Genomic DNA, 70,238 nt, shown 5'->3' on the forward strand with positions numbered 1-70,238 from the left:
GCCGACAAACTGCGACTACGGACGAGTCTCTGTTCCGGTAGACGGTGCGACCTCGGGCCCGACTTCGAGGCGCACCTCTTGGTATTTCTTTTCAGGCTGGTAAAAAAGCGGTTTTCGGAAACGATTTCGTGTCCCCCCTGGGTACCAGTCAACGCCGAATCCCCGCCTGGCCGTTTTAATGAAACCGCGCCATGGTTCAAGAGCAAACTCGATAAATAGAGATCAGCGCGTTCAAAGAATCGTAATGATGCAGTTGGGCCTGCGGTGGCCGATGGTAGGGACCCGCGAACCGAAATTATGGCATCTTCTCGTGGTCGATGGCGATGCTTGTTTAAGGTACTTAAAGGTAGGATACAGTGACACTGGCATCTTGGGAAATAACGCTTGTCCTCCGTGTTTCTACCTAGTCGTTCGATGTGTTGGAAAACGGCGCTAGTGAATCGCTGGTTTGGGATAGTCGACTGACTTTCTTGAATGAGCATTTGAATGTTTCAAACGATGCTAGAGAGGCACGTTCGTGCTGGGTGACGTGACCCCGTTGCCCCTGACTCGCGGGTAATTGCTTCTTCGGCGGTGCATTCAGAGAGACAATAGTTTTATTGACGATTGTTACGTCATCTGGATCATAATAAAGCAGCGATCGATGGGGACGTCGGACTGTGCGTCGATTCAAGGATTTAAAGTGTTAGTAGAAAGAATGGATTTCGAGCGAGAAGCTTTGGGAGAGGACATCAAAGCTGCAGATATCACGGTGGGGCCTTTCATGGCTGCCATTATCGCGTTACTTCCGCGTGGCCGAACGTCATTTGCCTCACACCCCCGTGATGATTTGAGGGCAACCGAGCCACCGACCCAACCCCTCGTGACTTGTTGGGGCCATTATGTTACTGCACCGCAGCGGATCTACATTCGAGGCGAATGTACCGATGCAGATTTCTGGCCAGACGGCGCAAACGGTACGTAAAACAGCGTAACAAATGTTTATTAGAATTCTGACAACTGTTACGCTTGGGGAACGTGGCTACCTGAGAGTGCAACTATCGCAAGTTACTCTCGGGAAGCAAGTTTACTTATTTACTATCTGTTATGAATTGCAAGGTAGTTTTAAGAGTGAACCCTTACAGTCTAGACTCTAATTCGCAAGACATTTCATTAATTTCTCTTCGCTACACCGTCTATAAGACCTCAGAAACATAAATCTGAACTGCGTTTACTTTTTCCCCTGCTTCAACACACTACACAAAGATTAAAACTCAGAGTGTAACTGCATCAAGCTCAAAATCACAATACCCATTAAGAAAGAAAGTCCATAAAGAACGACATCCATCCTGCGCGACATTTACCAGAACAGGCACGGACAGAAAAACGCTCGAACATATCATCAACCGCGGAAGTTCAAAGACTGTTCCGTGGTGAAGTGCACCCTTGATGACGATGCATCCGTTCTATCGTACTACGGTTGGTCGTAGCCGAAGCGAGAGGACCTGGCGGATCCAGGTCCCATGGGAATCCGCGAGGAAGAAGGCGAATCGTCGGTCGAAGATCTCACGGTCGATTATCTTTACGGGCGACATTACCGAACCATTAGGAACACGGTAGTCGTCGGGCACCGTCGATGACAGTTTTGCTACGCCTCTGACGTCGGCAGCCTCGAATTCGAGCGTGGGCGGGCACGGCGAAATGGCTCGTCTCCCTTCGTCTAAGAGCGTCTCCTCCTCGCCCTCGCGACGGCCACCTCGCCTCCTGCATTAAGCACTTCGCAACGACAATTTGCGATACATTTGCAAGAGCGCGCGACTTCATGCTCCCATCTTCCTGCGTGGAAAATTCCTGAAAAGGCGAGCGAGGCGGCCGACGTCTGCTGATAGAGCGAGACGTATCAAGCTGGGAAACGTCCGCGGGTTCTTCATGGTTTCTGATCGAACGATTCCACGGCTGACTGAGGCGACAACGAGTTTTTGCGAGGCCCGTCGTTTCACCGCGTCATGGCTCTTTAATCAGCGCGGACAGGAGACCGGGCTGTATTTTCAGCGTGGAAAATGACACGAGAATGGAAGAACGAGAGAAGATGTATAGTAAACAAACTTGGCGAAACTATTAATTTATAATGAAGTCATTCAAGTCTGGTCATTAGGGAACTTTATCAGCGGTTGGATTACAGAACTCGCTTGCAGTGCGCCGAAGCATGAACCCACGAAAGCGGTAATTCAAGCAACGAATGCGTCTGTGGATCGTTAATTAGGATGGTAACTTTCGAAGTAATCTGGAATCGCGTTTCACGGTGGTACCGATGCGCCGCGCACGAAGCCGATTCATCAGCGAGGCCAACCGTTGTCATGGGGATGCGAAACGCCCCTTTAACTCGACTCGCAGCAGGGGTTGCGAATTGTGCCTCCAGGCTCGAAAATCGCCTGATAATAAAACCAACGAAAGAATAATTTCACGATGGAAACCATCAGCAGAGTGTACAGAAGGAATTCCTTCGTCACGCCACCAGAAAGCTTCGCCACGTCTGGAGGTGGCCAACGATTTCTCACGAAAGACGCCGTTTATCGGGAAGTAGCATCTCTTTCGCACGAGGATTTTCCAAGATTAGGATCCGAGTTCACCTGTCGGTCTGAAAATACAGACACAGATGATTTTTTCTTTTCCGATGAAACTTTAGACGCTGAGCTAAATTCCGAAGAGGCAACCCAGTTAAAATCAAAAAATAATTTGACGAGTTTCTATATTTCAACTCTCTCGAAATTCGAGTTTTTTTAAAATGACATTTTTCATTTTACAAATGCACTCAATTTTGCTTCACAGAACGTGCCCTCTGTGGAATCGAACGGAGCACAATTTGGAAGGCTTTTCAATAACACGAATATAAAGATATCTATGATATCGAATCACGCGAGACTAATAATTCCTTTTGGAGTGAATGATGAGTCGAGCCCATTTGAAACATCATGTCTAACCCGATCTCTCATATTAAGCAACTCTTTCGCGAGTGATCATCGATCCTCTCGAAAGCGCTGCCAGTTCGTTTAACTGTCCATAATTGCAGGACAATCACAACTGTTCCCAGCCATTCTGGCCGTTTTTGGCGCGGCGTGTTCGAGCGTCGCCCACGCGAGGATATCGTCCCGCACGCCGCGGTTTCGATTCCTTTTTCCCCGTCGCGTTACGCTAGTTCTCCCATGACTCCACTCCGCGAAAGGTATCCGCGGCACTCCCACTTAATTGTTGTTTATGTCAAGCAATTTTTTCTGTGCCCGTCGCGGTGTGCACGTAACAAGTACGTATGCACATCAGGGAGCGTATGAAAAAAGAGCCGACCGCCTCTTTTGTCGCGGAAGGCCGCATTTTTAACCTCTGAACCGCCGTGCCGACGATGGTGGCCGCCTCTTTGCATCTCGACGTTTGCAAACGCCACTCTGACTTCTGTAATTTCAGAGAAGCGAATGAAGTGTTTTCCTTTCCCCGTGACGATCCTCTCGCCCTTTTGTCTGCCACTTTTGCTCATTCAAACGCACGTCAACCTCGCTCCTTCTCTCTCAAACGCTATGCCCTGACATACGCTTGCGTGTAGTGTGTACTACTGGCTGATTATTATTCATGTAAATTTTTTATGCCGTTTCTGAAGGATGAACTTGTGTATCGATTACTCTACAAGTGGTTTTTATTGGCTCTAAATTTCGTTCAGGTTGATTCTTAGTCTTATTGATTCTTAGTATAGTAAGGTGGAAGACTTCAGCGATTGCAGTGACTACTATTTTTCCACCATGATTGGATTCAAATTTTCAAAATTTCCAAATTTTGAGGCTCCAGCAAGCACTATTGACTCTGGAATCGACGCAAACGGAAGCATGTCTCTCTTTGGAATCCCTTGCCATCGAGCAGAGGTGAGAAGAACCCCCTGCTGTGTGTTGTCGGCTACCCGACTGCCTACCATTCCGCTGGTGTAGGTCCGCCTAAGGCCTCGCATTCATCATCGTGGACCACCTCTGGTGACACTCGTCGCCTCCAGATTAACGTTACACTCCGAGTTTTCTGCCAAAGCGATGAAAAAATCTGTGATCGAGCAATTACAGTTGCCCCTCACGGGTACTTGCAATTCGATACCCCGCGATGTCATTCGTGGAACCTTTTAACCAGTGTATGTATCTAATAGCTTTTAATAACATTGTAGCTTCGCCTAAAAACCGGTCGGCGACATCAGAACGTAACAGAGGCAGAGATTGATGCCGAACAACGTTGTTAATTCTTCCTTTTTGCCCGCGGTGCCGTGTACCGTCCCGTGTACTTACACACACGCGTAATTTCTAATATGCATAAACAAGATTGATGGCCTCCACGTGCACGCCGGAATTTCGATGGGGACTTCCGTAGAGCGGGATCGCTGGCCACGTCTTTCGTTCCCTTTCCCCAATGGGCGCAGATCTCTTAGGAGATGGAAATTAGTCCTTCTTCCAGGATTTTTCATTTGTACACATTGGACTGTCGCGCTGGGATACCCATTAATTAGGCACTCCGATCGACTCGACCTCGACAACCAAAGCGACAGCTACAATCACTTCTTTATTCGTTTTCCCTTTTGTAATTGGGTCCGGGAACATAGCAAAGATATCCAGGATCCTGGTGAGAATAGCGGTGGTAGGTACTCGCTGATTCAGAGGTAAATTAGTTTGATTTTTCTGAACTTTGCTGGTTGGACTTTCGCTGTGGAAAAATTTAACTGCTGCAATTAATTGTTAATATTACGTTATTATGTGCTATTAGGGCAGGTATCTGGCATTCAAGAGACGCCTTGGTGGATCGTTGAAGTCAAGTTTTGTTAAACTGGGAATTGCCACTGTGTGCATGAATAATTCATGAGATGAATTATTGCTGAAGAAATGAATGAAATTTTGAGATTTTTTAAGAAGCTTGAAGCTTGTCATTTTTATCAAATTTTTTCCAAAGATCCTCATCTGTCAAATCCACCAAAACACACTCAAATTATTACTAAAACACTGCATATTCGTATCATCCACTTCGATCACCAGTGAAGCAGCAAGCAGACTCCAAAAGAAATCGCGATCACAGGCCGTCGGTAATAAGTGCAATTACGAATTTAACGCGTTCATCCGACGGCCATGAAGACAGCGGCATGCTCAGCATCCTCTTATTCGGAATCTATACGCAAATGAACTGCGACGAATCGTGGAAGAATCGAGCTCCCGTCGCGGTATCGTCGGTGGGAAAAAATGGCCTTTCAGAGAGGATAAAAAAGAAACTGTGGAAGTGACGGTAGGTAGCCAGGATGGTCGAGCAGCGGGAGAACAAAAGGACGACGACTTAGTTCCGCATGGACCTTTCACAAGCGCCGCGTGGTGACGCTCGTTCCTCATCCTGCTCCCTTTTCGCTCTCCTCCGCCATCCCGCGCTTCCGCCGCGAGCCATACGCGCTGCCCGCGGAGATACGCCGATGATGATGATTAATCGTCGCACCTTTGTCTCGCGATAATGAGATTTTCGTTTGCGCAATGCGTCCACCTGTGAGAGCCCTTTGATCTGGCATTCTTTCGCGCTTCCTCCTTTCTTCTGCCAGTGAACTCTCGAGCACCAGTTCCAGGGGGCTATGGTACGCCATCGATAAAGAAATATGATCGAGATGGTGACAGTTGGGGTATTTGGCGAGCGAAGATCGGATGAGAAGCATTTCTGAAGAATGATCCAAGCTTGGGTTACGATAATAGTATTTATGAATTCCTATGCTCTTGCTAGGATAGTGCTTTAAGTAGTAACACTTCGTGCAGGATCAGATTAGTATCTGGAATAGAGGATCGTTCGAACTACGTGAACACAGCGTGAAACAAGTGAAAGGTTGTACAGCCACGACACGTGTACCACGAAAACAAGAGGAGCGACTGCTAGGGAGGCAAGCATGTGCATGTACAGACACAATGGCGACACAGTGGAGGAGAACGCAAGGGAGCGTGGAACATTTGACTACGGGCTGTCAGAGTGTCAGCCAAGCCCATCCTCTTTCACAACGTAGGAAATATTGTAATTGCCTGTGCGGTGTTTCCTCTGTGACATACGCCACCCGAACATTACTCGATTCGATTCCCAAGGGGTTCGTAAACCTTTTATGCCCTTGACCAAAAATTACTTCATTTACAAATGATATATGCAACCGAGCCGCTAAATTATGTCGTTTCTATTACTTTTTGACGAGGTATATACCCTCCGTCAATTATCTAGTTATATCGTCTGTGTACCTAATGCATCATACTCCTATTTACATGTTTCCGCTATTTAGCGTACACTTATGAAATAGTTGGACGATTGAAGTCCATTGAACTTTGGAATTGGTAGAGGTCTTAACCTCTAAACTACAAACTGACCCTAAATTATAACCAGCAACCAAAGCTATCCCTTTATTATATTGCAACAATGAAAAGGAGAACGAAACATAAAGTCCATATATTGTTACAGACAGACAATATCGTCAAAATGCAGTGTCCTCAATTCTCCTAAAGTTTCTTTCAGAACGGTATTACACGTTTTGCTCGTTCCCATAAACACGACCGCCACGGAAGAGGGTTAAACGGGGACTAAGAAAAAAGAGAAGGAAGAAAGGGAATGAAAAACAGGGAGGGAACAGGGAGACAGAGCGAAGAACACGAAGTCCGCTTGTAAAGGCATGTCGCAGGTCCGATTGTTCTCTCCTTTCCGGCCCTTTCCTGAAACGAGCTCGCGAAGTTAAGAGATTCGCCGACTTGGCGGACGTGGCCAAAGCGATTCCTTAAGCCCTGACAATCGATTGTTCGATAATATCGGTCTCATTTGTCAACCGCGGCAAGCCATTTACATGCAAATAGGGTAAACAGACCGCGACTACAAACGCCTGCGAAATATGTGCGGATGGAAATTAGAATCGTTGCTTGACAGTTGATTGTTTCATCCATAGCAGGGTGCTGGGAGCCTCAGACCACCTTGATGCTGCAGTCTTACAATGAATTAACTTTTTGCAGTATGAGGTTCCTTAGGCTATGTACGTCAGAAGAAAAAGATGAAATGAGTGATTACAAGTGGAGGAAGATTCACTCTTACGACACGTGTGTTCAAGTAGTCCTATGTACGACTTCTTATAACGCGAAGAGTTAACTTAAGAGGTAGGAAGGACAGAAATCATTCTTGATGAATTCAGTTTTTAGACCATGTGGTCTCATTTATGATGGAGTCTACTGGAGTCTAAAAATTTCCTTGGTAGACATTTTCTCCAAGAAGTCCTTAGAAAATCAGTAGAGCAAAGGTATCTTCACTTGATTCTTAAAGAAGTTCTCAGATCTCCTTCTCAGATCTATAACGTTCCACTCGAGGAGTCAATTTTTCACATTGTTGCACCAGAAACGTCAAGGTGGTGAAGTTAGGCCTTCCTTACCGCAAAGGTAATTAAGCTTCTCATGAAACTGGGCACCTGTTCCCCGCCAGATAGATCGAGAAAGAGATGCTGCCATTGATGAATGGCCCTCTATAAAAATAATAAATTATCGCCTCCAGTGGGGGTCCTCCGATCAAAGACGCGCCGACATTGTACTCGGCATGCACGCGGCTACTGTTAATTACATCGTGCCGGTGCGGTGAGTACCGCCGCGTGCAATATCATGATTATTATTCGGCGTTTTGATTCAAGCGTTCAGCTCAATTATTCCGTGAACCGCGAATCGCGTTATCTCCGTGAGCAGTCGGTATCTCGGGTAAATATCGACTCCGCCGACGGTTGTTAGAAGAGCCGCGCCTCAACAGCGGAGAAAAAGATGAAAGTCTGCGGTGACCTGGAGCTGCAACCATGCCAACTGGTCGGTGTCAGCCGAGGAAAAAGTAACGATAATCCGATTCCAGAAATAGGAAAAGTCGAAAGCGTGACTCTCGATCCCGTCTCCCGTCGTTTGTCTCCGCCACTTGCCTCCACGACCCATTGTTTCGTTAATGCTCTGGCGCAGGGATCCTAGGAGAGCTCGTTGCCTATGCAGATTCTGACCTGCAGGCGTTGCAAATTTCTGGTCCTACGGAATGGGACCACCTCCGCCTTCATTGTCGCTGGTGGCAGCTCTACAGCCGTGAAAGATGTCAAAGAATGTAGATGTTGTCTATTTAAATCGCTTCTTTAGCGAGCAACCAGTCGTTCTGCTATCCTTGAGAAAACATTTTCACGTTGATCCGACAGCGTTGCCAAGGCTGCCGTTTTTTACAGTTGGTTAGATCGAGATGTAAGAAAAAGTCACGAAGCCTTGCGTAACTGTCTTCATACGTGGCACGCACGCGGCTCTCTTTTACCTCAGCAAAACATCGGTACGAGCACACTGCTAAAAACTCGAACGACGAGATTTGTGGTTCGGGTATCCTTTTGGATGGACACGTGGTTACTTGTCATGATGATTGGAAGTCGGGAGACTGTGGTCAGCTTTTACTAGTGACTCGCTGACACAAGCTTCGAATGTGAACCATTAGAAGTCAGCTAAGTGGCCATCCTCTTAGGTGCTATTTAGAAACCCTCAGTAGGATTCTAATTTACCAAAAACTTAAAAATAATTTTTTTCCAAAAAAATAATGGCTGATAGTTAGATACCTCAAACACTACACTAAAACAGTATTACCAAACGATATCGAACCCAACGAGGGAAAGATAAAGTTGGAGTAAAGAATGGAACGAAAAGGAATAGAAGTTAGCAGCAGCGGCGGCTCGATTGATTGCCCCGCAAGAAGTCAGGGCTCGCCTTCCCAACGATGGTACGAGTGGACAGATGGACGCACGGTTACGTGCTACAGGTGCTGGGCTGGAGTCGTCCTCTTCCCTGATCCCGCAGGAACGCAAGCTTCGCGATATCCCCGTGCTGCTCCTATCGGTACCGCCAAAGCCGGGGGAAGGGACGTCACCACTTTTTCTACGTCCCACATTCCGGCCACGTCGGGCATCGCCGAGGATTTTGCTTTCCGTCACTCCTTCGTGCTCCTTTGATCGACATGTCGATACACGTTTGTACCGCTTCTGCCAGCCAAAACACATCTCCATCTAGAAATAGGGAGCATCGCCTGCAATTTCCAGTGAGATCTTTCATTAACTATATTGTTTTGATCTTTTCATATCTAGGGAATTTCGAAGGAACTTCCTAGTTGATGTATTGAAAGTATCGAGGCTTGATCAGATCGTAAAAGAGGGCAAGGTTTAATAAACAGAAATTGATGCTGCTAAAGAACTTTTCAAAAGCACTTCTACCCATCACACCCTTCAAAGTCCACACCCTCCAACTCCCGTCCTTTTCATTAACCTTGCAACCCATTGCGTTTGAAAGACATTAAAAAAATATCCGTGCCTCGCGGAAGCAGAGGGCGTCACACTCAATAGCCGCGCCAGGGGGTGAAGTTGAGGCCGCGAGGACACACGGACACCGAGATGAATTGCGGAACGAAGCCAGGGAGCGTGGTGCAGCGACAAGGCAGGAGAGGAAGCGAAAGAGCGAGGAGGAGGCGACACGATGGGACAAGGCGGGAGAAGGAGGGAGAGCGGGCAGAGCGAGATATAAAGGTATTCAGGGTGGCGAAGGTAGCGGCGGCGGCGGCCACATCAAAGCGTCCACCCGACTGCTGGGCTTTGGCTTCGACTTTCCGCGCGTGTTCCAGCGTGCGTGTGCGTGCGCTCATGCACGCGTTCTCTCGTGAGAGATCGAGCCGCGGACTAGCCGGGCTTCGGCGGTGCTTCGATTCCGGTCGAACCGGTGCGCTGGAGCCGCGTGCGTGCGATTCCCTGCAGCTGTGTCTGTGCGTATGTCTCTCTACACGCACGCCCGGCTGCACTGGTCGCCGTTGCATGCTACATGGAAAGGATAATGTCACAGCATCCATCTGAACACCGTGGAACGAGCGTGTCGCCGCGTTTGCAGCCCACCGTCCCGATGAACATCCTTTTTTTATCCTTAGACTAGAATACACTGGCTCATAGCTTATCCTCTGTATGGACTTCAGGCGATTGTGGTACTAGGAGATGTGCGATGAATTGGGCAGAAATAAAGATGCACCACTGGTCCCTTGATACAGGTTTATAGTCTGCTGATGAGTTTGACGAGGACAGTCTTCTAATGTCAAGTATTGGTCATAGTAGCACACTTGGTCTTACCGAAAGTGTGAGTGACACCAAGGCAGACAGCTACAATTTTTTGGGTTTAAGTCCTTTTGAGGTATAGTGTATTTGACAAGGGCCTATCCGCCCCTTCTAGTCCCTAGTCTCGTGTAGCTCTTCTGGATACTTGCTGCTCCTCTTTGCTTCTCATTGTCAAATTATCGAATAAACACCTCAATGACAAGCTACAACATCGTATGAACTATACATCCGCTTTTATAGCGAGGAGTTGAAATTTTGCGCAACCGCGGCTACAGTGGTGAATATTGACCGCGTCTGAAAAACTAGCTCTCCGTCCCAGCGTAAAAATATTTTGACAGACTGATTCCTAGGTTGACAACGATGATCAGGAACTACGTACCAGTGGTACACATCGAAGCACGACTAATTTAAATTTCAGTTGAATTGGAAGGCACTCTGTGTCGCGGTTCGCGTCAAAAAGATTACTGTAACATGCATGCTCTGGGAAGCCGTAACAATAGTAATTCAGTGTAATAACTCATCCGCGTATAGAAACACTTCAAATAATGCCAACCGTGGTTCACGGTAGTTGGGAATCCGAGAATTTCCGCGGCACTAAGACTGCTATGACACGTCGCGTTTTCTATGGTGGTGAGGTGGCAGAGCAAAGACACTACCGTACCTTGTTTATCTATAATGTAGATTCCAGCGTTTCACTTTATTATTACGTCTCTAGCTCTCACGTGTTATGGAATCACTTCATGCTTCTTCTGAAAAAATGTCCGCGGTGACTATAGACTACGAATATTTGTAAAATGTGATTGGAGTTCGAAGACTATTTTATAAATGACATTCCATCCCCTTTTAAAATGGAATCATCTATTTGAAGTGTCACACTACATAATTCCATAGTCTGAAAGATTCTCTAGCTTCAAAGAGGATGGGAAAAATGGAGATGTCAATAGGTCAATCGATCAGCGAGACGACCCAAGGAAAGTTTATAAACTTACCAGCAGCGAGTCGCACGCCTATCGTTGATCCACCTAAACGAGGAGAAAGGATGGTCGTAGGAGAGAAAAAGTAGGGAAAGGATAAGGGGAAACGGGATAGAGACTGACGCGGTCCTGACCACCACGCTGGGTTACTCCCGATCGTAAAGTAACCGAGGCGCAGAAACCCGACGAAACGTGCAATTGAAGCGTCGAGCGAGCGTGATTACCGTCATCAGCGAAGTTCAAATACCGGTGTAAACGCTTCGCACTTTCGACTCGCTTGGATATGCGATTGTGCGAGATCGTGAGCGGCTCTACACCTTTGATCGGGGACCTGTATTACGAGGAATCGTTGCCAGCGTCGTGTCAAGGGGGGGAACGAAGAGAAATTGAAATCGCTTCGAGTTGTAAAATCATTTGCTACGTCGCGTCGATAAACCCCCATGATCATAATCGCGCCATTGGCGTAGGCCTAAAGTTATGGAAGAGCCTGAGCGTTTTTCAGCAAGCATCGTGGTACTTACGAGACGCCTGCTGCTGTCGAAATTCTAAATTCGAGATCGCATGTTAAACATGAACACGAGTTTTCGCTCTGTACGCGTTACCTTAACAAGGATAACGTAATGGATCCGTTAAGAGCGTGGCGATCAAGTTAAACGCCGCTCTAAATTACTCTGGTTAATTTTTCAGTTACTCCGGTATAATAGCGGCAAGATAAGTAGTAACGGTAAGAGCGCAAAGGAACCAAATTATTTGCTAAGTAGAAGGCATTATTATTATTCATTTTTGCTTTAATCGATATTGGATAGTAATTTTGTGTAGATGTATGTTTGTCCAATATTATTATGCTTTTCTTATCTAATTATCGGGTGTTCGTTCCTTCCGGCATTTAATACTGGTTCGGTTTAGCATATGTTAGAATATTTATACGTACTAGTATCGATACTGGTGTTCCTCTTACGATAATTACTTGCCGCATGATCGTAATCTGCGGTACTGGTCCTGCCATCTGTTAGGACCTTCACCAACATACAGTCTGGACATGTATCGTGGTGTCCTCTCGAGGAATCTTTGCGAAACATTACGTTGAAACCGACAGAAAAAGTATTGACCACGGAGGATCTGCAGTTTTAAGGTGACTTTTTACAATTTTGATCTCCATTTGCAATATTATATTGCAAAGACGAATAATAAAAAGTACGATCTCATATTTTTCATAAAAGGGTCTCATCATCTTTTGATACAGTATATTATGAAGATGGCAACAATGAAACTTCGTAGAGTGGACCATGTACGGTCCACAAAACATAACTCAACTATGAAAATTTTTAATCATGTAGGAAGTTCATACAGATAATTAAACATCTAAAATGTTAATAAATTCCAGTATCGAAGTTTTTTCTCTCACTTCTCACTTTCAATTGTAATTCAATAATTGGAACAAGATCAATCGTCTGATATAATTTGTGGTTCTACACGATCAAGTCTGGGTCTCCATTACTCACTTTTATCCACTCACGTTTATCTACTTGCTCTCGCTCAAACGATTCACACGTGGCACGCAATTAACGTCTGTAAACTACTTAATAATATAACGGTCAATTTGTCACGATTAGCTACCGTAATGATAGCTCGCGCGGATAATTTATTGTTAATTATTCCCGTTACGGTATACGTATCTTATGCACGTCCATCAGGTACCGACAACTAAATTGACAACTAATGGAAATATTGCACGCGCCCATAATCAGTGGAAAAATGATCTCGCCGTCGCGGTAGCGCTAAAGCCTCGGGTGCACTTAGCTCCCCCTACTTCTTTCACGGCACATCATAACAACAACTCTGCCTGATATTATGTAGTAATTAGGTTATCGCTGCGATCGTCAGTAGCAATTTGCTGCCAGCGTTAATTGTAGTCAAATTTAGTAGCTTCGGAATGGAAAAAATTGCAGCTCTTAATGCGCCGCCGACGCAGATTCCATCTCCCCGACAGTCTTAACGCAGCGGGTCGCCTAACACAAAGTAAAACCCGTCGATCTTATCTCCTAACTGGCTACTCCAATCGCACAATCTAGGATTACGCGATTTAACAATATTCTCCTTCGTTGTTCATACTAAATTGACCATAACAATTAACATATAAAAAATGGTACACGATCTTGCATGTAATCAGCGTGAAAAATTAGTTGCTGAAGTGATCAGCGTTAATACTCAAGGGTTACTCTATTACAAAATTGCGGTAGCCTGCATTGCACTCGGGCGTCTTTCACTTCGCGGATTTTCAGCAGCGGTTCACCTTGAAAAGTAAGGTCCGTGCGATTGTTGGGCAGCTCGCGCTGTACCACGGTTCACCATGCCGCGAAGGCCGAAAAAAAATGCAAGAACTGGCATTACACGAGGTGCGCATAAAGTTCCATGAATTATCGCGTGGCTCGGCGTGCCCTGAGAGAGTGCGGGACTTACGTGTTCGGGGAAGCAATGCTCCTGGTATGGCCGCGAGATGGGCCAGAGTTGTCGATCTAACCTATACTTACCGTCACTGAGATAATCTAGCGCTGGTCTAACCCACTGTAATCCGAGCGCCGGCGAAGTCGTGGCGAGGACTTCTCGATCCTCTCTTCCTACTTCATCTCGCTAACTGTGCTTCTAGCACGTACATAGAAAAAGATTGCACAACTTCGTGTTGGAGTTTTTACGTTCAATCACTGTCATATGTTCCACTGGTTAGACGTCGGGACCTCTCCATGAGATTTAAGGAGAGCAGGTGTTTGCGTCCGGAAAGTATTATTAGGGTAGTCGGTATTTACTCGTAGTTAGTCTCTAGGAAGACAACTGTATTAAGTATTTTCCCTTTTTCACATTTGAGATGTCCTGTTACCCTGTATTCAAAGCATGAGTAAGTAAGGAATAAATGCTTCAAAGACCAGGTAGTAATCAATTTATTGCTATCCATACATGATCATGTACGTATTTAGTAATAATCTCAGGAACCAAAGGCAATTTGTCATTCATGACATGCTGTTCTAGTTAGGAAAATAGGGTTTCTGCATATTATCCCCATTCAATGGCCAGATATTATAGAAAAGTATTTTATACTATACATAATCTTCAAGACATTCTTGACCTTCAGTTTCCACGTGCATATTTATACTTGTAAGAAGTAGTAGTTCGAGAATACCGTCTGTACTTCAGGAACACCCTATAGAGGTCTGGCAGTGACCTGCACTGGGTCCGTAGGCCGTGGGTGGTGTGGTATCTCATGGGTGAGGACGGCTCAGCCAATGGGAATGAAACGTGGGTGGTTGTGGCAGTCTGAGTTTTCTCTCAACTTACCTTTGCGTGGGTGTAGGTTGCACGGCTTGCAGGATGCACCATCTTTCAAAATGGAGACCGTGCCCCCCTCCGAGTATCGTGATTCTTTTTGCTTAATATGGACGTCCGTCACTATTCAAATTCGCAACAGTGTGAGATACAAATGCGGTTGGCCACTTTTTTCCTCTTCTCGCAACGTGGCATGACTAAGATACATATGGAAGGAAATTATATACGTAGCTTGCATCGAACATACTCGCCGACCCATTCCCCATGATAAAGTATAAAAAATTCTCGAGCTATAAATGCAATTGAGCAGGCAATATTGTTTCTAGGAAACATGACAGCGTTATTACAGCGCCATCGATTATTGATTTTTCCAATGAGAAGTGAAAATTACAATCACGATGCAAGCCGACGCTAACGGATAATGGAATTGGCATGTAACAACAGACACGAATATATAGAATGCGTGATCCATCGTATCGTTCCTCGCTACGCATTGTGCAATACGTTCTGAAGAACATACTGAAAGAGGAATCGTGTCTCTGAAAACAAATGTTTGTTCCTAAGCTAGAAAACCAACAACCATATCTTGGAACTTAACTGGTTCAGGTTGATCATATGCATCATTATGCATTCACTTCGTGGAGATCAATTTATCCGAGGACGATATATTTCTCTTTCAGATTATTTCTTAATAATTGCTTCAACGCCTGGGAAAACAGATAAATCATTGGCCACTAAGGGAAAAAGGTTCAAGCTAGTAACTAGATCGAGGATAATTAAACGGGACCATCTTGGATCCAAGCATCGTTGGGTGCCCCCCTCGTCGCAAAATATTTTACTCAGGCGGAGAACTGGTTTCCAAGAATTTTTTCCTCTTTTTAATTGTACCTTATACGTATCACGGGTAGGCGCAGAAATAGGGCTCGGAATAGGTAGACTATCTAGTGCGATCATGATGTAATAGGTCCACGGTGCAGTGTGTAATGGGCGTGCCAAGATTAAACCGGATCGCCAGCGTTCTGGTTCGCGAGGCCTAAATTTTTTGCCCAATATTGATCATATTTTCTAGCGTCTTCCGTTATATTAATAGCTGAAACAACCGGAAGGGATACTGTTGAAAATTATCCAAGCTGCTCATATATTTTTCGCTGTCGGCTTATTTATTAACAAGTTACACCAAAGTTACGGTTCCATCTCGTATGATTCTTCTCCCTCAGCTATCTTCCAATCTGGAGTATCCAAAAACGCGTGGTGGAGTGCCTGAAACAGAATAAATGACGTTGATAAATTTCTAATTCCCATTGAACCTAACCACATGGCGGGAGTTCACAAACTCACAAGATTGAATAGCAGAAGGCACGCGTGTACGAAGAAAAAGCCTCATCTAATTTTCAATTCCATATTTCGTTGTGGATTATCAAGCCTACAACGAATTGTAATTTATCTAATCTCGATCTGAAGTCGACATACACCCGTCACGTTGCACGCTCGTAGTTGTTCCTGCATCTCCGCGTGCAGAAATAGGGACAACACGTGAACAGAAGTCGAAACTCGCGGTTCCTTCGCGGTAGATTAAGATTATTCGAGACGGTCGTGACTAGCGGCACTATCGATGGAAGGTCCTGTAGGAGGCCACCAACACCTTGGCGTTCCCAGGCAAGGTCTTCGCCATGTTGGTTCCTTGGAAACAATTACGCCTCGTGGCTTATAATAACGAACCGTTCTTCTGGAATCGTCTACATGCTCATATTCGTGTAGTACACCCACACAATCACGAGGTTTCCGCGCGTGAACATGTACACCAACCGCGTACTACGAAGATGGATAGGCTCGTAAATCTATTGGCAGAGCGCATTCCCTTTTCGCATTCCATTTTTTCCTTTTCTACTGTGCCCGATCCTAGGGGCCTACTCGTTTCGAGATTTATCGCCTATCGCCGAAATACCGAACGCATCCGATCTAGATGATAGCAGGGAATGAATACAGTTCATTTTTGCTCTAGTCTTGAAACATTCCGATAGTGATCGAAAAGAAAAGCAGATATTTCAGTGCCAATGGTTAAAAATTCAACTGCATTTGGTTCTTCACGTAGTGCCAGGGAAAAATATAGTAATAAGTAATTCTGTCAAATATCTGTGTTTAATACAACTCGCGTATACAACTATTTTTTGTTTTATTAGTGTATTTTCATCGATTGTAACTAGTGTTTACGGGGACAACCGATATTTTAGGGACCTCAACGCCAGTAATGGACAGTACATTATTACTGTGATAAGTATTCACATAATATAATCATTCATCCATGGCTTTTAGGAATAATGAAGAATCGTTGGAGTCCCATCGTTCGATTGGCACACCCGTCTCCCATTATATGCAGTCTGTCACTCAGACGCCCAATCGCATGTTACAAACGTTCTTTAGAAAGTATTGGCTGTCATTTCTGACAATGTCCTCAAAACAATTACATGGTCGATGTTGACTGAAGCAAACCGACCGTGGACATAAGAATACGCGAAACAGCCGACAAATGAAATTGCTATATTCCTACGAGGGACGTCTTTTGCAGTTTCCCACGACAATCTAGGCGCTATGCCTCTTTTTCTGCCTCCTCGGCGCGCCATCTTGGCCCCGGGTATAGCCGCGCAGCCCGAAAGAAATCCATACACCACGCGCTCGAACTTTTCTTACGCAGGATCCGTAATAACCCAATAAATCAGAGTAGCCTGCCGGTGCAATTACGTCCCATGGTTGAAACTCGGCAGAACCGAACCCTTCTCGTAAATATTGCCCTCCACAGCGCCGCAGTATCTCTTTTCTGCTCTGCTTCTTATTTTCTCTCGGCCTTTTTTCTCGCTGCTCTCACGACCCCGGCGCAGTCAGAGTACCCCCATGAGCTGGGGTTGTCGATGATGTCTGTCTTCTTCGTTCCCATCTCCTTTCTCCAAGCCCCCTCTACCCGTTTTCTCCTTTCGCCGCTTTCTTTTTGCGTTCGCCAAGACCCAAGCGCATAGTGCAACCATGGGAACCAGCGAAGAGAGTTAGACTTTGGGGGGTTTAATTGCCACCGAACGATCTGTTAATTCCCAAGTGTCAGCTTCGGCGGGAGGGCTGAGAAAAAGTTGCGAGGTATGCAATAAAAGAGCGACATCTCGAGCCTGTTCCAGAGTAGAGCATCGCGCAACGCGGTTCCTCACGGTTGATGGATTACAAACATTTTCGCGATGGCGAGATATCTTATAGCACCTTGTGTATCTACACGGAAAATGCAATAAATATCGCGGCGTTATCTGTCCGACCTGTTACCACGCAGGCAAATGAAGATCGACAACGTGGCGCTCGCATCTCTATAACCGATGTTGGAGCGTCGGTTAAGCGACCAAAATTACAGAGTCATTACATCGCATTGTGACATTTATTGCCCTCGGATAATACCGTGTCATTTAACTGCCAATAATACCGTGCATCTTCTTCAGCTCCTTAGTACGTAAACTAACAATTTACTGTGCATCGATGGGGGCCAACTAATGAAAAGATATTGGGAAATATGGGCACAATTGCTGGGATCTAAGTTATACGGTTCTAAGTACTTCCTTGTGCTCAATTAGATATACAGCCGAGAAATACTATGTTTAACCACTGAAGATTATTATTTTCTGTGAAGGAAATTTTCAGAAATCTGTTTGTTGTATAGTTCTGAACGCAACAAGGTTCGATCAGATGCAATCGCTAGGAGCACGTACCCCAAGCAGCGCCGGTCAACCTAACCTCAAACTGGGCTGCGTATGCCTTAGCTTTTGCACGCGGCAAATAAAACGACCGGCAGTCGACATCGAAATTATACGTATAGATGGCATTGATGTATGGCCGAGCGGGTTTTGATAGACCGGACGGCCCTCGCGGCTGAGTATAATCGCGCCGCAGCACATCGTTTTCTCGCCGTCCCGGCCAGGTCCTCCATTTTGAGTCTGGATTCGGTAACCTCGGCGTCACGGTCATAAAGGTAGCTGATTATTGGTGCTGCTATTCTATCAGTCCGATAGATGAATTTCATCCCCTCACATATCATTACTACGATCCTCTATAATTCTCTGTGTCTCTCTTTTGTATATGGAGGCATAAAGAATCGGAACAAGTTGTGGAGCTCTTTGCCAAATGGATAGTTCTTGAGAAACGTCAGAAGTTATGAATTAAGTTCAATCCCAAGTTTATGAGGAAGAAATTGTACTGGAGCTGTTGATCATCAGTTGTTTCCTTTGTAGATACATTGTATGTAGGTCCAATTAGTTAATGGATGAGGACTCTAATTATTAATATGGCAATGAGTTGTATGCTGTTTGAAATTCGAAGCAAAATATTTCCAGTTGGCGTGCCTAATGCAGGCAAGACTGTAACGGGTAAGTCTGTGGAAGGAACCTCGGCCTCGGGATATAAATCTTCCGCCGACAGATGCGCCGCCCTCAACGTTCACCATCGACCAACCAACCGACCAGAATTTCCGAGGGTAACGCCCTGAAAAACCAGACTCGCCTTGGATGCCCATTGCATTTGCATGTCATTTCGTAAGCGATTACACCCACCCCAAACCCGTTGTAGCACATTCGAGGAACGCTACGGCCCCATCGAATTTTTTATCAACCACTCTTTTGCGGCCTAACTTGTATTTAATAATCTAATACTTCTGGCAAGCACAACAAGATAGATACCAATTCTAATTTAACTAGTGTAAAACAGGGTACTACAAAATTTTACTAACTTTCACCAAATCCAATACCATCTAGAATTCTAGAAGCCTTAGTTATCCTCATCCTTGGGTATCGCGTGTGAACTATGCATTTACAAATCCACAGGGAAGGAACAGTTTGTTGTATATATGCAATAGCGTGCGTATTACACGCCAGTACTTTCGCTCATAACGTGAACAGGCATTGCCCCGATAATATTTTTGTATTGTGGAATACACACGCATCCCGTCAGCCGAGCTGTCACGAATGAGACTTTAACGAAGGCTGAGCCCAACCGCAGGGAATTCACGAATCACGCAACGCAACTTCATTCTGAGGTTAATCTCCTCTCGCACCTACGATAATTTCATTAGCATCATCATGGGAGATGTGTACAATATGAATTGGACGAACTACGAAGGAAATCCAAGACATTTCCGTTGAGATGCAACAGGACTCTTTCTCAGGGCTGTCTTGCAACAGGCAAAACTTTCCAATCGTGCTCCAGTTAATTTATCGTATGCAGTTTTATCGGGCACATCTTGTCCAAGGGAATGACAAATCCTGCCTTGTAACCGCCGAATTGTGTCAATATCACCAAACGTTTATTCGGTAATGGTATACCTCTTTTCTTGTATGCCCCCGACCGTGCCATTGCACGATCAAGCCAGGATCGATGAATATTCAAGAGGCGACCAAGCTCGATCGCTGCTTCTCGAGGCTTTGACTTATGTGCACTGTCGAATTTTTCATTATACCGTCGTGTCCGAGATAAAACACGGACGTGGAGCTTCCTACCACCATAACTCTCGCCCTTCTCAACGGTGACGTTCCGTGCATTACTTTTTCATTGATACATGATTTATTTGCGGCATTTCATTTTCATGTCCCATACTTTTGCACTTCTTTAATCTTCGATTCAGTTCTACGGATGCTTTCCCATTTACGAGGATAATTTACGGCCACTTCTTCGACCGTACAACAGGAAAGATCAATGAGATAATGATGTTCAACATTCTGAAACGCACCTGTGTACCATTTTGGTGACTTTCGAGGAAGAGCTCACTCTTCTAGATCGACCAGCTTTATTCGTGCTTGTTTGTATGCAGTTGTGGAATTTTCGTGCAGCGCGCGATCGTTCGGCGGCTTAAGGTCCAGCGTCGGACTTGGAGGTCGTGCATCACAAGAGTCTGGCAGGATAATAGCTCCCTCCTTCGAGAAGTCTTATTGCCGGACCATGCGCCAAGTGATTGATAGGCACCGAACTATAGAGCGGAGCAACGTGATATTTCGAAAGCTACACATGCGGTTGAGAAGCAAGCTGCATAAGGTACAAATGTGTAGCTTCGCGACTCCTGCATGCGGAAATTCGCGTGAGAAATCAGCCCACGTTCCAGCTGGCCACGGTTTTTGAACACAATTCCCTGGCATCAGAAGCATGAAGCTCTTTTGCGAAGCATAATGGGAAAAACTAGTATGTCGTTTACCATTGAAAAACGCGAGGACTCTATTGTCACGATAATGCAGCCAAGCTACTGTATCTCAGAGGGAAGAAAAGACTATTAGACTGTAACAAGATGATGATTCCTTCTTTACACTAACTACGGTAGTATCCTTTTTGCCTCAGCAAGAATATTCCGCTATCTAGAGCGATAAAGTAAGAGAAACGGAGCAAAGTCGACTGGGCTGAAGGAATGCGACCTAAAGACTTATTAACCTGGAACCGAAAAATAAAAGGTATAAAGGATGTATTATTGGAAGGTGGACATCGATTGGACAGCTGGTGTTTTGTTTCCTTCCATACGCCAGGTGGAGCCACAAAACAGACTGCGCGTATACTTCGCATATCATTATGAAAATTGTATTCAAAAGGTGTAACCCGCGGATGCAATGACGAATTATCGAGCACATGTGAGAATCAGGCAAGTTGTACCTGACACGAGATTGGAAGAAGAAAAAGGGTGGAATTGGATAAAACCAGCATATGGTTCACCCTTCGCAAAGAAGAATGCAAAAGTTCGTTGTTAAATTCTTCACGAAAACAGAACGTGTGTTTCAGACACGCAAGGTTTAAATATCTTACATGCAGCGCAGAAATATCTACGTCGGTAAGTCTTCAAGTATGGTTGCATCAGGTTGATATCGCTGCTACTCCACGGCACGCGTATCGACCTGGTAGGTGTAGGCTCTAAGGCTAGAAGCCACCGCCGGAAATCATTCTTCCACCAGCCGCCCTCTTGGTATCCTTTCCGGTGCGGAGACTGTAAATCTTTTCCAGCACGCCAACCAGCACGTAGCTCGCCCGAGTCCTCGAAACTGCCCCATTTTCATCGTCCTATCGTTCCTCGACCTTCCTACCTTGGAGTGCTTTAGATCGTAGCAACGATCAGCAAAAGGTTAACAGATACCTCGAAGGACTACGCCCTTCGAACGGAGGCAAGGTGTTCTGTCAGTCTAGGGTAAACTATACCATGTTTAGACCGTTTCAACTGGGTTGTTATGAATATATTATTCGGTTTCGCTTTCGCTTCGATGGGTCGGTTAATGCTAGGTATCACATGCCACAAAGGGTATTTGTAATTACACACAGGACGAGGTCAGTGTTTCTTGCACGTTAATCGCGGAAGTTCATTGAACATAGTTAGCTTTCCACTCGGTGTAGCTTCCATATAAGTAATTGCTGGTATTTAAAGCGTGAAACAGTCTTCCCCTTGCTTGACAGAAATATTAGCCTATCGAAAGAGAACGGGACCTTCAGAAGTAACCTTTGATCGTGAAAATTCATCTCTAACGGTTTTCACTTGGCTCTCATTACCGGTCGACCTCCTTCTACCGTGATTGCAACGACGGCATCCCATCTGCGGTCACGGAAATGGCTATGTATCAACTCTTCACGGCGAATTGGTCGCATGCCTTGCGGTCATGCGGTCCGCGAGAAAGCATACACAAGGTCCAGAAAACTAAAACGTGCTGGATCGCTCTGTGTCTGACGCCAGACGCCACATAATGGATCAGGGTCTGTACACTCTGAAAGTCTCGCTGCCAGCACCGTTTCCCCTTTGTCTCTTGTTGCTTTGGGGTTTATGTGGACGTTTGGGTCGCGATGCCTCGCGGTGACTCTCGCGCGCCTCTGGCCCGGAGGGGCCCCGAAAACCTAACCTCAAAACGCACGCGGATAATTGGGGATAATGTCGGGGTTGCCAGGGCCCCGTAATTGCACGAGGCCAGGCCCTTTCGAGGCTTCCCTTCCTTCCCCATCCCCGAAACCCCCCAACAGTTCCTCGTTCTTCGGCATGCTGGGCCCTCGCGCTAGCTGTCTGTCCATCCGTCCGTCCTGGCTACGTCCGTCTGTCGACCGCTTTCGCAGAACCTGATAGTACCTAATTCGTCGGTTTGTTTCGTGCTGCCGTGTTATTACGCGGTCCTGGCCCGTGTGGCCGGCTTATGCGATCCACTGTCCATCCACGATCCACAACTGAAGACACCCGGCTGTGACCTCGAAATTTGGACCTCTGAGACACTCACGTTTCGGGCATTAGATTGACTTAACTACACCAGTCGCATGTATCTACTCTAATGCGTTACCTTTGTCGCTTCTGCCTTTATTAGAAAACATTGTCTCACTGCTTCTGAGGTTTTCAATCATCTAGTGAATAATTTTGAAGAATATGAAGTTGTCTTCTCTATTTAATACGCCTAGGGCTTAGTTGCAGTCCTGTAATTATATCCCCGTAGTCTCTTGAAGTGGTTCGTGTTAGAACAATAGAGGGAGCAGAGAAAAATGTTGTTAGCCATTGTTAAATCGATAATATAGTTATTAATCTATGAATTATATTGAAATGTTATTGGTGCCGATTATGAAGCACAAATCTATTCATTGTTTTATCACGATTAAAGCATAGTGCTAAGATTATGCTCAACAACCTCAAATTACGTGTTCCCATCAGATCAAGTTTGATACAATTATCCAATCCACGAACAAGACGAGGGTAAACATTAATCCCCTCTACTTTGTGGCAGAATTACTACCAACAGGTCTATAATATAGTCTATTAGCGAAGAAAAATTTTTAATGCTTGCGGTATCCATAAATGCAGTTGATTATTTCCATCTTAGTTATCGATAGAAACACAAAACGATATTATGAGATAAATACTTAGAAATTTAATCTATTGGAAGAAAACAGACCAGCTGCAACGTTAGTTAAACAAAAGGAACTTGATACCAGAAGCCGTCGTGAAGGTGATCCTCGGCATCTTCTAAATAGGTAACGTTACAAATTAGCAGATAATCAATTAGTTCGAACTTCCGGCGTGCTTGAGCAAACAAATGACAGAAGTGGACGAGCGGCTCGTAAAATTTTTGGTAATTAAAGACCGCAGGAGACGCAGGGCGGGGTCAGGCCCAACTCTAACGTCAGATCGTCGTCCTTGCGGACAGAGTCAACTATACGGAAACCGTGTAAAAAGATTGTGAACTTTAATTTCAAGGTGAGATACAAAACATACCGTAAATCTGCATATAGATTGAATCTCTTGTATAATAGAGACGTTGGAACGAATTCCTGAACATTCTATAGTTTTGTTCAAGGAATGCAGTCAAAAGATGCTCCAACTTCCCCTCGTATGAGTTGCCGTGATACACGTTTCCAATTTTGATTGTATCGGCTGTTGGGCAATCAAAACCTTGATCGATGAGGTCGGAATCCAAGAAACCTGGACGCGTTTTCTTCGAAGCGGACATATCACCACATTTTGGGCTATCATTATCCACATCTGCCGCTGCTGTCCCACAAGATAGAACAGAGTCTGTAATTATCGTCTTAAACGACGTATATTCTTTTAGTCTTACGTTTCAGTCTTTGTTTCCGCAGCTTGAGGTCATCGTATCGACGTTAGTGCCTATTGTGGCTGAACTAATTCAAAGGTGCTTGCACGGGATCCTAAAAATGACTTATGTCGCTATAGGCACGCTTATATACGAGTTTTTCCTAGGAAATTATCAAGCGTTCTCTCTGATTTCGAGGAAGTAGATTATCGTGCCTCACTGGCATTTCCAGATGAACACATCTATTTGGCTTCTCTATTCTGGGACCAACTTCAGAGCAAAACGAGTGTATATCTAAACTGTGTACGTATATCAACCGATAGAAGTGTATGCCTACATTCTTCTTCCAAACTTCGTGCATACATGAGTCATGTACGACAAGATTACATACTCAATTTGCTTGAATTCCCCAGCCGTCGGATGGACATAGGGATACCCAATCATGAGTGTTTTATAAAAACACAGAGTCTGAGACAGTTGGAAAAAAGTTGCTCACATACACTAACCAATTTTACAGTGAATCGTCCTTGTAGATGATCAAGGCCACATTTCTAAGGCACAATGAAATGAAGAAGTGGAGGGATCAGCTCGCCTGCGGGAATATCAAAACCCGTGGACGGGTTCTGGTACATCGATCGTGAACGGGAGTCCGTTCGATAACTAGGAGGATCTTATCTTGAGGGCTCCCAGTTTCGACGGTCCTCGTACCTCGAACTCTTAAAAGGTGTACCCTCGAGGAACGATCGTGCTTTGAGGGCGCCGCATCGCGCCAACCACGCCTTCTCCACCGTTATTTACCTCCGTCCTTTTCGCCCTTGCGGTTTTATTTCCTCTTTCTCTCCCTTTTTCAACGTTGGTCCAGCAAGCCCGGGAGCGATAGATATCCTCGGCATCAATAAGGATCCGACGGCTTCACCAAATCTGTTGTCTATATGAAGGGCCGTATGAAGCTAAAACTCGATCTCCCTTTCATAATGGAATTTAAGAACTCCAAATCATAATTCAATTAAAGTGCAGTACTAGTCAGTTGCAAGTTATATCGACTCAGTTGTAGGAATTGTGAAAATTTTATGTAGTTCCAGTGTTAAGGGTAGAGGTTTGGTAAAAGTGCTATCTCTAACTTAAATTTTAATAACTACCTACTATGCGAAAATGATGAACTTATGTATACCCATTGTTAGGCTACACAATATCCCGACTCTGTTAACTCCAAAACTTTTTCTCTTAGGGGAAAAAAATAAAACTGTAGTTAAATAAATAAAGAAACAAGTGCTTTAAGTACAAGTGAAGAACATTATATGCCTGCATAAGCGTATAGTTTTCAAGGAGTATAAATCTCTCATGACAGTGATGTCTGTGCCTGAGGCATGCTTGAGGTGTAGAAGAATTTGTCTGCAGTATAAAGCAAATCGAAAAAGAAAACCAGTGTGTAAAGTAGTTAAAAGTTAGGATATAAGAGTAATAGTATCTATAGGATATGATTCATATGCTTTGTACATAGATGCATAGATTCTATGAAAAATAATCTCATGAGGGAGGAAACATATCAAAGTATTAATTTCTTTCACAGATTCCTCTGTTCTTTCACGATTATCCTTTCACATAAAACAATATTTATACACTTCTGTTGTTCACGGTACACTTCACTAAGCTCCAAATAATCGCGATATAAAGTTGTGTCAACCAAAATGGCGGCTGCTTATCTTCATGGTTCACAATTTATCAGATGATCGATGCTACAAAGTACAGCCACAAAGATACGAGAGTTTTAAATCACACATAAAAATACACATGTAACATTTTTTCTTAACCACGCGTAGTCGACCAGAACATTAAAGATACCTGTAGCGCGGACTTCCAAGAATCGTTCCTCAAGGTCATCAAAATGGCCGCCGTACGAATGAATGTTGATACTTTCGGGGAACAGTGATGTATTGTCTTTGTAATCGAAATAACGCGATATGGTTGAAAAATAAATGAAGTGACAAACGGAACACTGAACGATTCAAAGTCCAGAGCGGAGCACACGGAACGGGCAGGTGTAACGCGCAGCAGCAGTAGACACCAACTGATCTCACATAACAACGGCCGATAAAATTGTTGCGTTTCCACCAAAAATTATCCTCTTTTTTCCCTCGCGGTATAAAAAGTACAAAATTGTGGTAATTTAGCCCCCACCGCTGTAGCGGCGATGCTTCGTTCGCTGCCCATGGGGAGGAGAGAGGCAGCGATCGCGCAAGAACGAAGGAGACAGGCGGAAGAGCCGAAGACGAAGGAGACGAAGATAGAAAATGTTAGAGACAGAAAGGGGAGAAGAAAGGCAGGAGGGGAAGAAAGCAAACCAGAGGCCTTTTGCCCGTGAATACGCCGCTCTAACAGCACAGGACAATTATGGTTCAATATAACTGACGTTAATAGCAATAGCTGAGGTGGCTTCACACGCTCAGCATGTTCTTTTCTCTTTTTATTCGTGACAAAAATATTCTGTATGAAACGTACTACGAATGTGCAACGTGCCTGTGTATGAAATAATTAACACGTGTCACGTTTAAGCTGAATTTCAAATGGCAACATAATGTACAGCAACGATACCAATTGTTAGTAACTGACATACTCAAACTTATACCCTAATCGTGGCATTATTAATATATTGAGAAGGGTATGTTCCAACTTACCTTCGCACAATCCTATCTTCATTAATACACTGACTGTCACTTTTCACTTCGGAACTCCCAGGATACTCCACACACCACGTTTGATTCCGGGAGTACAGATACTCTTGTCTTGCACTGCTGGCCGTGTGAACTCGCCCTGTGCTTGAGCCACCGAGAGGGGCATACTATGAAATTAGTATAATCGCGATCAAAATTACTCGCACCGGGCTGTGCTGGAACCACCAACCGCCGCTCAAATAGCCCGCCCCGCCATCGCCAATCAGCGATCGCAGCTCAGCGGCCATCTTGCGCAATGCAGCATGCGCAGCAACAGCTATGAATTACCGCAAAAGTGGATAATCTCTGCTTGCGAGCTGCATACTATATCGACAAGGGTATAGGTCTTACTGGTTCCTTTGCTCAGTTCTAAGGAAACGAAAACGAGTTCGAAGTTTGATCAAAAGAACAACTTCTGAAACGCTCTAACGCTTTACACACAAAACTAAGCATGTGAAGATTAAGATAAAATAGCTCTTATTTCAGTTACGGTGCAAGCGTCGGTTCTTTCCATTCAAATGATAATCCATCCCATTAAGTTTCCTTTGTATCCTCACACAGAACTCCTCGTAACATTGCATACAGCTCCTGCATTATTCTGTCGCATTCAGGGAAGGCTTTCCTTTCCGTGTTCAGCGCACGAAAAAAAAAACTGCACGCAAGCCAAGACCGCGAAACGTAATCGCGCTTCGAAGTCTCTCACGCAGCCTGGCACAAGGTTGTCGTCTTCCATTTACGGCACAGGCATGCACCATGTAATTATAAGAACAAAATATTTAGAGTACACTAGCTCACCGTTGTAGAAATAATTCCTCGTACACACTGTATATTTCATACGAATCCATTCCAAATACCCAATTAGTCCTTGCTACTTATCTTTGTTAAAAACGAGGGATTCTCTCCTTCGCTAATTATTTAATAACTTTAATGCACTGCAAGGTGTCTATAATTTACGAACCGCTATTTATTTATGAACCGCTAATCGGACTGGCAAACAATGAGATAGCTTAAATATTATATTACATTGTCTCTATTTGCTTCATCATAGACTAGCTATATCTAATAAGCTCAAATACTCACATATCTACCACATATGTACTTTATACATATAAAATACACACATATGAAACTGAGTAGGCGTGCATTCATCTTACTGCACACGCCTTAGCTGCAGGGGGTTTCCGAAGCGCCATGTTATGTTTCCTTCGGCTGCATCACATGTAACCGCTCCACTGATTATAGTCGTTAATTATCAGTAGCTGCGGCTAATTGAAATTAGAGGACTCGAGCCCGCTACTCTCTTTATGGTAAGATTAAAGATATAATTGCAGCAGATTTTTAACACTTTTTACTAAAAAAAAGTATCAGTAAAGATAGCTATTGTTGCTACTACAATTTCAGACCACCTCTGATTCTTATTATTAGCAACCCATCCAAATCTTGACATATTCGGCACAACTGAAATTATGTCATCCATCGATAAATTGTAGAAATTGCTATTACACTTCGAATTTATGTCTACCAGTGAAGCAGATTGCACTTCGAACCATCAATTTGGAATATTCACCACAGTTTACATGTATTATGTAGAGCACGAAAGTGTTCCTCAGGAGTTCCGTCAAAATCACAGAACATGTGGATTACCGTTGACGATCAAGATTTGCATTGCTAAAACGAGATAAGAAGAAAGCAGCAGATAGAAAGAAGGGCGTAGTGTAGGAGATTCCTGGCAGTCCTTCCGCCGTTTTTCGAGGCGCATACTATCTGTTACACCCGGGGCACGAATACGAATTAGGACCAAGTCGCAACAGGACCGACCCCGCCGATTTCGAGTATGCTGGCGCCCTGGGCAACGATAAGTTGCTGCAGTGGGTCTAGCCACTGCTCTGCCCTCTGTAATTATACCGTACACAACCAAGCGTTGCCTTGCTCCTTCTTTCTGTGTTACTTTCTCCTTCGTTTTCCACCGATCCTCATCTTCACTGAGGCTTCTTATTGTTCAACGTGTGTTTCGCCGACCATGGTCCCGCCGGGGGCGATGGTTGTACACGAGCAGCCGTCTTCGAGGCCTTCTTCTATTTCATCTTTCTCGTTTCGTTTGTGCCCTTCAGTTTTCTGCTCTTTGCTCTCATTGTTTAATAATGGTAACTACTCCGTCACTCGCTTTATCCATTACAATACTCAACCATAGTGAAAAGAGGCAAGGAGAAATTATGGCCAAGGTTCTCTCGTGTAAACTCTATTTGTTAACATCATTGGTGTATAATTAGGATAAGAGCCTAATTAATGATCCACTTTCAAGCACATCAATACTCATATACTTGGTTGGACACTGTCACTGCACTCGATCTCACAACGGACGTGTTATTTGCATCTCTGATGCCCGGAGCACAGAACATCTCGTTGTGGATACGCGAAAGACGATAATTGGTTCAGGAGCTGCGTTCCGTTCGCGCGATCACATCGATATATATCTCTCGATACACATCTTAGGCACTGTTCGATAGCGCGATCATAATTTCGCACCGCGATTTAATATTCGTGAAAAAACGAGCTGCCACTGATTGCTTGCCGTCGGACGATTCGCTTCACAAGTCCTCTTTTCCTCCTACTTTCTATTTCAGTATTTATTGTACGAATTATGAGCATGTCCCTTTTGCACTCAGCTTGCTACTTTATTGGTCAATAGCTTAGTGTTAACAAGCAGGAAGACTTCAGCAAGGAAGGCTTCTTCAGAACTAGAGAAGCCGAATGCTATGTCAATCCACTTACCAATCTGACCAAATAAAATTGTTGTCTATCGCAAAGGTTTATAATGATGTCATGCCCACGGCAGTCTTAATAAATTGTAGTAATCTCAGTTAAACGCGATAACTCATATGACAGGGCAACACTGGTGAACATAACGTCGGGGCACGAGTCAGGCTGTGTTGCACCCATGTTTGCATATGTATGTTATACAAACGTATTTAGATGGACACACGGATATCCCACATGTAGACATGCATAAATGCACAACCAACTGTGGTGAACCGGTGCGCCTTGATTTTCCAGCTATGTACGCTCGCTGACTGCGAGATTTATGATTTGTTACGTAACGACATCTCCGGTAAATTTAGTTTCATACACACGATGCATATAATCATTTCACAGACTAGTGAGCGCACATTATCCCGGGACATCCGATAGTAGATAATGTATGCCGTGTACAGAAGACAGTGATATATTGCCTGTTAACACGAATCTGAGGGTTCATTAAATAATTACAGTAGTCCAAATACATTAGTTCTGTACATTCCATACTTACTTACAGAATATTTCAATATAATTAGAATCTCGTTATCTTCCTCGTGAAGTATTTCCCTAGGACTTGTTAGTGCTTCTAAAAAATGATCGAACACGCGAAACAAATCATCAGACTTACTTGCTGACATATTACATCGTTTATTTCTTATCTATTATATAAATTTCTTGTGATTTATCAAACAACTAACAAGCACAGTCTGTTACCTCTGCAACGATTCTATTGCGATTTGCGGTAACGACTGGCAAGGAGTATCGACTCAACAAGCCCTTTGCTAGGTGAGAAGAAGGACTGTTGTGACCACAAACTTCATATAATATGCAAACAGTACATCCATCGCAACGAACAGTACACAAAAAGTCTTCGATCGCTGCAGGCTTGCGTGCCAGGTACCCAGGCGATCAGACGTAGAGTGTTAGAAGCAGGCGTGATACCGCTTTTTGCGGGTTAACCGACGACGATACCACGGCATGCTAACGGTCATGCGATACAGTGGGTCACGCATACGAAAAAAACAACGCTTGCATATGTATGGAACGCTCTTGCATTTCTCCGTATTATGGAGAAGAAGAGACTCGGGAACTCTCGCTGTCTAACAGCTTGAACTTTGTTCCCGTCACGAGCAGCTCGCAGCAAAAACAACCGCGATCCGATAGAAAGTTCTTGATTGCGGTGAACCATCGAGGTAAAAGGGTGCGAAGGTAATCCACTTTACCCGTCACACCTCGTACGCCATGCCAGGCATTGATTTTGCATTATCGTTGCCAGCAAACCGAACCGATTGGCTCCCCTTCCCGCCGGTGTCTGTGCACGAACACGAGACTCTCTACTGTGGAGGTGTCCGTGCATAGACTGGTGTCCACAAGATCGGTGTTTCGGTGTTCGTACTTGTACGAAGGGAGCAAGCTTTAACGCGGAAGGGTGTAGCACGCAAAGTCGAGGGCGGCAGCAACCGCAATATTAGATTAATGGCGGATGTACTTCACTTTCGGCTGCCATATCGTTCCTCCACGAGGATTTCGTCGGAAATTAAACTCCACGAGTGGTATTTAGAAGTGCAAATAACTTGCTCTCACTCGCAATCGACGGATTATTAGTTAACGAAAACTTATGCTTCTTGTACTACTATGTATGCAAGAATTCAATTCAGGGAGACAGAAATTTCGAGACGGTCCATTTATCTTTGATCTGAGATCCCCGAGATACGGGATGCAGATGCTTCGCTAAATTTTAAGAGATCCACTGTACCACACGGCGACGTATCGTCGCGTAGCATAAAGAAGCATAAATCAAGGTACAAAAAATAGAAAGTTATAGCCACCGAGACGTCGGGGCACACAACGTCTTTGCTTGAACAAGCGGCAGCACCGGGATGGCCTCGAGGGCTGAACGAGGTAGAAGAGCAGAATGGGAGATCCCGAACCTTGATCGTGATAAGATGCAGCGGCGTCGTCGGTTGACAAAGGGTCGTAGGAACGCCCCTTCAGATCCGACGTGCAACCGCTTGCGGGGGCGTACATATTAAAATTGGACCCCCACCTCTGACCCTCTATCAACCATTCGCCGATCTTGTTTATTACTGGCACGTACAATCACGTTACCAGAAAATACGATCCCTTTTGTCGAAAAGTTTCTATGTTTACCTTCACGGTCTTACATTCAAGGGAAATGAGACCCAGTTGCCTCAGACTGGAGAACAGTTACGTTTTAATAATAGTTTATGAAACATTTGAGGTAAGAATGGTGAATGTTAAAAATGTAGTGAAAAAAGTTTTCCATCATAACATTTTGACTACATGAAATATCAAAAAATGTTCCACGATCTCCCATTGTGCTTCACTTATTACATAAAATGCTATATAGTGTACGTAAAAGTTGGAATACAAATTTTATGTGTTAAGAGTTTCTAAGAAAATAGCTCGTAACATTCTACACATGGTACTTAATTGGCATTAGGTATTCATAATATTGTCTTCGTGTAAATTTTTATTCTACTCGTAAATTATATGGTAGCATTTTCTAAACGTCCGAGAAGATTATGCTCTTAATAAATAATTCATAAAATAGTCTCGATACAGTCTAACCTTAGTCGCATTCAAATTTTTAAACGTGACGATACTTTTTTAAAAGGTAACACCTAAAAATGTTACACAATCAAGAAATAATTGACAGTATTGTCTTTTATTATACACAAGAATATGTCGCGTGAAAATATAATCAAGATTTGTAAACCTGCTACGAGCGTATTTTCGTTACTACATTTCATAACCCTACTTTAAAGAAATATGATAAAAATGCTCGAATAGAAGGTACTAATGACAGTAAATAACAAGAAACTTTATAACTACCTACTATTTTAACAATTATGTATGAATACTATTTCTCCTGAAATTTGTAACATCATTCGATAGCTCGAAGTTTTCTAACCGTCTTATATTTTATTCAAATGCTTACTAGATACGCATAAAAAGATCTATCAGAGCATTTTTGTTTAAAAAATAATACCTGAACACTAATCTTCGGTTACTAACTCCTACAAAGAGACGAACAGCGACGCTACCTTAATATTTTTCTTCATATTACGAGAACAAAACTTTTCCCGTAACGATGCCGACGCCATGATGCGTCCGTTATGCAGCTCGCGATAGTATCGACTTGAAGTTGCATCGAAACTGTGCCTAATGCTGCCCTCTTCGGTCTGCTGGCATAACTGTTGCGTTTGTATGCGGTCCTGGTCGCGCAACAATTATTTTTACCGCGTCGACTCGCGATACGTCGATTTTCAAATTGAAGTTGTTTAACAATTACGTGGTTTCGAATTTATTAGTTAGAGAACAGAGCAACAATGTTCCCGCAGAGTTCGCAGAAAAGGTATTGGATGTTTAGCGATGAAAACGATTTGACAGCGCTCAGGGAGAAAACGAACGCTGAGTTTATCGAAAGGCATGGCGCGAATATGACGGTAAGTCGTTTCATTTCTCGCGACAAGTTCTAATTTATATTTCAATTGTAAAGTTTCGAATATATTTCTGAATATACGTTGTATCTTCGATTGGAATTCAAATTTTTGGTCAGTCACCGTAAGATTTTATAGGTTATACGTGGTTTCGGCTCTATCGATAAATCGAATGGTTTGAAATCAGACTTGCCGATACTTATATACATTATTTTATGTTCTTATTTTTGATATAATATTTTATATTGTTTATCGCGATTGTTTTATCATTTGGTTAGTATTATTATTAAGGAGGTGTGTTTGAAAGTGATATTCATGGTGTGAATAATATATTTTCAAAAGCTAGATGAAAGGGAAGAACATTTTCTGTCCCATACAGAAGAGCGTACACTATTACGCTTCTATGAATTGCAATTGAGAGATTTCTGTCGTCGATTCAGTCCTCCAATGCCACGTGCTACTGTTGCAACTGCATTGCATTATTTCAAAAGATTCTATCTGAGAAATAGTGTTATGGACTATCACCCAAAAGAGATTTTAGTCACATGTGTCTACTTGGCTTGTAAAGTAATTATCTTTGGTCTTTTTTCATAGTTCAACTATGAACTACAATTGTCACAGAGGTTTATTTTAGGTCGAAGAATTCAATGTTTCTATATGTCAGTTTGTTGCCAATATCAAAGGTGACAGAGAGAAAGCATCTGACATTATACTTAATAATGAACTGCTTCTTATGCAACAGTTAAATTATAATTTAACAGTGCATAATCCATTTAGACCTGTAGAAGGATTGATGATAGACATTAAGGTATATCATCAACATTATTGTCCTAAGGTCTATTCAATGGTTAGGTAAAATTAATTTACACCTTTTTAGACAAGATATACTTCTTTGGAAAATCCAGAAAGATTAAGGCCATATATTGATGAATTTTTGGAAAGGGTTTTCTTAACAGATAGCGTGCTACTGTATGCTCCAAGTCAAGTCGCATTAGCTGCAACTCTACATGCAGCATCCAGAGCATCTGCTAATCTGGACAATTATGTGACTGATATTTTGTTCTCTAAGGAACATTTGGGTTGCATAATTGAAGCAGTAAGAAGTAAATATTATTGCTTTGCATGTAGTATCTAGAAATAGTTCTGATGATCTATGGTTACTAGAATATGCATATATATTGTAGAAATAAGGTCTATGGCTAAATGTGTAGAACCTCCTACAAGGGAAGTGGTAAGGGCTTTGGAAAAGAAATTAGAAAAATGTAGAAATCAGGAAAATAATCCTGACAGTGAAATGTAAGTATAACTTTAACTGTAAGTAATTTTAAGTTAGTTTCTACACAGATAAGTTAAGTTTTAAGTAAATTGGATTCTGTGTATCATGGAATTGATTATAGTTATAAGCAAAGGATGCAGGAGATGCTGGATGAAGAGGATTTGCAGGATAATGAGAAATATGCAAAAATTATGCAAGATCAAGCAGCCCATGATGAGAAGATTTTGGGAGTCAGCAAAGTACTGTCACCATCTGCTCTTTAATAAATGTTTCATGTTTCATAAAAAAGACATATTTTTCTAATACCTTAATTTTGTATTGTTAATGTATAATTAATAAATAATTTATTAGTTTCTTTTTATAGCAGTATATAAAAAAGGTGAACAATATTATTTATTAATAGGTACTCTTCACATGTTACTTGGAACTAAAAATATATTTGTTCAATCTCTTATTTAAAACTTATACATTATGTCCATTCTGTTTTCTTGTCATAAATGCAAATAAAAATATTCATACTGCTACCGTAATTGTTAAAAACTTTGCTTATGTCATCATGAATATTTAAATACCATCGAATTTAGGCTTTCGAATCTGATATGTTTCAGTACCGTAAGATTTGGCGCGGTTTTCAAATTCTTCCACTTCCACTACTCACCCACGCCACATAAACTTTATCTATAAATTTAAATTCACTTTCAAATGTTTTGAATGTTGAATATAAATTATAATATAAAGTACTATAACTAAAGCTTTCAAGAATATGTATCACACGTGATACCATCACACACCACCATCGATATTGGCCAAAGTACACTCTTGGGTTTCACTTGATACAAACACTACATCCTCTCTTCTCTCCTATTCTTAAGAGTCTTGATGCCTAAAGTCCAACCTTTGACTCAAATGATAAGTTGGACTATTCGTAGGTATATTTTGAAAAATCGAACTCTGTTGACCCATCGATAAGTTACTTGGTAGAGGCTGAACAATGGGTAGGGCAGGCGGTAGAGGGACTGTTGCTAAATGCTGCGGGAAAATCGGTGTTCCTGGCTGCGGTTGTCCTGGGTAATTAAAGAACCTGTACAACCATATGCTGTTAAATTAAGTTAAAAAAGTATTCCCGTGTACAAAAAGTTAAAGATATGTACCATAAACGATCGCCCACGAAAATCGGCCGTGGTGCGGGGATCCCTAGACTAGAGTAATATTGTTGCGCCAGTAACTCCACGTCGTTCGTGTATTTCCTTTTCCACTTGGTGCGTCTATTTTGGAACCAAATTTTAATCTGTGAACGAAAGACCAAAAGAATTAATTGGGAAATAGAATAATAGCAAATAGCCTGTTACGTGATACGTGTATTCCATAAATCGTTGAGTTTAACCGAAAAAAAACGGACAATTCAATAAGGTATATTATAGTAGACAAAATTTCAAAATATGACTGCTTCCCAATGTTGCAGTACCAAAAATATTTGCCCCGGGTGAGGATCGAACTCACGACCTTAAGATTATGAGACTTACGCGCTGCCTACTGCGCTACCGAGGCATTTGGTAAGCTTTCCCTCAACCCCTTTCAACAGGGAGCTTTCCGACTAAATCAACTCAATTAATTTATAAAAATTACAAAAATTAAGCACGAAGAAATGTGGATCTATTCAGCTCGTATGGAACTGAATCAAGCTGAAATCTGTCAGAGAAAAAGAGGCAAACACATGATGGAGACTCAGAGAAAAAATGATGACAGAATTTTCTTTAGGGGAACGCGGGTGTACTGGACTCAAAGCGTATTCGAGCGGTAATATATCCTAATTAAAAAATCGACGCCTCTTCGGTCTGTCGCCTCGGAGCATCCGTCGTCCGGGACGATCCCGTTCTTGTGGCATGCTGGAACGTAACGCAGATCGCGAAGGAACGACCAAGAGAAGAAGGGGACCAGGCCGGAGCTGGCTCGTTAACTACGAGAAATATTGTGACAGTTATGTCTGTGGCACGACACGTCTCCTTCTTCCCTCTGATCCGTCGTCTGATCGTCTTCCCTTTGCCTTGATCGCGGGGATAATTATCTGCCTCGTTCGCGGTTGCCGCGCGATATTTCTACCACTCTGGCAATTACTAGCACTCGCAACATTGCGAACGGAACGATAGCAACCGAGCAGGGCGCGAAATATCTCGGACATTACCATAAATTAATTAGTTTAAAGCGCGGCGAGTACAAAGTAAACGCCTGAGGATTATATAACTGTCTTAATCTATTCTACAGCTTCATGCCGTTAACACGAAGATTATTTAAATCTCCAAGCTGAAAATCTCATGGCCGAGGTAATATTAGAAACCAACAAAATTGCGTGAAAATTTCAAGAAAAGCTCTGCTGCAAGATTCTGGGAGCAAGAACGATTGAATTTCCGAGTAGACGTCAGATGGTACTTGCGGTGATTAATTAAAGATTTCTGCGAAAGGAAGATGCAAGACATTTTGCTCCGTTGTTCTTTGCTCGCGAGAAGAAAGGGCGTATAAGTGCTAATTGGTCCTAAAGGGCGATCTTCCCCTATGGCGCCGTACTGTGGCGCCTGCACATATGGTAGCCCTCGGAACCATAATTCAAGGGCCAGTTGATTTTGAGGAACTCGGGGACTTCAGCTACAAGGAACTTAAACTATTTCAGGTGCCGATGTCTGCGGAAGTCGTAGACGTTATCGCGATTTATCGTGTACGTCGCGTCTTGTTCTAACTCACTTCCGCGAAACGTGTTTCCCTTTAATCTTGGGGAAACTTAGTCTAGTTTTTCTCATTATTGTCAGATATAATTGGATCATTTCTCTCGGTACCGTTACTATGAGTAACCTTCTGTTAACAGTGAATCAATAGAGCAGACATTTCCTAACTTCTACTTAGCAGATGTTTCCTAAATGCAGTCCTCATTACTGCCTCAGTTTTCCTAGGATATACCTCCTATAATCCTCGTACATGTTCTCGCGTGGTTTCCAACAATTTATCATTTCAATGTTCAAGATGAATAATGATATCAATTAGGTAATATGTACCTGAGTCTCAGTGAGCTTCAGACTCTTGCTGAGCTGCAATCTCTTGGCCACGCTCAGGTATTTGTTCCTCTCGAATTCCGCCTCCAACGACTTAATTTGCGCGGCTGTGAACGCGGTCCGTGGTCTCTTCTTCCTTTCGTCATCGCTAATTGTGCTGCCGTTTTTTTCTTGAACATCTCTATCCACACCTGTCGTGGAGTTGGCACCACTGCTACTGGTGCACGCTTCTGCGAACACATGGAAAAGATAACTCTCTACCATTTCTCTATCAAGTATCAGTTAAGAACTATAATTAACAGTAGCGTTTCCTTATCGTGTAATTATCGAATAATTGCTGCGACCGCGGTACTCTAACGCGATTAAAGAGAATGAAAATGCGTCGTAATTGAATGAGCTTCGATTAGCATGCGTGTCACGACAGATTAAACCGAATCCACTATAAATTATAAACTGTAATATTGTATTCGATGCTTAATTAGAAACAAGTAGAGGCTAGATTGAAACACAATGGACAAAAGCCTATCATTAATGGCGAGTACCTATGTTTTCCGCATACAGACACCGAAGCGACGGCACTGTTTCCATTTTAATTGCCTTTAAATGAAATCCACCGCGAGCTACGCAAGCAGCTACCGCTTTCAGAGCCCGTGGCAAGGCTCAATTACCCCTAGGAAATTTTCTTCCTCATCAATCTCGTCGGCCTTTTGCCCGTCGAAGTTGTTTATATTTATATTTATCCCCGGGTTACAAGCCGGTCGTACAAGACGTCGCGCCTCGCCCATGAGGAATGTCTTCAGGGTCTCTTTTAGTCTACTGGTAACAGGACCACGCTCTAAGCAGCGGGGATCATCTTCTAATTATCTGCCCATTCGTCATCCGACGAAAAACCGTGGCACCACGACGCTCCACCACTGGATGCATGTCTGCCGCTACTTCGGAGAAAAAAAAACGACCGCGACACCGTGGTAAAATCCGTGTCAGGAAGCCCGTATTCTGTGTATCATTTTATCACCTTAGAGACTTCAGTTCGGGATGGTAATTATTGGGTTGATGCATATAAATCTTCCCCTTGCAAGTGGTGCATTTTTTTTGTACTTCCGCTTCTTCTAGGCCTTCTATTTTATACACACATATGTATATTATAGAATATTTCAAAAACTAGATGTTGGATTTACACCGATCCAATAAAAAACTTAAATCCAATTCCATGGAATTGAATAATCGAGCCAATCGAAGATACACAGAACTAGTTCATCAAGTCATCAAAGTTGAGAATCATCCAGTTATTTTGGCACCAATAAATCGATGCCTGAAGCTTCCTTGTCCGCGCGGAGGATGGATCGAGCTGCGTCGACCCTCGCGGTTGGCAAGGCAATAAATATCCCCAAAAAAGTATTTGCGACGTGGTTACCGAGAGCGCAGAGCGTCGTTTACCGGCTACTAATTGTCAGATGGCGACGTAATTGTCGCGTTTCTCGCGCGTTTTTCGAGGCTTCCCTTCAGCCCGTACACTGGCGAGTCGGCTAAAACCGTACCGCCTCTAATTCACTCGGCGTGAACCTCGAGTCGTGCGACGCGCACGCCTGTGCACGTGTAAATTCAGGAAAGATTCCAACTCCGAAGCCTAAATATCCGATGTGTAGATAATAATATCAAATTATTCTACAAGTTGCACGCGTTTACATATCACAGAACAGTGTTGTTCAACGTGGATCGCTATTCGCGGCCACATCTGCTGCGACGGCTCTGCATTCGAACGATATTCAAGGAGAATCGCATTCCTCTCATCCTAGGAGATGATCTGTGGAATTCTGATGGACAATTTTTTTTGTCAAACGTCGTAGCTAGGTTCTTGTAGCACATTCTTTACCGGAAACGTCCCACGGAATGGAAGAGAAAAATATCTTCAGAGGGTGCTGTGCTCTCTGCGCGGCTCATTTGTCGTCGAGTTTCTGACTCGGTTGCATTGACGAACGAGCTCCGCGAAGAAGAAAAGGGTTAGGGGAAGGAAGGACAACCTCGGTTGCAAAAAGGGAAGTTAAAACGGTCGAAGAGCACGGCGTGGAAGCCGACGCGAAGGAGCGCGATGCGACGCCGAAATAGAACACCACGCCCTCTAGTTTACCTAATTGCCGCGAGCCACGGTGAACTTGTCTCCTAATTATTCGGTGATGAATGGCGTGAGCACGAGTAGAAATGCGCGATAAAGCGTGGCTAATTTTCATTCGTTCGGCGTTGCACGATTTCACGCTCGCAGCCAACCACCGGGATAATTAATTCGCACGCGAGCCATGCCGATTGGTCAAGCGAAACATCGGGACAGACAGATGGTTAGCCCCTTTGTTATGATCTAGGATAGTGTTCTCGAGTCCGCTGGATCTATTTGTAAGCTGATCTTTCCCTTATTGCCTTTAATCAATTTTCTCGCTGCGCTTAGATGTTAATATCTCCATTACTAGAATATTCTAAATATAAAGGTTTAGGTCCAGGAAAACCTCTTCGAAATTTATCTACCACCTTATTTGGAGTCTCCTGTAGGTTTTTAAAAACGTTATATCAAACTGCGATATACAGGGGCCTATTGTTCTGTGACATCTGTCATTGTTAGACTGTGACTGTAAGTCATATTGTCATGTCAGTCTAATTAGTTCTGGAGTCACAGGGTTACAGAAGAGAAACCTATTTCGTAAAACTTTGGAGATTCTACTATTTGACAGAATTTCTCTTCATTAGAACGTGTTGCATTCTATCATTCCCAGGAATTAAAAATCCAAAACGCATCGTTTCTATTATTTGGTGATCGAAACTAAAATTGAAAAGAATCGAAAGGGGTGAGTCGCGTGTGTACACAATCACACGCGAAACAAACGGCTCATTAGAAATCAGAAAGCTGAGCTCGTTTAAAAGGGGAGCATCTTTTGGACCGCTTTACTTGTTCGTGAGACTGCCCTCGCAAAAGATTTACGCGTCGCGTTGACGGCTTTGTAGTTGGACGCGACGTCCCACATATGTATCACAGTCCGAGCGCACCGCGCAAACGAGAATTGTCCTTTCCTTAGATCTCGAATTTATCGCAGCGACCATTATGCTCTGTAAATCACGCGTCGCAAGGGTCCTTGGTAGAAATTAGTCGTCGGGGAACTTAAGTTCTCGCCGATGAAGCGAAAATTGAATTGCCCAAGACGTCGATAGTCCATCGTAAATCACGAACTGTTCTCTCATTGTGCAATACCATTCATTTCTCTTGAATACTACATTAAATTATTGTTAAGTCTAACAGATACAATATGTATCTATCACAGTAGTCGCAAAACATTCTTGAACTGAATTATAAGCAATAGGAAAGTTAAAAAATTAAAAATATTGTTCGAAACACTTAGCTGACGAGTGATCTAAGTTTAGGATATTGTGAAAATGAAGAAAACACATTCTTTAAGTTCTATAGGAAATGAGATAGTTACTGTAAGGGGTTAAATGGAAGCTCCTTCGGTAGTCCTTTCTAAGGTTCAAAGACTAGAATCGAAGATAGCGACGCTTAAAACGTCACAAAATAGCCCGCGGATGTTTTTTTTCATTCTGTACCGGTAGATACGACACGAAGGCATACTTTGCTGTATTTCCATGGCAGAATTAGCAGGAGACAGATAAATAGTGGACGAGGAGCAGGAACATTGAGTGGGCGTGGACCCTGCAGGAAGTAATGGATCAAACTCACGAGCAACGGTCCTCCGCGCAAACTTACGAATTCGTTACTGCGCAAAGGAAACGCGTGGATTCTGTAACAATTACTCCCTTTTACGTTCGCAACAATATCCGAATTAAGAGGAATTACACTTTATTACGTAGTGTGTAATAACTATGAAGTTCGAGCATACAAAGTTATCTTGCGTTCTCTGTGGGTACAGTATCTACTTTTCAGTAAGTAAGTACACATAAATGTACAAGATGATTAGGTAGAAAAACTTCATACAGACCCCAATAAAAATGGATAATAATGTGTAATTAAATTTCGAATGATTACTCGCATTCGTTCATTAACAGCAGTTATGAAGAATAATTGGCATGTTAAGAGGATGCTTATGCGAGTGTGGTTCGTACCATAATATTTTCGCCTGAGATAATTTCATTAATTCCTTAGTGAAACATAAATATACAATATGCGATATACTGATAATAGTCTTTCGTACAGAGTAGTTCTATTATTTGTTATTATCAATGTTTTAGGTATTTGCCCCTATGTTTTTCATTAATGTATCTTTCCTAATTAAGAAATTCCATGCGTAAATTCGTAGAGTAAACACAAGTGTCCCAACACTTGTGTAATTTAATTTTGTATCACGTAATTTTTGAAAATATTCGGTCACTAAATAATAAAAAAACTACTACTTTATCTTTCCTATTCTAATGTACGGAAACTCCCATTTAACACATTCCTTAGTGTAGTTACTGAGCGTTAAATTTAATTTGGTTAAAACTTTAAGCCCTGTAAATTAGCAATTATGTATACGATTAAACTCACCATAGCACATTTCCGGTTCAGGTGAGGTGGAACAGACCATGTCAGAATCATCGAATTCGACTTCTTCTGCCATCGACATGGAGGAGTCTGGTGCTACCAGTTTCCGTCCGTCCGAATCACTTGCTGCTCGAAACAATTCAAGTAAGTTATAGACTTTTCTATCTTGCTCATTAAATTACTCTAATTTCCGCCTACTTACATTCGTGACCATGCAAATATATTTCAGTCTTAATAGGCACGTGCTTTTCGTCTTCCGCGCTCTTCTTGCTCGGTGCTAAAAGACTTTCGATGCTGAACGAGCATATTCTCGGGTTTTCGACAAATTCGTCCGATTCCTTTGTTAATTCCGATGTTTTTACGTGTTCCTCCGACATCCTAAATTCTCTCCGTTTTCAAATGCCTACTACTATCATCTAGATCTTATCACCATTCGGTATTTTAATCATATAATGATTAAACGATTAGATACCACCTCAATACTTCAAAGATAGGTATCTACACTTTCAAGAGGCGCAATTAGTGAAATGATCTTATCGATTTGTTCATGGTAGCTCGTATTTTTATAATTGCTCATTCACGACTTGTTCATCCGCGAATCACTGCACATTTTCCACCGCGCTGATCACTAACGCATCACTGACACCATACGACGAATTCTCCAATCTTAAATCTTCTGTATCAATCAGTGAAATAGCCTACTATTTTTGTTCAAAAACTATAATCTCCTTGTGGTTGGTGAAAGTTGGTTCAATATCGATTTAGGACATTCATAGACATCCTGCGATCCGTTCGCGGGATTAGAGTCGAAACCAGCGACTGTTTGTCGGGGTTGCTCGCGATGTCCAACAACATTTTTTTTGGCACCCAAGTCAAATTCTTCGTTCTTCAAGGCGGTGTCGAAAAGCCACGTGCTCACAACGTCATCGTATGCTCAACCAATCCCAAGTGTCTCTGGGCGGTTCTTGGCACACACGTGCGTTTCTGGAAGGAGCCTCTAATGATCTCGTACAGCGCGACGGTAGCAGTCACTAAACGGTGGTAATGAGGTGTCCATAAATTTCTGTCACCGCCATGAAACGCTATTTAATAATTGTCTTGACAGCGACCAGCCGTGATTCAAAATCAATTTTCAATCTGTTGCGCATAAGACGAATAAAATTCTAGAGATTCTTCATATCTTGACTGCTCCGATGGGAACTTAGCAATAGCGATACGATTATATATTTTTCTAGTACCTAATTTTCTAATTTAATAATATAATTCATCAATACGTATTTTTTTAATACAAACATACTGTGAATATAAGCGTATTGCACAGTATCAAAAATACATAGGATCAGTTGTAACTTCTGGTCCTACTAAAGTATTTGTGTCAGAAGATAAGGTATTATTCGGCCAGATCCACGATAAAAGAAATACTTATTTGAGCATATAATCGAATGGGAAATTTATTTAGTGGAATTAATATAGCAAAGGAATTGCTATTTGCAACATTTTGTACGTTTACAATCTACCCGCCGAACAAAATGTAAAACTGAATGGCTTGAATGTATTATTAGATCCTAGTCAAGAGTCTGCATCGTTCAGATTCCTATGGATTCACATAAAACCGTACCATGTCAAGTCTCTCAGGTATATCGCGACGCGATGTACAATCGGTCGTAAATTTAATGAGATTATTAGACGCACAATCGCGCGTATTTAAGAGACGATGATAGGGATGATAGAGTGATACAAGAACTGTTGACAGATGTGGAACTTGGCTGCGATTATGCGAACTAGCAAAATACACTGCAGAAATTTGTTTCAAAGCGATGCTGGCCAAGCTGCTATTCTTCTCTCTAAATCAGATCTAGAAATATTGGTGGCGGTGATCCATTCAGCCTACAGATTTTAATTAAAATTGATTTATATGCGTTCTATCTGATTTACGTCCGATTCTGCATTTTTCATCGAGACTTCAAGTTAATTGTATGAAACGATGACAAAGTCATCCTACGCATTCGAGTATACAGGACCTCAGCCCAGGCACAGTAGGCCAGTTGTGGAAAGAACTAGTAGGTGTGTCTGTGAGATCACGTTACTCACATGACACTCCTCTAGCAGGTTCTGCAATATATTGCCAGAAAGTTGAAACTCGTGAAGGAACAAGTCGGCCAAAATGTTTGTTAATTTTACGCTTAATTGGTGCCGCAATCGACAGCTTTGTTGGAAGGGTGTAAATTATCGGTTCCTCCGACATGTCGACCACAGAACAAGGTGACTAAGCCACTTCCTCAGCGTTTGTTTCCTATTGCCTTCGACATATTTTTGGAGTCATGTTTCGTTAGACGAAAAATCCCACGTCACGATTTCGTGTTCTCACCGTTGTAATAAACCACCGTATATCATCTTACTTCACGGTCGGAGACGTTAACTTAGGCGCCACTTAGGCACTCCTTTGGGAGGGATTGGTCAAACGAGAAGCAAAGATTGTGCAGATTTTTTGTACATCTTTATTTATATGTTAACAGAATAAACGCATCCTATTCGGTGCGTTTTGCCTTTGATCGCACAATAAAACAATATATTTGCTACATTCAATGCAATTCTTATTACCATCCGAAAATATAGTGTAACTTTTATTAGAATAGCGTAGTAAAATAAGTTGTCTAAAGTATCTCTAAACATAAATTAACTTAAACCTTTGACTATTCTGATATTCGTAATATGGTTAGAAGGATATAACATAAAATTGAAAATTTTGTGATGTAGGCTTATCTGTTTCTACGCAATTGAATGATTGCGTTTGGTCCGTGTATTACTGGTAACACACAAAAATTAATAATCAATTTGATATTTCATAATATCGAATTGCAAGAAATAAACTTCTTTCGTAGATGATTCGTCCTGTTTATCAACTACGATGCATCACCATGATTATATCGTAAAACTCAACACCCGATTGTAATGTAGTAGAACAGAAAAGTGCAAAAGTTTAACAAAATATATTTTTAAATAAAATAACATGCATATTTTAAAGTTCTGGTTAATGAAACAACCGAGTTTACTGGAACGTGATTGACCTACGTTGTTCTACATTTGTTGCGTTGAATTACCATTCCATGTGTTATTCTCATCATTATCATCCCCACCTGAATGCAGTCTATGTATATTCCCCTCCGTTTTGATGGTTGTCCCCCCTTGTTTACTCAAATATCTTCTGACCAAACTGAATATCACAAATAATAGTTCAATTAACTTTATATTTTCGTTTCATTGTTACAAAGTATCCGTGTAAATGTAAGACCTACCCTGATGAATTAGCAACGTTTTGAAGATTCGGTATAATCGCTCCATCTCCGCTGCTTGGTGTGTCTCTGTTCTCATCGGAGCCACTTTGTTGTCTTGATGAATTTGGTCGTGTACCTCCTGAGAAGTAACCTACCAAGTAATTGTAAACACCTATGATAGGTGAGAACAGAGACCACACGAACCAGGATAAGAAACCAACATTTTGCGTGGTGGTTACGGTTGCAGTGACATTCGGCTAGAATCATAAATTAAGGCAATGAAAAGTTGATATACTAGAGCGAAACAGTTTGATTATTTTTTTTTTATGTAAAGTTTAATTACGTTTTTCAAAGGCAAAATTAAAATAACAGCTGTAGGAACTAGCTGCAACTCCAAAAGAGTTTTATCATCCTCGTCGTGTGTCAAGTCCCTTCGCGGAAACGAAGTAGATATCGTAAATTGGCGGAAAGGTAAATCAATGTTTTGGATAACATAGGTACGCAAATCTCGTAAAGTACTTGTCGGCTCAAACTGTCCCAAATGAGGATTACCCGATGGCAATCGAAACTGAATTCGAGTTACAGTACTATCGATTGTTGTGGACATAGACGGCTTAGGCATTTGTGGCTCTTGTTGTTTCTGCAGTTGTTGCTATATTCAATAAAGACATCGATCATTAGTACATGGAAATATAACCTAACAATTGAATTTAACAATATATATAATATGCACGAACCTGCAAAACTAATTCCTTTTCTTTTCTTTCTAACTTATCTTGAGCAATTTGCTGCCTAACTTTTTCCCTAGCTGCAGCATCTGCAGCTTTCTCTTTTAATCTTTCCTCGTGAGCTTGCTTCATTTCTAAGTCTTGTTGTCTTAGTCTCACTTTCTGAACATCGCGTCGAACTTGACGGCGCGCCAACTCCGCTTCTTTCGCCTTGCGTTCTTCTTCTTCTACGCGTTGCTTTCGTTGCAATTCGATCATCTGCCGAGCCCTTTTTACTTTTTCCTGCAATTAAATAATAATTAAATATTTCCTTTACATTACTGAACAAATTATTTTGGAAACATACTTCATGTGTTAGTTGACTACTGGAATCTTTTGGTGGACTGCTTCGCTCTTCCTTCAACTCATTACTTGATTTAATCTGTTCAGTGGTATCTGCACTGGTAGAAGGTTCTACCTTTGTATCAGCTGCAGCCACATCCTTATTCTCACTCTCTGTTTTTGTTGATGATACTTCCACATTAGAGCTTGTTGTAGTAGTACTTTCCTGCTGCACGCTAGCATTTGTATTGGAGTTGCTAGCTGCAGCTTTCTTCTCTGCATCTATCAAGTTGACAGAGGAATCTTTATTTTTTCCAGCTTTTGTTAAAACTAAATCAATTTTAGCTAACAAATCTGCTGCTGTTACACTTCCAGCAACAATCTCCAATGGTACACCATTCTCCCCAATAAAAAATATAGATGGTACAGGTACCAATTGATCTGATCAAAGATGTTCAGAATGATATAGGATTTCAATGAAAATGTAATTTTTGGCACATATGACTACATTATGCAAAAGGATACAAATCTGTGCAAAGAACCTATAGGTTTCAGATCCACTTTCCAATCGAATTGCTACAAAGTGTTCTTGTTCCAAATGACAAGAAACCTCTGTTGCATTGATTGCTTCAGCCACCTGAGTTGATGTGTCATCCTTTCCTGTAAAGAGATAGTAACACTGTTTGACTCATGAAATTAATCAGAGACATGGAATGATAGTCAGTCTGTGGTTCAAGAACAAAATGCATAGGGCAATGCAATTGTAATTCAATGCAGCAGTTAATATGACTAGGAAATGTGAACAATAGCTTAACCTAAAAGTAAGAATATACACCTTCAACAAATACAACGAAAACTGCTTTTCTGGATTTGGATGTTGCCACTGCTTCATTGATGCTACCCTCGAACCACTTCATTTTGTATAGGAATTAGAAGTGTTTGTCTTCTATTGTACTTTCAACTGATAATGACGTAATGAAAAAGTAGTTTAATCACTAGAAATTTAACGTAGAAGTTGACGTTTCAAAATCCGAGCAAGGTTTGGGTAGGTGATTTTTCGACTGAGTCAAGGAGTCAGTTCAACATACTAATAGTTAGCATTTTACTTTCTCTTTGAATCCATTGATTGCATAATAATTTAAAATGCACTTGCGTTGGCTTTAATCTTATATAAACTTATAACGTTAGCCAAAATCAAGTGCAAATCAACGTTATTTGCATATATTTTACATTAGTTCTTCGCCAATTGGCGATTAGAGTCACTGTTAAATCGATAAGAGTTTCTCTTGTTGAAAGTGAGCCTTAAGGATTCAAGGCTAAATAAGGAACAGTGGAATTGGACCATTCTAGTATGGTCGATGTGTAAGTAAGAATGGTTAGGTAGGGGTTGTGTAAAACATAACAGTGAAGAGTGAATCATTTAGTGTCCTTCGTTTAATGATCGCACCACACAACAATGGCACATTTCATAACGAAAGGTAAGTCTTGTTCACGCTATTCTTCACTTGTTACTGTTCAAAACGTATTTCATTGATAATGGTTAGACGAAAGCGGTACATCGGGTTGTTTTGTTGGCCACACTGTTTGTATCGCCATGTTTTCCATTTTCCGTTGGACTGTCACAAGGAATAGTGGAATAGAATGTCGTAATGGCGAGTGCGTCTGTTCCGCATATTTGATGTTGTGATAAAGTTGGGCGTACGCGTCCGCCTTATCAGTCGCGATAAAGTTTTCTGTTTCAAGTATGTCCACTTGATTTCGGTATATACGCATAGTTTTTAAACGAAGATAATCAACAATAAGGTAGTCAAAGTGTCCAGTGCGCTATGTCGGTGATTCATTATCGGAATATGGAACTGCACGACAGATAATAGACGATAATCGTATTATACGAGAAAAATTTTGAACCTTACATGCACTGTATGAATTGCATTCGTTTCACCTTGTTCGTTTAATGGTAGATCAGAAATAATTTCGAGCGTGTTAAAGCGGCATAAATCATCGATACACGCTCGTAAACGTATAACACGATAATATGAAATCGGAACGAGCATGAAGGTGACTGTGTGTTTCGATAACGTTAGAGTGGTGGTTCCTTGTGGGGATGGAACCCTACTGGTTAAAGACTTAATGCACGAAGCTATCTTAAGGTACAAAAAGGCAACTGGGAAAAATGATAGTGCACTAACTATTAACAGCTTATCCTCCTTAACTGGAGGTGGTCTGTTGGATCCAGATGATAGGTTATGTGATGTAGCTGATGACAGAGAGCAGATTGTTGCTCATTTTGTGAGTACAGATACTGCACATGTCGGTGGTGATGGGGCAAGTTCAGTTGGAACCAATAGCCCTGACTTTTTCCATTCGGATGGGAAAGAACCATCTTATGCAATAGACACACATTCCTCCATATCCAATAGTAGTATTAAAAGAGAAAGTACTAAAAGATTGTCAATGCACGTACTGTCAACCAGAGAACCATGTCTAACTACATATTCTGCTCAATCCCTTCCCAGAGAATCTCGCCGTAGAGAACCACTGGGACAAGATGCCAAAGTGTCATTTGAATATGTAAATGCTAATATAGAATCTGGAGATCAAGGAGAGATTCGAGAAATTGTGATAAAGAATGAAGCAGGACCACTGGGGCTTCATGTGGTGCCATGTTATGACTTATTGGGTAATGATCAAGGACTTAGAGTTGAAGGAATTGAGCCTAATGGTAGAATTGCTAGAGATGGACAGATTGATTTGCATGATAAGATCATAAAGATTAATGGACACAATTTGTTGCATGTACCATTCTCTAAAGTGCAAGAAATCTTTCGAACATGCAAGACTGAACCCTGTTTACAAATTTCTGTGGTGAAACATAAAAAGCCACGTGAGAAAATATTGCATAAGAATCATGGCAATACAAGTAGTGGATCTGAGAAAACAGAAACTGATGAAAATGTCAAAAGACTCCAGTGTAGCAACTACAACTTGTTGCAGACTGCTAACACACGTAAGATTGGACGTATGATAGAAATAGAATTAACAAAAGGGAGCAATGGTCTGGGATTTAGTGTTACCACACGTGATAATCCTGCTGGGGGTCATTGCCCTATATACATTAAGAACATATTACCAAAAGGTGCTGCAGTTGAGGATGGTAGATTGAGGCCTGGCGATAGACTGCTAGAAGTAAATAATAAGGAAATGACAGGTAAAAGTCAGGCAGAAGTGGTGTCACTGCTTCGAAGTATTCCAGCTGGTGGGAAGGTAAGAATGGTGGTATCTCGTCAAGAGGAAATTTCTTCTACCCTTCCAGATTCCCATTCTCAAGCTACCTCTGCAAGCCAAACTACAGAAACCACAGATAACTCAAAATATTGGAATACATTAAATACATCACCATTAAAGAAGAATACTGAAGTCCCAGATAAAATTAATTCTCGTAGTTATGATAAATGCACATTTAAATCAGTAAAATCCACAGAGGATATTGTTTTATCGCCACGAAAAAATCGAATGATATTAACATTGGACATACCAGTGCATGATTCTGAAAAAGCTGGATTAGGTGTTAGCGTAAAAGGGAAAACCACCAACACGGACGAGAATACTAACATGGATTTGGGGATCTTCATAAAAAGTGTCCTCCATGGAGGTGCGGCTTCCAGAGACGGACGATTAAGGACCAATGATCAATTGCTCAATGTTAATGGGGTGTCCTTATTAGGTCTGTCCAATTCTGATGCAATGGAAACTCTCAGGAGGGCGATGCTCAATACAAATAGTTCTGTAACAGGAGTAATTACTCTTACAATAGCCAGGAGGATATCCTCTTACGACGCAAACGAAAAGAATCTTCCAGAAAATTTGTCTTCTCATTGTAAACTGGAGTCTGCCAATAGTGTATACATATCCGATTCCACGAAGGCCAACGAGGGTAGGGTGAAAGAGAAGAATAATTTAAATTCCCAGTCAGACATCTTAGACAATGGGGGTCTGTTGTCTTGCGTGACTGCATCCCCTTGGAACCCAGTGATAGATAGATTAACGGAGCAATATAATAAAAACAGTCTGAGAAACGAAAGCTACTGTATCGCTACCAATAAGACCTGGATAGAACCTGTCAGTAACGTGAAGAAAATCACTATAGGCCAGCGCGATGATCGCGCGGAACCTATATTGCTAGAAGACTCCAATGATTCACAGTGCAATGATGCCAAAAGAAATATAGACGACAAGGACAGTCAGTATTCCGGGGACCCAACCTACGACAGTCAGTTGTCCCTGGAAGAATTTAACTCCTCTTCCAATAAATTCTCCCGCGACGCTTTGGGTAGGCAGAGTATGTCGGAGAAACGACACGCTGCCTTGGACGCGAAGAACACAGACACTTATAAGAGAAACAAAAAGCTACGGGAGGGGCGAGAAAATAAGAATCAAGAACAGACGAATCAAAAGCCTGCGAATCAGTCGACAGACTCGGAGGATCAGACGAGGCGGAGCAAGCAGGACAGTTTCGAGAAAAACAAGAGCAAAAGCAGCAATGAAGGGAGCATGGCGAGCGACAGTAACTCAAAACGGTACGAGAAGTCCGTGGACCCTGCTCAGTCGGAATACGTATACACTATACCTGGTTGCAATAATAAATTCACTTCGCCTAGGAAGCATTGGCTGGTGGATGATGTACACGGCGAGATAACCAGTGGCAATAATTTTAAGGACGATCGCGAGGGTTTCCCTAACACTCGGGGAGACGTGAAACAGGCTTCTCTTAATTCGGCTTTAGATGATCGATACAAGCGTTCTAGAAAAAAAGGGGGCATCCGTTCGATGCTTCGGTTAGGGAAAAATAGGAAATCGCTCAATTTCGGTGACAGTATAGAAGCTCGGCATGAATCCAGTAATTATTGTAGCGGAACCATTAATTATATCGCATAATAAAAACCGACGAATGGTATTTGTAAGGTAGATACGGAAATCACTCTACACGTAAACGTATTTGTGCATATCGTCTAGAAAACACATATAATACACACGAATACACATTCTAACACTCATCGCACGGCGCGCGATCACATAGGTATATATTTACATGTATGATTTGTTCCAAAGTGCCTTATAATGTTCGAAGGAGAAGTACTTATAATTAATTCTGTATATACTTATATAATTTTTGTACTCGTCCTTAATTCATACCGATCATGTATCTATTTTTAAAATAAAATAATCGTGCACGCAATTTATCCAGTGTGTATGTTGAATAACCAATAGTTACCAAATGGGGACTATGTTGTTACCATTACATTTAGACTTCCAAATAGGTATCTTTAAGACCATGTTAACTTTGACTGACATTCTAAAATTCCAATTTGTTCACCAAGAAGAAAACATTTGATACAAACAGTGTGTAACGAAGCCCAAAAGTAGCACGGTACGTTCACTAATTGGATGAGTGATGGATAAGCTTGTCTTCTTAAAATGTAGAACATATTTCTTCTGTTTTAGCATTTCAGTTAACACCCAATCAGTTGTTATATCAGCAAAAACGTTTTAGAGGTAAAATAAACATCAAGAAACCAAAAATCTTTTACAAGAATAAAGTCCTGAATGAACTATTAACACCATTTTATATCAATCCTAACAAGGATAAAACTTTAGAGGAATTTTGCTCGGAAGCAAATGTAGTCAGAGTAGAGAAGGAACTTGGTCCTTATGATAAGATTTTAGTAAAGGACATTCGTAATTGGTTCGATAATTCAAAAATGATAGCCTGCGTGCATGTAAATAGTATATATCAAGAAGATCTATTCGAAATCGAAGTCCCCCTGCGGAGAGCGAATATGTATTTCAAACGCTACGGAAGGCATCTTATGAATGCAGCAATAGAAGATACTCCTTATGAAGGCCTTAAACCACTAATTAGCAACTTCAGTGCATGGATATTCAGTCCTGATATAAATGTGACCGCTCTACAGAAGATTATTAAGAAGACCACAAAGTTGTACACAATAGGTATGTGGTTATTGTGAAGTGAAATATTTTATGATTATTATGTTGCTTCATTTTTTTCAGGGGGAGCATTAGAAGGATATGTCCTGAACTACGATGATTTCTTGAAGTATGGCCAAATGGACATGATGACAGCACAGGTCGGTCTAGTTCAAGTGTTACAAAATGCGGGTGGCGTCAATCTCAATCGGCAGCTCACTCATCATCAGTCTACCTTGGTGACACGTTTAGGACAGATTGGAACAAATGCGAAACAAACTAACGAGAACGATCAGTCGGCGTCTGTATAAGTGCAAAGCTACCTGTATCAATAATTTATTATACGTTTATCATTCACACGAAGCTTTCAGTAAATAGTACAATTTATTTGACCAAGTCCTTTCTTTGATATAGAAAATAAGAGTAATCGTTAGAAACCGAGGATGCACGCGTTATTTTATTGCTTCACATTATTTTCAATTCCACGAAGGACGGTTCCGCGATAAGGTTAATCGTTGAGCAAGCAGCGTGTAACGTTATACGTGTAACTTATCAATATCAGTTTATCGGTTATCGAACTCGTTATTAAACGAACGTCAAAGACAGTCTCTCGCTTTGATCAGTGGTTGACTACGTCAATAGCGATGTACAAAAAATTTGGCTGATACGCTCTTCTTCTCTTCTGTACATTGTACGTCGTGGCAACAGTTGTATCTTTTTACGGTTCACCTCAATGACAGTAATTGCAACGAGGATGACACTTGACTCCATTTTCGCCGCATCTACAGCCTCCAGATGTGTCCCCTTTTCCCTGTAAAAGCCAGTGGAACGATCAATAAAGAAGTAAAACAATCAGGCTACAAACGTGTACATTACCATTTCTATTATATACAGATACATATCTCAGCTTATCGATTACTCACTCCTGGACCCCAACGTGGACCCCTAGTTACCCAACAGATTTCCGTCTTGCACATTGAACACCTTAACCAATCGCAACCCCATTTTTTCATTAGCACAACCGCACACGTAGGACAAGCGAGTGCTTCTCCCCTATCCACCATTTCTTCCAGCATCGCAGCTGTTCTTCTCGACTCTTGATCAGTTTCTTTCGATAATCTCAATTCCTGTTGGTATTGTTTGCAATTTTTGCCAGTGTGTATAGCCTGCGTCAAGTGGAAATTATCGTACAGGTTTCACTAGCATAAAGTAAGATAGCATGACGTGCGTGGTTTGTTTCCTGACCTGGCAGGTGAGACAATTATTCGCTCGACACACGGGACAGAGGAAATTGTTCACGTCATCATCATAGATGCACCAGCCGGGGCAATCTGGAGTTTTACAGTGAAACGCATTGTTCCCGGCATTGTTCTCTGCTTGGGCAATCGACTTTGCGAGATGTTGTTGGTAAACCTCCGGCTCCACAAGCTGAGTACATATATTACATATCAGGTACTTTTGTTAATAATTTATCAGATTTTGAGAAACTCACTGCTTTGATCTCGCGTTCTTGGAGAGTCGATTCACAGGTGTATTCGGAATCTCTATAGGGGCATTTCACTTCGGCTTCTTCGCAGTATCTAATCGTATTAGCAATACATGACCTGAAACAGTTGTGTTTAATGAAGTCACAGACGAAATATGTTATGAAAATGATAGGTCTTTCAATTTTTCATACCTGCAAAACATATGTAAGCAATCCCTCAGTATCACACCTTCGCGTGGACCATATGTAACAAAGCATACGGGACACTCGATTGGCTCCGAGTTGGGTATCACGTCACAGTTTTCTAAAGAGATTAATTCCTCGTATCTCTCCATCTTGGTCTCCTCTGGTGTACTTTCCTTTGTCTTCTACTCATGGACATTATCCCAGAGATTAAATTACATCCTATACTCATTATCCCTGATTATGAAGAGAGGTATACCTGAGGTTCTTCGACTACTTCACACTCTTCTTCTACCACCTGCAGCACTTCCGCGGATGAAGTTGCCTCATCATTTATCACATTTGTCAGCACCTCTGCGGTACTAGGCTTGTCTACTTGTATCACATTTTCAGGCTTCAGTTCTGCAACAAAAAAAGTTAAGTGTAATATAATACTTTCTCACTGCATCGTTCACTTTTTTACCTGGTGCTACGAGGTATAAGAATATAGGAGACCCATCCACCGCTTGTAGCTCGTTGAGGGTTGCTCCATCGCGGTCGGCCAGGTTCTTCCCGATGATCCATCGCTGTACGTTCGTCGGTATCTCGAATTCCGTGTGTATCTTCGTCTTTAGCTCAGCGACTGTCATTTTGCTCGGTAACTATTATTATATCGTGTTAGTAAAGCATCTAATATCATCACGGCAGGTAGCAGGCGGGTGACTTGATTTGAGTGGCTACCGCTATTTACCTGAAGAGGTATGGGCCCCTGGTGGGCTAGCTTGTCCTCAATGTACATATTGGCTTTAATCAACTGATCTTTGAGACGGGCTGATCGTTGTCGAATCACGGAACAGTGGATCTTGAGACGCGCCAGCTCTTTCGCCAATCCCGCAGCCTGCTGGTGATGGCCAGATGCAATTGCAGCCTCCAGCTTCCTGAGTAATCGGTTTATAGCTAGCGTGTTCATGTTTTTTTCCATCGCATTGTCCTCTGTAATAAACGAGATCGGGAACATCAGCAGAGTAACAGGGAAAAACGAATCATACCGAGTACAATAAATTTAGCCGCGTGATTCAGCCCGAGAGTCATACCACCACTAACTCCGCTTAATTACTATCTTCCGTTACCTTCTTCGCTACCCTCGAACGTGTCCTCCTTTACGTTTACTTTCCGCTCGGTTAACGGCGACGCATTTGCTATCGCGTTGGTATTATTAACTTTCTTCACTTCGTTGTTCTTCGGCGTGACAGCGGCAAACTGCTTTACTGATGGAGATACTTGAGCGTTCGCGTAAAGCGACTGCTCGATCACGTTTGCATAAGTGTTCTCATTGTAAGCAACCTTCGTTGTCTTCGTGGCTTCGATCTCAGCGAAATCGCGCGGTCGTATCAGCTGGAAGGTGTTCTTCACTAATCCTGAACTGGCCAGGTTTCTTCCTGACGTTTTGTAAAGAACATTTTCTTGCTTCCAGCCCGAGGTGGACGGCTGCGCCGAGGACGTAGAGGGTTGATTCAATCTCCGTATATTTCCACTAGTCTGCACCGAACACGACACCTTCTGTTTATCCATCTCGTAGTCGTTTTGCAGCGCGATATTCTCGACTTTCGTCACGGCGGACACAAAGTACGTCGTCTTGTTCGGCGTAGCAGGTATCTCGTTATTCGTAGCGACCTTCTCCAGTGCGTTGGTGTTCCGTGTCGCAATTTTCCCGGGCTTCGAACGCTTTGGTAACGAGTGTTTCATTTCCTTCAGCATCTCTTTTAAGTCCGTGGTAATTGGATCCTCGACGGTATTCAGTATCGGAGACCTGGTCTTCGCCGATTTCGTTTTCGCGTCTGACTCGGCCGCGCGGGAGGCATTCCCGATGGCTATCGATTTTTCCGACAACTGTGCGGCCGTCTTTGTCTTGGCGTCCTTCTCCGCCTCCACTAGGATATCGAGCACTTTAGTTACCTTACTTGATATTCCGGCTTCCTCCTCGTGAACTTTACTTCTCTGATTAGTGGCTGTCGCGTTCGTGCGGGCCGCGCGGCGATCGATGAATTTCAACTCCTTCATACGTAGCTGCTTATCGATCTCGTCGAAGATATCGGAGAACTCTTTCTGCACGCCCTCCAAATGATGCTTATCCGTCTTCTTGGCCTCCTCGAAAATGCCCGACACGTGCTCCTTGCTCTCCGCAGAGGTACGACCGCGGGAAAACAAGTACCCCCTGGTGTCCTCGTTGAACGTCTTTGTCGTCTCCCTTTCTCTCCTTTCGTCACCGACTTCCTGCCTTGATCCAATTTTTTCCTCCATTACAGCTGCTGCGATATCCTTCTGAGGAATTGTCGGCTCGTTCATTCGATTTGTAGCCAGTTGGCTCTGCAAGAACGATATTCTGCTGGCGGTGTCCGTAGCGAGTCGGTCGCTCTGTTCCTTAGCCGTGATGAGCTTGCTTCCTCCCAGCTTCGCGTCCGCATTCTCCGCTTTGTTTCTCGTCTTTTGTTGCGCCGGAAAGTATCTAGAAATGTCTTTCCCGGCGTGGCCACCTTGCCCCGCTACAGGCTGCACTGGGAATTTCTGGTGTTCTTTCCAGTCAGTTGCCTGCTCGAACACTCTCGCATTCCTCACGACGTCCCGGTCGAATTTAGCTGCTGGCTGGTCCCTCGCATTTTTCGCGAAGAAATTCGCGTTGACCGTGACCTTGGTGATGTTGCTGATGGCGTTGAACTTGGAGATCAAGGCCCGCGTCCCTCTCCTGGGCGATGAACTCTCCATGGCGGATGTGACCATGTCCTGGACCAGCTCCTCGTTCATCTCGCTCCTCTTCTCGAACGCATCGACGAATCGCGAGGACTTGAGCAGCATAGAGGCTCTAGCGCGAGCTTGTTCCTCCTGAACGATAGCTGCAGCCTCTTTATCCAGCTCACTGATGTTCGTCAGGATCGACAGACCCGACTTTCGCTTGGCATCTCTTTTTCTGTCGTCTGGCTGACTTGCCCGGTGAAAGAAGCTCAGCCTCGACAAAGAGGCATCCACGGAGTAGCTAGCGGAAGCACCCATGTTCGTGGCAGCGCATTCTTCTTTTATTTCGACCGTCGAGGTTGTAGGCCCTCGAAGAACATCGCCCCTCCTCGACGGTCCGGAATCCCGAGAATGTTCGAAGACGCTACGTTTGTACCAAGGTCGTGGCATGGCTGCGCCGAGAGTTCCAATGCCAGGGGCTGTGCTCGGGATGTCTTGAAGAGCGGTGTCCGACGAGCCAGCACAGTCTCTCGCGTTCTTCTCCTTCCCGATCTGTCTAATCTCCTTTTTCGGCAGCAGGACACCCCCCTGAAGCACCAGCGTGTCGTTGCTGATTGTCTGCTCGTCCTCGGTGTCCCTGCGCGTTTCTATGTCCATTCCACCATCAGCCTCCCGTGTCTCCCGTTTCTCCGTGAACGAGTCCCCGTCAGCAGCCTTCTCCGGTGGTTTCGGCGCGCGACGCTTTCGCCTGCTGCTGTTCCTCGGTGTTTCCCGTGCATTTACCTCTGTTGTCTTCGTCACCACTGCAGGAGGATTCGGAGCGCGTCGCTTGCCCTTCACGTGCACCCTTCTGCGCGTGGAGCCCACGTTGCAGCTAGTCCTTCTGTCGTCGAACCTTCTCAACGAGCCTAGTCTTCTCTCAGGGAATGCTAGATTCCCGCAGGAATTAAACGTCGCCGACGGCTGCAGCGAGTATCTGGCAGTGATGTCTCGCCTGTGGGAGTGAGCATTTGAAGGTAACGTCGAGGCAACATCCGCCACGTCGTTCTCTTTGTTGCCAACTGCAACCTTCGAGGCGCCAGCCGCGAAGGGGCCAACTTCTGCCGCTTGCTCGAGGATGTCTAGCGCTAGTCCATCACACCTGCCCAGGGTACCCGTGTGGAAGGCAAAGCTGCGCACGGTGGTGGTGCTGTAGAAGGTGTCCACGCTTTCTACGCTGGAGGAGACACTGTGTTGACGTCCGTCGTTCTCCCTGAACTTGTCGATCGTCTTCCGCCGTTTGTCCACGGTCGAGTCGCGGTTACCTGATCTCTTGAACCACTTAAACAGGGAGAACCTCGCGCTGCCACGTTCCTCGTGCACCGCGCGCAGTACGTGGTCTACGGTCGCTTCCGTCGCGGCAACGTCCGACGTTCTTCCGTCTCGGTCGCTGATCCGTACGCCATTGGGGAACGTGTTCGCCTCGATGCTGCATGCGGCCCGCTGTACCATTCTTACTCACCGCATATCTCTCTCGCAGCGAGCTCCGCCCCACCTCACCCGCGGCTCTGCATAGTTCTTTATTTAGATTCACTCGAATCCGTGGTTTTAACTTCCTTCCAGTTCGTCTATAGGTGAACCCCGAACCCTGTGTAACCTTCGTGGAACCTCCCGGCGCGTTCGTGCATCCGGTCGCGCTCTCGCGCCTACGTTCACTCCGTTTCCCCACCTCCTTGGCTCGTCTATCCACACCTGTCTAGCACCGTGGCTCTGTTCTCGCAACGTTTAGGCGCATCCACCAGAAATTCGCTGCGTCGTGACGACGGCTGCCAGACACGAACGGGAACTTCTGCGGAACATCGTCTTCCAATCGAGTTACGCGCTCTTCTCCACCATTTCTGCCCGTCGTGCGTGTCTACGTGCGTACGTGCGAAGAATGTATCGCGGAACGGTAAATCGACTGACGAATTTTCGCTGCGAAACCGACGGACGGGGACGCTGCCGAACGCGCGACAAAGATACTCGCCGGTTCACTATTAATAGACTCGCCTTCTCCTGCCGTCGGTTATTTTCAAGTCCACTCTGCTCTGCTGTCTGCGCGCCGCTGTCCGAAATCAAAACAGAGAAATACGGGGCTCGCGCGCGCCACTTTGAATCACGAACATCCGTGTTCGATTAATGAATATTCGGATCATTTGAATAATGAATTATTCCGAGGGTCGCCGGTCGACAATTTGAGCATACTCTTTTGAAGGGAGGTTAGACAAATTACCGATGGCGGCAGCTTGACCTGTTTTCTTTGGTAGAAATCGTGAAAAATCATTTGAAGATGTGCAAAGAGGAATTTCTGAAATACAATTGGTAGAAGTCCCCCCAGCCTCTCCATGGGGGACTACCGAAAGTAAATGGTGGCATAAATTAGGACTGAGGCGAATATTTAATAGACCAGAGGTCGGATTTGCGTCCAAACAGCTTAAACCGTCCGATTTACATCGTTGCGGAGATTTGTACCGCAGTATGTGCAAACACCGCTCGCCCACGGTATTATTTTGGGATTTGACTAATCCCGTGAGAGGGCATGGACCAGCGAAGTGATGACCAGCATCTCGCATCGAGTTAGACGATACGCCACATTTATTCCGGGGCTGATTCAGTGTCCCCTACACTTTTGAAAAATGTCCAAAATCGCCTCTATGTCATTCGATATTCGACGTCGGTACATGCAGTATCTCAGGCCACGAACACTAGTGCTTCTTTCACGTTCGTCAGTCAACTGTTATCTAGTATGAAATTGTCTGAAAATAACGTACGCATCCTGTTTTCCGCTGCTATATTTTCTATTGCAATCTCTAAAAATAAACGATACTTCACACTCGATTTTCGCGGGCCGAACGATGGCCCGTTCTAAATAAACCTCTCGCGTTCGAGTCGTTTTTGCTGTCTCAACCTCTGCACCTTCGCCATCCTCTGCCAGTTGAAACAGTAATAAGATCACGACGATCTTCGATCACTTTCTTCGTCTATTTGCCTTCTCGTAATTATTTCAACTGACAAGGAGTTTCAATGAAGGCTATTGACTCGATTTCTCTCTCCATGTGTATTCGCCATTAACGAAATTCTTCGGTGATAACGCAGAGAATCCTGACGATTTAGGTGACCTGGCTGTTTGGAAATTAACCGGGCGATTATTTTTAATTGCATTTGCTATACGAAGAAAGTCTGACGTTAATGGTTTAAGTACGCTCGCTCAAGAGTCTACTGGCAGGTATCTTGAAAGCCAAGCGGCTTTTGTAAATGCATCACGCGACATACTCGCGTGGTCCGCACGCGCATATTTACGTTGACTCCCACAAACAGTGAGGGTGCACAATGCGCAGTGTGAATTACTGACAAAGAGATTCACGAAAAGGGACTATGACCTGAATAAAAGACCAGGTGTTTCTGTGTTTTATATTTAATTAGGAAGGCTCAAAGCCCTTATGCGTTGTCACTCTGGTGGGGAGCTTTCATTCAAACGAGTTACGGGATACGCGCTTTCCCTCGACGACTTCAAAGAAGAGCGTCGTTAATATGCTGTCGGTTAGGGCTTCTCAGCGTGGATCCACTTACGCGTTTGGTGTCGATAAGTTTCTTAAAGCAGTCAACAGCTTCTTTCATAAATAGTACTTTATTACACAGGGCGGGGCTCCTAAAAGGGTACTTTTTAAAAAGGAAAGAAGGAAAACATGATTCATGAGTAATATTAAGAAGAATTCGTAATGGAGATAAATGGAAAAGAATATTGTATAGCGGACAAAAATATGAACATTATTATGCTATTAAATTAAATGAAGAAGTTTTACTAACGAGCAGTCTAGCGTGGTGTTGGTTTCATAATTAATAACCTATTATGTTATTTATTAAGGGAATGAATTTGCAATTTATTTTTCCGCGTTTATATTCTGCATATTAGGTGGATATTCTCTGCAACAAGGTATTAATATTAATAAAGTTGCATTTCTGTGTTCGGTTGCATCCTGCACATTACTCAATTATATTAATAAAATCCGTTATTCAGGGATGATTAATTAACACAACATTAAACATAATCAATTACAAAAGTAACTACAAAATAATCAATAACTTCTCCATGGATTATCAATCAAGTACCTTCTCTTCCTTGACCTGATCACCACTTCTTTCATAACAACTGTCAAGCTCCCTCCGTAAGTGTAGGTATAATGGAACTTTTACAATGGATTACACACATACACTGTTCAACACCAGAGCCTTCCTCGAATGACGAGTTAACTCGTTCCCCCAGTTAACAGGTTAATCTCCAAGGGATTCCCCTCGCCTTCGCCACTTCGTTTCATCCTCTATCATTCATCGTAATTGATAACGGCGTCGTGTACCCTCTCATAGCATCGATCGTTATAGTTATGCGTTTCAGATACGGCTTCCGCACGCTCCAACCCCATCTCCCCGAAAATTATCATCCATTTTCGATTTCGTTCGATTATAGCAAGCAATGAGACGGCGTGTATCGAGCGACGTCGCCAAATAAAGTCTCCGAAAGGAGTGTCTTCGAGTGTTCCGTACTAGTGGAACGACAGCAACACCATCGAATCGCTGCTACACGTTCAAGACTGAACGATAACGCGCTGGCCGCGTGTGCGTGGTCTTAGCTCACTTTTATCGTCGGAAGCCGAACTGGAGCGCAAGAGTTCCTACCCTCGCACACCCTCTTCTTGCTCTTCGGCCACCCCCGCGTCCAAACTCGCGGAGTTTATTTCGCGAATCCACCCACCACCCCTTGGCTCGAACCCTGTTCCACGGCTACGTACCAGCGCCATATCGCGTCCTGAATACAAATCGCGATGTTTCCTTTCGCGAGTTCCCGGAGACTTTTAGAACGCGATCATTACCATTAATGAAGAAGTCAACGTTATGTCGTCGTCTCTTCGTGCCTGGCCCATTTGGTCTTCCCAGGTCTTTCTATGTTTCCAGTGGTTCTGGGCTAGTTGCCTCCACTACATCTCTGTGGTCTTCTGGTCTTCCTCAACGATCCCTGGCTTCCCTCCGACATAGAAACCCCTTCTGTTCGCGTAAGTCACGGCTAGAAGTTTCCAGGCCGACCATAGACCACGATTATTCCCAGGGGTATTGAGCTTCCAGGGTATATCCATGATTTACAATTTTTATGCGCTCCAGGCAGGGTGCTACAAGTCGCGGCCGCGTGTCGTTGAACTTTTGGAAAAGGTCGCGGGGCCGCGGCGCCGTGCCATTGCTTAAAATTTAGTTACCCGCTGGATCCGGCCGATGTTTTATTCAGTTACTCGCGGCCCAGCTTCCACGGACAGCGATATAAATTAATCGGAGATCCGGGACAATTTTTGCCCACCCACTTCCACCCTCTCCCATCGGTGGTTCGCGGGGAGAGGTTGGTGACAAAAAGTTTTCCGGTATGTAAAGCGCGATGTCGATCGCGAAACGGTGTGGCTTCATTTAGGCGGTCGCTCCTTCGTTCATGTCTTAAATTAAAATTAAAGCAGATGTGCTCGGCGAGCTCGGGCTGGCTGCTCGTTTCGCGGCGCAGCGAGGGCTCCCCCAGGTGGGAATGTTTGTAATGCATCTACCCCTGCTAGTTGGTTAAGCTTACCACGAGCCTTGGGTCTTTTTCATCCATCTGCGTGTTTATATTTATAGAAATAACTGCTTGCTGCGTGGGAGTCCCATATGGGAATGTTTGTAATGTAGCAACCCCTATCATTTGATTAGTTCGCTTGCTATTCTCTTTCGCGTTCCATCTGTGCCTTTAATTTTGTGTAAATAGTTGCTTTATGCACTAGTTTCTCGGGGGAGGATGTTTGTACATCCCTTTGGTTGGCATCAAGCTTGTAGATACTGTCGGAGCTAATCTAGGTTTAGGCTAGGGACTTATCCTGTTGATTTTCGGTAAGATTTTCTCTGGGGAACTGGAATTCCGTGTTTGCCTTTTCCGAGGAAATAACTTTCTTTTCGTTTGAACATTTATGAAGAATATCGTGAGATATCAATTGGTGTCAAAGTTTTTTAGAGCCCAGGGAGGATGGAATATTTTACTGTATGTTTTTTGACGACGAACGACTCACAAAAGACGATAGTAAAATACGGGAGGTTTCGAGCGAGAGTTGCGAATTTTTATTTCCTGACGCTACTTTAGAATGTATGGCGTTAGCTTCGATGGAAAACTTCCTCGTTGCGGGAAATGCAAACGAACTCGATCGTCGATGATTCTGAATTCTTGAACTATTTCATAAGAAATCGTAGGGCCTTCGATATGGAAATTTTACCGCGTCTTGCGCCTACGTATTGCGAGCGTTCTCCAGCAGGTTGTAAGAGGAAGGTTTCTATGGTTCGACTCCAAGATTACTTTATTAAGCAGACACTATGTATGCAGCTGCACTAATATTTGCCATTGCATTTTCCATCACTTTAATCTTTTAATTCTAACAGAACCTTTCAATCTTGATGAAATTCTTCCACTTCCCTTATTTTCCTCAATCTTTAAAACTGTTCCAGTTCGAAGTTTGCACTGCCATTAAAATATGTAAAATCACTATAAAATTGATTTTTATTCCCCATTGTTACGCTGTTTGTCCAATAACCTTCGATATTGATCAAAGAAATTCCTCAACCGGGCAGAAATCAATGCTTAAAGTTTGATCGATCCTACTTTCAAGATTACTTATTAAGGAAGCAAATCTCTGGGCATATAGCTGGAGTACATAGAAAAGGGAAGCCTCGTAACCCGCCCGATCTGTTCATCTTAACCAAGGAACAGAGAGACCCGCGATACGTGAGGGAAAGTACTCCTTAGACGGACTTCGACTTGTGTCGAGCTACGAACCCTTTGGCTATCTCCTTAGTTACACCGCTGTTCTGTACGTGAGTAAGATAGTTAGATTGTCTTCTCGAAGTTATCCACTGCACGCGAAATTAGACCCGGCTTCTGTCTGTGTCCATACGTACCGCAAGCTGTGAGCTGTTCTCGCAATATCCCCTGCCCTTAGTTGACGAATCCACGTTGCTAAGCCAGAGCACCATGTGTTAGATACAGAGCACGCTTGTGTTGCGAGTAGTTACTTAATCGCCAGTGTTTTTGAACTCTCGAAAGCTCACTTACTTTTGCTATGTGTCATTGAAATTCGCAATTTGCGATAACTCATGTTCTATCTACACTAATGACTGACAATACACAGCAGTATCTACGCTAAATTATTTCCTTGATTTGTCGAGTGTCCCAGTGACAAACTCTGAAAACGATCCCCGACAGACGGTTGCCAAATTACATTGGCCAACGCTATTTCACAACTGCAAAATAAATTATGAAACTCGCTGAGGGGTAGCTTTGTCCGCGGAAAATTCGATTTGCCCGCTGTTAGAGCGTTGTCAGTCCGTTCAGCCGCGGGCGGACCAATTACCATTGCGATGATCATAAAACCAATACCAGATAGAACCGCAACCATCGTCAGCCTATACACGATCTCTTATCAAAGCAATCACCTCGATGAAATCCCCAGCGCACATATACCACAGTTCATCAAAAATCATCAGAGCGGTTAAGTTCGAAGTCTGTGATTCACAAGGTATCAAGTATTCCTCTGATATGGCGCCGTTGCAAATCCTCTTCCCGATCAAATCGGACGCTCCGATCAGGTATGAAATGGGCTCGCAGTAAATCTTCCTCTTCAATTTCGCAACACAGTTTAATGCGCTTTGCGTTCTACGTCATGGATAGCCGGTAGTCTTCTGAACGCATTAACTGAAACCCATGCGATCAACAGAAGGCCGGATGGTCATTTATCAGTAACAGTAGCGAATCGATCCTGATAATCGTCAGCAGGTCCGTGGGTCCGAGGGAGGGGGTAGGGTTTTCGAGGGAATACGTGCGGCAACCACCCCTCCGCGAACGGAGGGCGAGGTGGAGAGTGGTGATCGGCGCTTATCGTTGTTGTTTGTTCTATTTACTGATGAAAACGAGCACGGCTGCCTATTATTCCATCGGTAGCTGCCAGCGACGATACTCGACACGTCACGGATAATAATCACGGCGAAAAGCGCGCTGCGCCCTATTGCGCGCGGCCTTGTACGATTCGCGAATTAATAGTTATCCGGATATGCCCGTTGAAGTCCCACCGCTCGTGAATCCGTAATGAAACGCGTTTATCGTTAAACGCTCTCATTTTTCTGCCACCAGGATGAAACGCCATGGAAAGTTATTTATTGATAAAACGTGGGCTCCTTCATTATATATTAATCAGCATTGATGTTAAGCGAATTGGAACACGGACGTATTGCATAATTCAATTAAAGGATAACAATTGGAATCGCTTCAAAGTGCTCATTTCGACGCGGTTGGTCAGTGAATGACAGTGTGCAAATCCGTTCAAGTGTTCTTCATTATGTAACGCTCGTTTTTAGGCGGCCGAGATGAATGGGACATTTTTGAGCACCCGGTAGAATCGCGCCGATGCAAATTTGCCCGTAGCCGTTCGTGTCGGTACACGAAACCGATCGTTTCGCATATGAAATGCAAGCGTCGTTCGCGAATGATTATTAGAAACGGGATGGGCCAGGACGAGCACGTGCAGTGTCCCTTCCAGCACCTCCGCGTGAAATAATTGTACCCCGGTGTGGTGATCGGGCTGAATTAATCAACTGGATGGACGCGGTGGATTCAATTAAGCTCCTCCGTTTTGTCCTTCGCCTCCATCTACAGGGATCCTCGCTCTTTTTGCGGTCCCTGTACAATCGTTCACTTTCCTGCTACCCACGGGTATATATTTATCTCTTTATCGGTTTTTGCAAGCTGTAATTGCAACCTGTCTAATTGTCGGTTGTAAATCTTCGTTGAGTCTCCTTACTTCGAGGGTAATCTTTTTCCTTTATTTTGTCACCTCTGGTGTTAATAATTTTCGGGTAAAATATGTATTCGCGTAAAACAGTTGCTGAAGTTTTGACAACACTTAAACAATCCACACAATCGACTAAGCCACAGGCACGCCAGGTTTACATGCTTTCGATTGCCGCGTTAACAGATAACATTAAGCTTTCAGCTCGAGAGGGGTGAGTTTAATCGGTGTATACCCAATTTTGATGTCCATGAAACAATCTCACTAGCGTAATGATATGGATAGGCTATTCATATGGTCTGTTTTAGACAGTTATTTGTTTCTCGTCGGATGTGAATTATGTTGCTGTTAACAGTCAAGTGGATTTTTTTCAGCGATCATTGATATAGAGCTGCAGTCTGATCAGAGTCAGCTGACCTCTTAAACCCACTTCTCGTGTTGGAAATGAAACTTCTGCTATGATATACTAGTTCATCCCTCTGTTTGGAAATTGAAGAGTGTGCACAGTGAACAGGAAGAGTTGGGAGAAATATTTCAAATTTTCGAAATTGATTTTTTTTATGATTCCACATTTCTAAGTATGCTGTGTGCCTAACAAAAGAAGAAAATAAAGTGAAAATTAACTTTTTACTAATTTTAAATGCTCAACTGTTTCGATCCAACTACAGTCGCTTCGAAAAGAATAATGCACCCTCGAGTAAACGTTAAAACGCAACCCATCTTCCAGATTCCCTCCGTATTAATATCGAACGATACGTCAATTACTTCCCTGCGATTTATTCCCGTCGTTATATCGAGCACCGCGTCGTTTACAACAGAACAGAGGAGAGAGTTCTTGTCCGTATTTCATTCGAGATACTTTAATGCCATCCGAGACATCCGTCAGGCTACGTCGTTCCAGCATCCCCGAGGTGGGCCGTGGCGGGTAACAGCTCGAATTTTTCTCAAGACCAATCCACCCTCGATACACCTTCGCTCGTAAGCTTCTGCGATAACTTACTGTCTGCGTATAGACAACGATGTTATACGGCTGATATCGAAGAAAAAATACGACGCATCTCGGAGTCCCTAGTCGATGCTTCCATGGACAGAATCGCAACGATCCAATTCGATTCGTCCCTGCGTAAATAGAAATTGAACGCTGTTCAGTGGTCCAAGGTAGACCGAATTCTGGGTTGGGGAATCAAACTGTTGGTTAGGCTTAGCATGGTTTCGGTTACATCTTCGTTGGACTTGGTTAGGTATCGGTTGGAACCTGGTTGAGTCTTAGGTAGCTTTGGGTTAGGTGTCGGTTACATCTGGATTGTATAGATAGATATACAAACAGACATTGGAATTGGAGCTTACACGTGAATCAACAGTTGTTCTGGTTCATTCGGGTCTGGACAGAAGTAGGTGGTCCGAAAACTATTTCGATCCTTGTTTCTTTTATAGCCTCAGGAATATCTAAAAGGGTCCTACATTCATTTATAATCATTTTCAATTTTTTTATCGTCGAAGGTTATCCCTAATTAAATACTGCAATTCATGTACTCACTTTTGAATGACGTGTGCTATTCAAAGTGCATCCGTTGTATGAAGTTTGAAATTACATTTGGAATCCTCACATAGTTTTACCTTAAAAAAAATCAAGGAGACACACACATAGTACAAATCCTATTATGTATATCCACGACTGTATCCAAATCACGTGGGCTCTCGCAGGGCGCTCTGAAAACAGCCCACAGAAACAAAAAGTCGCTATATTTTCCGTCAGTCCCGGATTTACAACAGACACATTCCAGACGCGTCCAGGCGTTCTAAACAAAAGGAACGCTGACAATCGCGTTAGACACACGAGCGAGTCCGAGGACGGTTCGCGCTGCACGCGCATACTAATGCGCGCCGTTAAACGCGAGCAAACGCACATGCGGCCCGCGTTAAATAACGCGTCGCGCGATGTACAGGAGAAGGTTCCGCGAGAGTGAAGGGGAACGCTCCGCGGCGCGCGAATTTTTATATGCTGGATTTTATGTTTCGCCGACCGTTTGTTTGCCCCGACTCCCTTCCACCTCGGTGCGAAGCATTTTATGGTCTCGCCTATCCACAGGCAGGGCATTACGCGAGAGCGTGGATCCTTCCGCGGAACGCTGCGCTTTCCTCAGCCCCCTGCAGCTCTTCGGCGCCGAGAGGCCGATATACTGTAGCTGGGTTACCGTTCTTACCCCTCTGGCGATATATATTATCGGTTTACCGCGAACGCACCTGCTCTTTGTCGCGACTCGTGGAAAATTAATTATTCTGTCTTGCTCTGCTCGCTGCGCGTGGACCCGTGTCGCGGTTGTCGCGATCTTTAATGCGGCCTGGGTAAATTAAAATGCTTGAAAAGAGGACACCTCCACTTTTGAGGGAGACTGCAATTTTCTGTGTACGATTAGTACTTCTCTCCATCCGTGATAAATCAGCTCTAAGGTATCAACCCACGGTGGGTCTTTAGATAATCTGATTCCCAGAGTGTTTCGATTTGTTTATTCTCCTTCGCCGAAGAAAAACGCAAGTGTACTCGTGGTACGAGACGGATCAGCATACAAGTGTTTGGCTTGGAGATTGAGATCGCTCGAAAGACCCAGCTGGGAGAAAGCTCGCAAACGAAGGCACAATGGGAGAAAGGGAAAGGTAGAGGGTGCGGAAGGAAAGCGTCTTCCTGTCCACTTCACGCAAGAGGACCCGACTAGTCCACCCTCCCACGCGCCACTTCCAATAACGCAACTGTGGGGGATCGATTTTCAATCCAATCATCAGAGAATGCAACGTGTAAACCGCGGTGAAAAGTGCAATATACTTTCATGAGAGGCCACCTATGATCAGCGAGGGTGCCTGGCAGGGGGTCGCACTGCGGATTGTATGTTGGTTACGCGGGACGTTGGTGGGTGGAACGCTCGAAAATCGAATACTCGTACGAACCCCTTGTACTGGCCACGAGAACTCGGTATAAACTTATAACCCCACATTTTTCCTTTCCTCATCCCCCGTCCATCTTTTGATCTTCTATTCTCTTTCCTTTTTCGACTGTCTGTCTCATGACGATCTCATACTCTTTCTCACCTTCGCGAGCGAACGTTCTTCGATGTGATTTTCCATGCATCTGGGACTGGATTTCCAACGACTTTGCCTATTGTAGCGGGCTGACGTACGGCGATCGAAGATGGGAGATCGATACGTGTCTGATTTGATGACTCGCCGAAATTGAACGATGCTCGCGATCGCTCCTGGGAAACACGTACATGAAAGTGGAAATTCTTTCTTGAAGGTTTCTTTCTCACGCGTTGGAGGAAAGATCGTAGTCACGTGTCCCCGATGCGTCACGGCGAAATCGCGAGGAAAGTTCTAGATCGCGCTGACGCGACCTAATGCGATACAGAGCCGCGATACTCGCTTTTTTTCGCTCGGCTTATCTTTCTGTGATGAAGAATTATTGCTTACGGTTATCCAGTCTTATTCAGAGTCTACAAGTTCAATTATTGGTATGGATTTTTATTTTGGTTTACTATATTTGCAGATGTAGTTGGTCTTGCAACGAGTGCTCTTGTGATCACTTAAAGAGAAAAGCTTCTATGACTCTCAAGGTTCTTGTACCTACGTTTCAAAAGATCTTCACAGGTACTTAACTTCAAGAAGACATACCATAGAAATAATGCTTTTAATTCGATTTCCTCTCCTGTAAGGGGGTCTCGAATAAATCTACTATTAGTAATACCATTTCATGAAGCGTTTCATGAAACCGAGCCCCTGAGGTCTCGGTTCGGGATTCAAAGGTGAAGACCGTAGGAACGATTCCCAGCCGTAGGTGGATCCGAAATTACGCGACGCCTGGCGTCTATGGTTTGCGCTTGTCTGCGTGCCAGACTGCATTAGAGCGGGTACACACGCCATCCGTCGAAATTCCCTGAGATAATGAAAGAAAAGGCCGCGGAGACAGCCGGCGCGAGAATAAAGTATGGATCGCTTTTAACGGGCTCGCGAAGAATGGAGGCGATAGATAGAATAGAGCCAAGCCGAGATAGTGGCCTATAAGGGAGGTATGGGGTGGTGGGTTTTTCAAGAGTCGGAGGGAGGACACGAAAGGAGGAAGAAACACGTACGGTCACAAACAGGCAGAGATAGGCGGCAACCAGTGTTACACACAGATGTAGTTGCCGCAAGAGAGGAGTGAGGAATAAAACGGGTGGTTCACCAAGTGCTGGCTGGAGTCTCGATAAAACATTCACTTCGAAAAATGCTGCTCCATAAAAATTCCATTCACTATTATGCCACGCAATCTTTGGCTGGATATCGGTTATTGCTACCAACAGCCACACCCGCAGCTAGATTTACGTACGGCTGCTTATAATTCTACACTCGGTGGTTATTTGCCACTTGAACTTCGTCGAAGCATAGGCCCATCGCGTTTCAATGGGAATGCGGTACTCCTCGCGTAGTGAATTCGAATTTTTAATAAACGCGCCTTTCATCAGGACGTTTATTAATAATTTAATACTGCCGTATCGATCGTGCCTTTGCTACACGTCCGATGGGACCGACGGGAAATTACAGAAAAATCTCATCGCTACTTGTATGTCATAATGAACGAAGATATTAAATGCTCTTATAATTAAAGGTTCCGCCGGGCCTCATTAAACGCAATACCGAATTGCTTTCGAATCGACATTATTACCTTGAATGGTAAGTAGTTTCCGTCGAATGCTCACGCCGTTATTGATATCCCGGTTATGAGTATATTCGATGCGATATTTTTCAAAAGTTGACGCGGAAATTCTCCCCGAGGATCGTCTACTTTATATGTTTTGCAACCTTGTTTGCAGGCAATATCGTAACTCTTATAAAATACTTGGCTGCGTGATATTTATCGTTGTGTGTACCTTTCTAAGCGTCAATATA

At 43.4% G+C, this 70,238-nt stretch overlaps 6 protein-coding genes, 1 long non-coding RNA gene and 1 other non-coding gene across 9 annotated transcripts; 3 read left to right on the plus strand and 5 right to left on the minus strand.

Annotated features, from left to right (window-relative positions):
- Positions 1–15,568: 15,568 nt before the first annotated feature.
- On the minus strand, positions 15,569–26,931 carry LOC143183456 (uncharacterized). The gene is made up of 3 exons (XR_013002602.1): positions 26,845–26,931; positions 26,648–26,811; positions 15,569–15,684 (listed from the first exon to the last, which is right to left on the minus strand). It is a non-coding gene; the product is annotated as an uncharacterized LOC143183456 (long non-coding RNA).
- Positions 26,932–32,726: 5,795 nt separating this feature from the next.
- On the plus strand, positions 32,727–34,682 carry Cych (cyclin H). Its single transcript, XM_076384408.1, has 6 exons — positions 32,727–32,949; positions 33,286–33,510; positions 33,578–33,751; positions 33,821–34,046; positions 34,128–34,239; positions 34,341–34,682. The coding sequence occupies exons 1-6, from the start codon at positions 32,833–32,835 to the stop codon at positions 34,480–34,482; spliced, it is 996 nt and encodes a 331-aa protein (XP_076240523.1). The 5' UTR covers positions 32,727–32,832; the 3' UTR covers positions 34,483–34,682.
- Positions 34,683–34,863: 181 nt separating this feature from the next.
- On the minus strand, positions 34,864–42,301 carry LOC143183035 (uncharacterized). Its single transcript, XM_076384409.1, has 5 exons — positions 41,982–42,301; positions 41,783–41,905; positions 37,264–37,490; positions 35,371–35,507; positions 34,864–35,300 (listed from the first exon to the last, which is right to left on the minus strand). The coding sequence occupies exons 1-5, from the start codon at positions 42,154–42,156 to the stop codon at positions 35,087–35,089; spliced, it is 876 nt and encodes a 291-aa protein (XP_076240524.1). The 5' UTR covers positions 42,157–42,301; the 3' UTR covers positions 34,864–35,086.
- Trnam-cau (transfer RNA methionine (anticodon CAU)) lies at positions 35,695–35,767 on the minus strand. Its single transcript has one exon. It is a non-coding gene; the product is annotated as a tRNA-Met (tRNA).
- Positions 42,302–44,254: 1,953 nt separating the features above from the next.
- LOC143184078 (UBX domain-containing protein 4) lies at positions 44,255–47,255 on the minus strand. The gene is made up of 7 exons (XM_076386045.1): positions 46,939–47,255; positions 46,629–46,763; positions 46,129–46,544; positions 45,792–46,064; positions 45,398–45,706; positions 45,076–45,311; positions 44,255–44,993 (listed from the first exon to the last, which is right to left on the minus strand). Exons 1-7 carry the CDS (start codon positions 47,018–47,020, stop codon positions 44,858–44,860), a joined length of 1,587 nt encoding a protein of 528 aa, XP_076242160.1. The 5' UTR covers positions 47,021–47,255; the 3' UTR covers positions 44,255–44,857.
- Positions 47,256–47,436: 181 nt separating this feature from the next.
- On the plus strand, positions 47,437–52,944 carry LOC143184079 (large ribosomal subunit protein uL10m-like). Its single transcript, XM_076386046.1, has 3 exons — positions 47,437–47,581; positions 51,606–52,112; positions 52,173–52,944. The coding sequence occupies exons 1-3, from the start codon at positions 47,560–47,562 to the stop codon at positions 52,397–52,399; spliced, it is 756 nt and encodes a 251-aa protein (XP_076242161.1). The 5' UTR covers positions 47,437–47,559; the 3' UTR covers positions 52,400–52,944.
- On the plus strand, positions 47,747–51,339 carry LOC143184077 (partitioning defective 3 homolog). 2 transcript variants are annotated; one of them, XM_076386044.1, is made up of 2 exons: positions 47,747–50,680; positions 50,762–51,339. In XM_076386044.1, exons 1-2 carry the CDS (start codon positions 48,156–48,158, stop codon positions 51,036–51,038), a joined length of 2,802 nt encoding a protein of 933 aa, XP_076242159.1. In that variant the 5' UTR covers positions 47,747–48,155; the 3' UTR covers positions 51,039–51,339. The 2 variants fall into 2 exon arrangements, with proteins under 2 accessions (XP_076242159.1, XP_076242158.1); XM_076386043.1 differs by having other exon boundaries at positions 47,750–51,339.
- LOC143184076 (uncharacterized) lies at positions 52,526–58,418 on the minus strand. Its single transcript, XM_076386041.1, has 9 exons — positions 54,867–58,418; positions 54,488–54,729; positions 54,221–54,398; positions 54,017–54,159; positions 53,767–53,942; positions 53,581–53,692; positions 53,334–53,516; positions 53,012–53,254; positions 52,526–52,899 (listed from the first exon to the last, which is right to left on the minus strand). Exons 1-9 carry the CDS (start codon positions 57,955–57,957, stop codon positions 52,819–52,821), a joined length of 4,449 nt encoding a protein of 1,482 aa, XP_076242156.1. The 5' UTR covers positions 57,958–58,418; the 3' UTR covers positions 52,526–52,818.
- Between the last annotated feature and the right edge of the window lie 11,820 nt (positions 58,419–70,238).

Source organism: Calliopsis andreniformis, chromosome 9, assembly GCF_051401765.1.
Source record: "Calliopsis andreniformis isolate RMS-2024a chromosome 9, iyCalAndr_principal, whole genome shotgun sequence".
Taxonomy (NCBI): Eukaryota; Metazoa; Arthropoda; class Insecta; order Hymenoptera; family Andrenidae; genus Calliopsis; species Calliopsis andreniformis.

Excerpts from the sequence above, each read along its gene's own strand:
- Cych (XM_076384408.1), top strand. The coding sequence starts at position 32,833 with ATGTTCCCGCAGAGTTCGCAGAAAAGGTATTGGATGTTTAGCGATGAA. Across the intron at positions 32,950-33,285 it reads GGCATGGCGCGAATATGACG|CTAGATGAAAGGGAAGAACA; the intron begins GTAAGTCGTTTC and ends TATTTTCAAAAG. Across the intron at positions 34,047-34,127 it reads CATAATTGAAGCAGTAAGAA|AAATAAGGTCTATGGCTAAA; the intron begins GTAAATATTATT and ends TATATATTGTAG.
- LOC143183035 (XM_076384409.1), bottom strand. The coding sequence starts at position 42,156 with ATGTCGGAGGAACACGTAAAAACATCGGAATTAACAAAGGAATCGGAC. Across the intron at positions 37,491-41,782 it reads TGAACCGGAAATGTGCTATG|AAGCGTGCACCAGTAGCAGT; the intron begins GTGAGTTTAATC and ends ATGTGTTCGCAG. Across the intron at positions 35,508-37,263 it reads TGAAGCTCACTGAGACTCAG|ATTAAAATTTGGTTCCAAAA; the intron begins GTACATATTACC and ends TTTCGTTCACAG.
- LOC143184078 (XM_076386045.1), bottom strand. The coding sequence starts at position 47,020 with ATGAAGTGGTTCGAGGGTAGCATCAATGAAGCAGTGGCAACATCCAAA. Across the intron at positions 46,764-46,938 it reads TTTCGTTGTATTTGTTGAAG|GAAAGGATGACACATCAACT; the intron begins GTGTATATTCTT and ends ATCTCTTTACAG. Across the intron at positions 45,312-45,397 it reads TAATTTTGCCTTTGAAAAAC|CCGAATGTCACTGCAACCGT; the intron begins GTAATTAAACTT and ends TTATGATTCTAG.
- LOC143184079 (XM_076386046.1), top strand. The coding sequence starts at position 47,560 with ATGGCACATTTCATAACGAAAG. Across the intron at positions 47,582-51,605 it reads GGCACATTTCATAACGAAAG|CATTTCAGTTAACACCCAAT; the intron begins GTAAGTCTTGTT and ends CTTCTGTTTTAG. Across the intron at positions 52,113-52,172 it reads CACAAAGTTGTACACAATAG|GGGGAGCATTAGAAGGATAT; the intron begins GTATGTGGTTAT and ends CATTTTTTTCAG.
- LOC143184077 (XM_076386043.1), top strand. The coding sequence starts at position 48,156 with ATGAAGGTGACTGTGTGTTTCGATAACGTTAGAGTGGTGGTTCCTTGT.
- LOC143184076 (XM_076386041.1), bottom strand. The coding sequence starts at position 57,957 with ATGGTACAGCGGGCCGCATGCAGCATCGAGGCGAACACGTTCCCCAAT. Across the intron at positions 54,730-54,866 it reads GTTCGAGGGTAGCGAAGAAG|AGGACAATGCGATGGAAAAA; the intron begins GTAACGGAAGAT and ends CGTTTATTACAG. Across the intron at positions 53,693-53,766 it reads TGCTTACATATGTTTTGCAG|GTCATGTATTGCTAATACGA; the intron begins GTATGAAAAATT and ends CAACTGTTTCAG.